This window comes from Misgurnus anguillicaudatus, chromosome 2 (genome assembly GCF_027580225.2).
Source record: "Misgurnus anguillicaudatus chromosome 2, ASM2758022v2, whole genome shotgun sequence".
In the NCBI taxonomy this organism is placed as follows: Eukaryota; Metazoa; Chordata; class Actinopteri; order Cypriniformes; family Cobitidae; genus Misgurnus; species Misgurnus anguillicaudatus.
In genome coordinates this window covers 15,067,566-15,139,406 of record NC_073338.2, presented here as the reverse complement: position 1 = coordinate 15,139,406, position 71,841 = coordinate 15,067,566, and the positions used below count along the sequence as shown (strand labels likewise).

The 71,841-nt window shown below is 39.6% G+C and overlaps 4 protein-coding genes across 14 annotated transcripts in view; 1 reads left to right on the top strand and 3 right to left on the bottom strand.

Moving 5' to 3' along the window:
* Positions 1–13,071: 13,071 nt before the first annotated feature.
* LOC141368814 (uncharacterized) lies at positions 13,072–25,206 on the bottom strand. 2 transcript variants are annotated; one of them, XM_073873389.1, is made up of 8 exons: positions 24,573–25,206; positions 24,000–24,199; positions 22,915–23,001; positions 21,063–21,104; positions 20,297–20,341; positions 19,926–20,009; positions 14,882–14,965; positions 13,072–14,555 (listed from the first exon to the last, which is right to left on the bottom strand). In XM_073873389.1, exons 2-8 carry the CDS (start codon positions 24,187–24,189, stop codon positions 14,176–14,178), a joined length of 912 nt encoding a protein of 303 aa, XP_073729490.1. In that variant the 5' UTR covers positions 24,190–24,199; positions 24,573–25,206; the 3' UTR covers positions 13,072–14,175. The 2 variants fall into 2 exon arrangements, with proteins under 2 accessions (XP_073729490.1, XP_073729488.1); XM_073873387.1 differs by lacking the exon at positions 20,297–20,341 and having other exon boundaries at positions 13,075–14,555; positions 21,018–21,104; positions 24,573–25,203.
* Positions 25,207–25,625: 419 nt separating this feature from the next.
* On the bottom strand, positions 25,626–45,417 carry LOC129443344 (uncharacterized). 3 transcript variants are annotated; one of them, XM_073873360.1, is made up of 5 exons: positions 44,863–45,417; positions 44,162–44,264; positions 33,110–33,181; positions 30,868–31,617; positions 25,626–30,505 (listed from the first exon to the last, which is right to left on the bottom strand). In XM_073873360.1, exons 1-5 carry the CDS (start codon positions 44,863–44,865, stop codon positions 30,030–30,032), a joined length of 1,404 nt encoding a protein of 467 aa, XP_073729461.1. In that variant the 5' UTR covers positions 44,866–45,417; the 3' UTR covers positions 25,626–30,029. The 3 variants fall into 3 exon arrangements, with proteins under 3 accessions (XP_073729461.1, XP_073729464.1, XP_073729469.1); XM_073873363.1 differs by lacking the exon at positions 44,162–44,264 and adding an exon at positions 33,273–33,373 and having other exon boundaries at positions 33,110–33,183; XM_073873368.1 differs by lacking the exons at positions 44,162–44,264; positions 44,863–45,417 and adding exons at positions 33,273–33,373; positions 34,369–36,546 and having other exon boundaries at positions 33,110–33,183.
* On the bottom strand, positions 40,025–64,266 carry LOC129441866 (mannose-binding protein A-like). 8 transcript variants are annotated; one of them, XM_073873417.1, is made up of 6 exons: positions 62,883–63,441; positions 61,845–61,947; positions 52,090–52,161; positions 40,905–41,000; positions 40,516–40,647; positions 40,025–40,406 (listed from the first exon to the last, which is right to left on the bottom strand). In XM_073873417.1, the coding sequence occupies exons 1-6, from the start codon at positions 62,883–62,885 to the stop codon at positions 40,129–40,131; spliced, it is 684 nt and encodes a 227-aa protein (XP_073729518.1). In that variant the 5' UTR covers positions 62,886–63,441; the 3' UTR covers positions 40,025–40,128. The 8 variants fall into 8 exon arrangements, with proteins under 8 accessions (XP_073729518.1, XP_073729512.1, XP_073729502.1 ...); XM_073873411.1 differs by lacking the exon at positions 52,090–52,161 and adding an exon at positions 59,167–59,238 and having other exon boundaries at positions 62,883–63,435; XM_073873401.1 differs by lacking the exons at positions 52,090–52,161; positions 61,845–61,947 and adding exons at positions 43,999–44,081; positions 53,707–53,807 and having other exon boundaries at positions 62,883–63,311.
* Positions 64,267–70,000: 5,734 nt separating this feature from the next.
* LOC129422448 (uncharacterized) overlaps positions 70,001–71,841 on the top strand; it is a 2,112-nt gene continuing 271 nt past the window's right edge. Inside the window, exons 1-2 of the mRNA XM_055178380.2 lie at positions 70,001–70,881; positions 71,099–71,841. The exon at positions 71,099–71,841 is cut by the window's right edge and continues 271 nt beyond it. Coding sequence (XP_055034355.1) covers positions 70,153–70,881; positions 71,099–71,841 — 1,472 coding nt within the window. The 5' untranslated portion in view covers positions 70,001–70,152. The remainder of the gene's footprint in view (positions 70,882–71,098) is intronic.

Here is a 71,841-nt window from a genome sequence, read left to right as displayed (position 1 = left end):
ACGGCCCCTACGCTAATATGATTTTGTTTTTCTCTCCCTGTCTCGTCCTTGGGTCCCATTGACCCTGAGGACAATGGGACAAACAGACCCAGTTCCGGTAGATGTGAAAGTCGGCACACCTCTGATCTACTGATCGTCCTTCAATGTGATGCCCAGCTGATGCCTGACCAACGACCACCGGCAGGACCTGCTTAATATCCACTTAATCTCTGCTTAATCTCCGCTTAAGCTCCTTATCCGTTAATATGTGTGTATATACATGTATATCTCCCAAGGGTTTTTCCCTCCTAGGACTTTTATTTTTATTTCCTCGGCTAAACAACCCGGGGTTTTTGTTTTTTTCTCCTAGGGGGTTTTTTACCCCGGGGAGGTAGCCTGCTTGGGCTTAACTTAGCTTCTTCTTCTCGAAGTTACATTAGTAATATGCTCGCTCATAATGTCGCGTCATAGCCGCAGCAAATTTGACTGCTTATGCTATTGTGTATTATGTTATGCTATCTGTCGTTTTTCTGTGCTTTTACTGCTTCTATTAATGTAAAGCTGCTTTGAAACAATTGAGTATTGTGAAAAGCGCTATATAAATAAAATTGAATTGAATAAATAAAATTGAATTGAATTGAATTGAACAACGTGAGGAGAGCATGCACAGCTTTTGTTTATTGCTGTCTGTGTGTATTAACATCTCTAGAACGTTAGATGCAAACAGGGCTCTCGAGTCTCACGCATTCGGCCATCACACGTCACACCTTGCATTTCGCACGCTGAAAAGAAAACATTCTTCCCATATAAAAACAATGGATGAAGCAAAGGCAGGGACGTTCTCTGAAGGGAGTTCATACAGGTAGCTGTCTCGAGATTTTACGTGTGCTCAACTTCACGCAGCAATGCAAGAACCGAAACGCACATGACATCAAAGTACCGCAAGAAATATTCGGGAAATCATACGGAGGAGTTTGATTTCAAATCGCTCGCGCGCTGTTCTAATGTCATCCACCTGTCACGCGGAGTTTGTTGGAAGAGCAAGATCCGATGAATACGGTAAAAAACTCGTTTAATTTTTGTATCATATTGAGTTTATGATTCCTGGACTCGCCTTTGATAAAAGCAATGGGAGCTGATGTTGGGTAATGAATGAAAGAAAAATGAATGAAAGGGATGAATGTCATTATTTTATTGCCCTGTCATCAAGGCATCAAAGTGTGCAAAAACAAAACACAAACACGATTCAAAACTAAAATACGTTGGCTACTCTCTTTGTATACAAATTTCGAACAGGATTAGAATAGAATAGAATTATATTTTAAATATGACAACAAAAACACAAGCCTGTAAACGTAATAATATCTTAATGTCACAATGCAATATATAATATCATATAATTTCAAAACTGCATATACTGTTGACACACAAAATGAAATGCACTGTAAGTCGTTTTGGATAAAAGTGGCTGCCAAATGCATAAATATATAGATATAAAACTCAGTCTATAGATTTTTCTGCCTCACTCTATTTGCAAGGAAAACAAAGAAAAACATTAGACTTAAAATCGTCTTTCTATTCTGTATTACTTTATTATTTGTTTCAGTTGTGTGCTTGCGTGTCAGCGAGCAAAGTGCCCTTTTTATTCTTTGAGCACCTGCCCCTCCAATGGTCTCTGCACGGCCCTGCAACCAAGCACCATCTTACCTTTCTGAGCTAATTAGTGTTCATAGGCCAAACAAACATCTGAGGTCTGCTGATCTTGGTCTCCTTTTAGTCCAGAGAACCAGATTCAGTCGCAGAGGCGATCGAGCTTTTGCGATCTCTGGCCCTACTTAGTGGAATAAGCTCCCTTTGTCTAATAGAGCTGCACCCTCCTTACCAGTTTTTAAATGCAGACTCAAAAAACATCTAATGGTGTAAGATTTGTAATGTTGTATTATGTAACTGTCTTATGTCTTGTTATTTTATTACTTGTTATTCTTATTTTATTTTATTTTAGTGATTGTGTTATACTTATTGCTGTTTTCTTTTAATAATGTACAGCACTTTGTCCTAACTTAACCGTTGTGTGAAAGTGCTTTATAAAGAAAGAAAGAAAGAAAGAAAGAAAGAAGTCGTCCTCAGACGAGCCTTCCATCGTTGCCTCCAGTCATCCCGATTCTCCATGCATCTGGCCAGTTCGTTGGTGCTCTGGGCTCCTGCATCCCTCTTGAGTATGTCAACGTATGTTATCGTGGGACGTCCTCTTGACCGATGGCCATGTGTTGGTTCCCATAGCGCCAGCTTGCTGGCTGGCAGCTCTCGATGCCTTCGTCAATGTCCTGCAAGTCTCGTTGTCCTCACAGCAATCTTGTTGCTCACTCTTGGTACTCCCTCATACAGGATGTTGTTGGCTACATGCGCACTCTTGCTGACGCAGCATCCTGGTGTAGCACCCATCCAGGGACTTCTCTAAGGTTGGATTCAGGGTCCAGCATTCACTGCCATAGAGGAGAACGGACTCTACCGTTGCGTAGAAGAAGCTGAGTTTGATTCGGCTGGAAAGGTTGGAGTTCCATACACTGCTCATGCCGTTTAGTGCCCTCCATGCAAATGCCTTCCTTACTTTTAGATCTTGCTCAGTTGAGTTGACCCATGCGCCCAGGTATTTGAAGTCCTTAACTTCTTTCAGCACAGGGTCTCCTGCTGTTATCAGTGGTTGATGTTCTGGTGGAACGTTGTAGGTCAAGACCTCAGTTTTCTTTGCGTTTACCCTAAGGCCAACCTTTGCACACTCTAGCTCTACCCTGTGTAGTAGTTCCTGTGCTTGTTCCATGTTGTCGGAGAGCAGACTGATGTCATCCGAATAGTCAAGGTCTGTCAAGACTACTGCCGGGTGTCGACTTGAATTTCTTGGTGTCAGCATGAAGCAAAGTTCCTGCTCTCGCCCACTGATTGCCTTCTTGAGCGCATAATCAAGGACTATGATGAAGAGGAAGGAGGCTAGTGTATCTCCTTGCATAACTCCAGCCAGGATGTCAAACTCCTCGCTGTTGCCATCTGGGGTCACCACCCTGGCCCTTGTTACTGAAAACATGGACTCTATTGCCCGGAGTAGGTTCGGAGGAATTCTGTATGCTTTCAGGATCTCCATCATCGTACTTCGGTGAATCGAATCAAATGCCTTTTTGAAGTCTATGAAACATAGGACTGCAGACAGGTTGTCCTTCCTCACCTCCTCTATCAATATCCTAAGTGCCAAGATCTGGGCTGTAGCAGTTCGCCCTTCTCGAAAGTCGTTCTGATTTACTCTCAGGTGAGGGTCGATTGCTTGCCGGACCCTGTTTAAAATCATGCAGTTGTAGATTTTTCGCAATACTGCATGTCAGGCTGATGCCTCGGTAGTTGTCCGGCTTCGAGAGGTCTCCGGATTTGAGCACTGGCATGATGTGACACCATAACAGGCAACCGATTGTGCAGTAGAGCATGATTGCAGAACTCTAGAATGATGTCATCATTATTAGTGATACTTTTTTGCTTGATTTGTCTGTTGGCAATACATAAACCGTTAATAATAATATATAATATATAAAATAATAATAAAAGGGGATATAAGGAGTCTTGGAATAATGATGAATCAACCCGTTTCACACATGTGTCACAGTCAGATTTTTTGAAGGAGAAAAAGAAGACTATGAGAGATGATAAAAGAATTATATGTGCCATCCAGTACTCACCGGTAGCTAAAGCAACAGAAGGTACCATCAAACAACATTGGCACATTTTAAATATGGACCCTTCACTAAGAACTTGCTTTCAAAATCCTCCTTGAGTGGAATTTAGAAAAACTACCTTACACAACAGACTAGTGCGAGTGAACATACCTTCTATAAAAACTTCTAATTTCCTGAACACTATACCTGCTGGGAAATACCCATGTGGAAGATGCCAACAATGCCATTTTACTTATAAAACTAATACATTCAATCATCCACATAATGGCAAAAAATATAGGAAAAAAGAGGCAATTTCGTGTTCTACTACCAATGTTATGTATATGCTGACTTACCCCTGTGGATTATCATATATAGGCAAGATTACTAGAACATTGAAATGTAGGATCTCAGAACATCGCAGTGCTATCAAAAATGGTGTTACATCTAGCTCTGTTGCTGTATATTGCATGAATGCAAAACATAATGTATCTAGTTTAAAATATGTGGGAACTGTGAGTCTATTAAGTGTCCACATGGGCAGGCAACGTTAAGAACATACTTTTAAACAAAGAAATGTTTTGGATACAATATATACGTTGAATACTTTGGCACATTGAGGCTGTTTACACTTGGCATTAACATGTGTTTTCGTCGATCGGATCACAAGTGGACGACGTTAATGCCAGGTGTAAACGGTGTTCAAAACTTTTGAGCTCGTCCACTTTCGACCACTTTCAACCACATCCAGAGGTGGTCGAAACCACTTTCGATCGGATCGCTTTGGAGTTGCGGACCGCACATGTGGTTGAATGCGTTCGAACAGCCACACGCGACCGCCTTCTCTCCGCCCATTTATCTAATCTGAGGTATTAAACACAAGTTTTACGTCTTTTTTGACTTCTGGCGTGAAAATTCGGTGAACAGCGCTATTTTTAGCATTTCATTGATAAAACTAAGTGGCTGATCTCCGTAGTTTCGTTTTGAAAGCGTGTGAAAGTTGCGCGATCCTCATCAATTGCGCTGAAAATTCAAAGAAAGCTCTTACATACTCATGTACAAAACACTGTGCAGCATGTTTACTTGCTAAACAAGCAGTGTACTCCGACAGTATATTAGTTTGCGTCCATATAAACTCATAATTACTCCCGCTCGGGTTTGAATGACAGCAGAGAGACTTGCCCACCGTCTCACACAGACCACCCCCTCATAGTATTCAGCACAGAAGCGGTCGAAAGTGTACAAAAGACGGATTTAAATACCAGGTGTAAACATAATGTGTCTCTCTCGTCCACTTGTGATCCGATCGATGAAAACACATCTTAATACCAAGTGTAAACAGCCCCATTGATGCCTTCATGACAAATTCGATATTAGACCTTTCGTTACAGACTATTTGAGTAGTATCTCTAGCGATCTGTGATTTATTTGTTTTTCTTTATCACATAAATACAGATTGGTATGAGTTCTCTGAATAGTTGGTCCTCACTATAGACAGTTTCAGCAGTAACAACATAAACAAGCGGCTGTCGTGGTCCACACGTAACTTCCGGTAAACTCCGCTAAGAATAAATAACAACAAAGTTCTTTAAACGTAGTTTATTTATATAACAAGCAAAAAAAACAAGACACAGATTACATAGGAAAGCAAAATATTTGTTATTTTCAACGAGGCATTTGTTTAAAAGATCAGTTTAGCAACTAGTCAGACCATTAAAAAAAAACGAAACCGGAAGTAAAGTTCGGATCCAGACGTGTATCGCGTCAGTGCACGTCTGTGAGGATTCTCACCCATTAAACACAGGAGCCACTGCTTATATCAAATGTCCTGTTTGGACTTCAATTTATTTCTGTTTTTTCGATCAAAAAGATTCCCACAAATTAGAAAAAACTGGGAAATCCATCAACGCTCAGACCCTGGTTGCGTTGCTCTCCCAGGATCAATTCCCTAATGGTCTGCAGCTTATGCCTGTGCTAATTGGCCGACCAAACCATTCTGAATAGGGTGAACACAAAATTCAAAACTAAAAATCAACACCAAGTATTCATCAAATGAAAAAAATAATAAAAAAGAAAATACAAAAAGAAATACAAATTATTGAAAAACTATCTCAAACCTTAAAAGAAAAGCTTTTAAATTACTGACCTCCGACTCACACTGCTGTCAGGACTCTGCCTTGAAGTCTTGTTTAATTTGTATTATGTCATGGTGGCAGAGTTCTGGCAGTCCCTGGCCTTGTGTGGAGGTTCATGCCTTGTTTTTGTGTTTGGCATGTACCTCCGGTGTCTTGTCATTTGTCCCCGCACCCTCGTTCTCCTGCTTATTGTTAATTATTACTTATTCCCATCACCTGTTCCCCGCTCGTTATCTTGTTTGGTTTGCTCTATTTAATGTCAGTGTTTCTTTAGTTCTGTGCAGGATAGGGCTGAAACGATTCATCGAGTTACTCGATTTACTCGATTCAAAAAATTCCTCGAGGCAAAAATTCTGCCTCGAAGCCTCGTTAAATTCCTATGACGCGCACTACACGCGCCGAGATCTGATTCACACGGACCGTTGTTCAATGTTCAGGAAGCACATCATTGCGCGTGGTACAGTTTGAATTTAGTTGGCGCGATGGCGGAGCGAATATGTCCATAAACGGCAGAGAGAGACTGTCTAAAGTTTGGGATCATTACATTCAGCATCTGAACTAAAAACATCCACTGCTGTTTCACCAAGCGTCGATGAAACAAGGTAACGTAGCTTCCGCTGATTTTAATCCCATACTGTATTTGTAGCGATGTCGTTATGCGGTTTGACTAGATATGATGTTTAGCTTTGATGTTTTTAAATAGTAAACGTATTCACGTTAAATTGCAGGACAGTAGATTAAAAAAGAACCCCTTGACACACACGCATGCACTACAGGTGTGTGTACCAAAAAACGGCACCACAGTGCAATCATATATGGGCAACTTGTAATCTGACATATTTTGTTCAATAATAATAATCTCTGTCTTATTGGAGTTTAGCATAAGGAAGTTATTCTCTCTCACGCGAGTCAGACCGATCGCGCAATGCATCACATATGCTTTAACTTTTATGTAGCCACGCAACAATAATTTCAGCATGCATTCACTGTATAGAGCGGGACGTGATGTTGTGATTTTTCGAACGGATTCTTAACCTAAAATGCACCGCAATGCAAGTGATGCAAACCAAATGCAGCGTTCTATTGAAAAGTAATGTATGTATTTCTGCAGTACCAAACTGCAATGAAGCAACTGAACGTCTGACTGGGGTGTCACTCTTCCTCACGCACAGCACGCGTGCACACAGAAACACAGGCGCACGTGCGCGCATACACACAGGTTGTTACCATAGCAAATAGGCTCACCTCAGAAATGATATATTATATGTTAAAAGCCTAATGGTAAATGCTGCAGGTGTAGAAATGTACATAAACCAGATATTTACTTTGATGTCAGGGCTAGATTACAGCATGAAACCTGTTGTGCATATTAATAAATGAAAGTGTTTAATTGTTGGCACTGGCACTTATAAACACTAAATGGGTAAAAATTGAAATAAATAGGCTTATTTCTTGGAGCCAAATACCTCTTTTTTTTAGAAATAAAAGCCAAATGCTTGAACATTTTACAGCCAAGTCATTTTCGTTATGCATTATTTGTTTTGGTTGTTTAAAAACACACAAAAACAATTATCCGATTACTCGATTAATCGATTGATTCAGTGCTAGATTAATCGATTACAAAAAGAATCGATAGCTGCAGCCCTAGTGCAGGATCATTGTGTTGTGTCGTGTCGCGTGTTACTAGTACATTTAGAGTCTAGTTACCCAGTCAAGTCGCAGTGCAATCTGTCAAGTGTTTCATGCTTCATGTTTCATACCCCCTCGTGGGTTCCCGCTCCTGTGTCGAATAAAGTGTTTTCTGTTCCTCCCCGACATCGTCTGCTCTTGGGTTCATTTGTCTGCCAAACCCTCACAGAATGATCCTGCCAAAACTGAACCCAGCAACGGTGTCGGGGTTGGTTTCTACACCTCCTGTTTGTGTTCTGCTGCCAATCGTGGGACGTCCTTTCCCGGATTGGCTGACCAGGAGGATCCGTGGGCGGCTCTTTGCCGAGCTTTGGAGCGCTGCTGTCAAGTCCGATCCAGACCTTAAGGAGTTGGCTGCCTTGTCCGGTCCGATCCTTGGCTTGGCCGCCGTTTGGTTTGTCTCTGCTCACCAGTCGACCCAGCCCGCGCAGTCGACCCAGCCCGCGCAGCCCGCGCAGTCGACCCAGCCCGCGCAGTCGATCCAGCCCGCGCAGTCGACCCAGCCCGCGCAGTCGACCCAGCCCGCGCAGCCCACCCAGCCCGCGCAGCCCACCCAGCCCGCGCAGCCCGCGCAGTCGACCCAGCCCGCGCAGTCGACCCAGCATCTGAAGCCAGTGAGGTCTGCGCAGTCCCAGCTGCGTCCTCGCCCCAAACCCCCGTGGACTGTCCTGTTTTAGTGTCTTGTGGACTTCAGTGTGTTTGATAAGTTTTGTTTTGCACCTTTTGTTATTTTATAGTCTGATGTGTTCATAGTCTTGTCATGTTTAGTATCAGTCATGTGTTCTTGTCTTGTGTGTTCCCTTTTTGGACGCCAGGTGGCGTCCTTTGAGGGAGGGCTACTGTCAGGACTCTGCCTTGAAGTCTTGTTTAATTTGTATTATGTCAGGGTGGCAGAGTTCTGGCAGTCCCTGGCCTTGTGTGGAGGTTCATGCCTTGTTTTTGTGTTTGGCATGTACCTCCGGTGTCTTGTCATTTGTCCCCGCTCCCTCGTTCTCCTGCTTATTGTTAATTATTACTTATTCCCATCACCTGTTCCCCGCTCGTTATCTTGTTTGGTTTGCTCTATTTAATGTCAGTGTTTCTTTAGTTCTGTGCAGGATCATTGTGTTGTGTCGTGTCGCGTGTTACTAGTACATTTAGAGTCTAGTTACCCAGTCAAGTTGTAGTGTAATCTGTCTAGTGTTTCATGTTTCATGTTTCATACCCCCTCGTGGGTTCTTGTTTTTGTGTCGAATAAAGTGTTTTCTGTTCTTCCCCGACATCGTCTGCTCTTGGGTTAATTTGTCTGCCAAACCCTCACACACTGCAGTCATGAACCGTGGCACAACCAAAAATAAAATAAAAATAAACGTATCAAATAAAAATGAAAATAAGACCCAAATCTCAAACTTATTGTTTTCTTTCCATTACTAGCGTGCACTCTAGCAAGAAAATTAATATAAACAATATATCGTAAGTATTAAGCATCAAAACAAACTGAATAAATACACAGCATCTTTGTAAATAAAGCACATTCATAAACAAAATCTTGCCAACACAAAACAATTATTTTAAAACATTTGATAAAACTTTTTTTTGCAAAAATAAATGACAAAATATGTTTGCAGTTACATATTAACATGATCATAGTTAAGCAATATTGCTCGAGTAGGAGTGTGATATTTGTTTATATCGTCACGGCCGCGATTAGGCCGTGACGATCACAGCCGTGACGATATAAACAAACATCACACGACTCCCAGAGCGATACCGCTTTTATACAACAATTCGGCACACGTTAAAAAAAATAAAACTAGAAAACAACAACGGAGTTATTTTAAAAGCCTCTTTGTTTGGGAACTACTTTCTTCCGCCACGGATTTGAAGGCCAGAAGGACAGGTAACACTTTCAGCTGTTTTGAATCTCATAATTACTCAATTGACGAAATAGCAGTTTCTTAATATTACGGTTATTTGGTCACAAAGTGTAGTTTTAAGATTAGTTCAGTTGAGAATATATATGTATTATATTTAAATCTGCAGTCGATTAGTAAAGATAGCGCCTGTTTGAACGTTTGCTTAGTAGGATTCGGTACGAGAACCAGAGCATGAGCGGATGTCAGTGTTCACTCGCCCCGCTGACCACCGCCCTCTCTCGGCTACATCTCTTACAGGGATTCCCTGGCTCTGATGTTGGCCCGTGGGCTGTGTTTGATGGTCAAAAATGAGATCAAATCAGCAGTATTTGCTGTCATGAAACTATTACTTGTTTTCTTATTCATATTTAGTGTCTTTTGTGTTGTTATTGTTTTGGTGCGAGGTAAAAGTTAATAAAACTATACTTATATAATGTTACTATTGCTTTCCCATTTAATCTTAATGCGATACGAGCACTCAGTTATTATTAGACTTTGTTCTTGTCAGTACTATATAAAACAGTTTTTAATACGTGTCAGAGAGATGTTTTTGCATGCTGCTTTTAAATATATCAGTGGTGATATCTCATACCGTGTTTTAATAGTCACGTCACAATAAAATAAATGATCAATGTCCACATTTAACAGCTGTGGTGCTTACCTGCGGTTCCATGGTGTTTTCGCGTTCCGAAGCGAGAGATCGCCCCAGAAAAAAATATTGTTTACATTACTCTTTCCAAGTGTTAATCGTCCACACGATGTGACAAGACATTACTCCCAATAAGTTTAACGTTACATCCAAGAACGCTGATTTTCGACAGGATAATCACTTCCGATTTGGATTCACAGACTGATTCACGAGCTAGTGAACTAATGAGACACACGGAGAGTGTTTAAAAACAGCACGTCTGTGTGTATCCGTGTGTGCATGCAGTTTTTCCATTCAGAGAAGAACCTCCATTCACTAGTACTAAAATGACCAGTAGGTGGCGGAATGATACAAATGGTAAAGCAGTTACTGTTACGCTATCAGTACAATATCGCACGCCTCTTAGCCAATCAGATTCGAGAACCAGAAAGAACTGTTGTATAATCATGTATATTGTATATACTGACAGGTTCGAAAGTAACAATGCACTGCTTATGTTCAAAGTAGAGTTATACTGAAGTCGTTTTACATGTGTTCAAATATACCACAGTTTTCAGTTATTGACCAAAACAAAAATATATCGCTGTGTCACCGGGTGACTATGATAGGGCGGAACCAAAAGTGGCGGAGAAAGGTTCCGCCTGAAGATGGTTTCCGCCCGGACCCGATTTTAAAAACACCATTTTACTTCCTGGTTTCCCTGACAACGCAGATTATGAGGGAATGAGCAACAGGTGTGGCGAATTAATGGAGCAACCCATGATTGGAGGAGAGGGTGAAGACAAGCCACATATAAAGGGCCAAAGAAGCACAAAGCAGGAGAGTTGTTTTCGGGGGTGAACTCCTTTCACGCCTAGGGCGGCCCAAACCACACGCCCCGTCCTTGGAGGAGCCGAATGGTGCCGTTGATCCGCGGACCGCTTAGAGCGAAAGGAAAGAGTGCGGCAGCCGAAAGAGGCGAAAAGGAAGGAGCGGTGGAAATTTAAAGGAGCACCACACTGAAAAGTGCTTTTTGGTGTGCTTTTTTGCTGCTGTGCAGACTTGTGTGTGTTTGGTCCACACCGATCCCTTGGGGAAGACAACGGAAGCCTGTTCGCGTGACTGGGTGAAGGAAATATTTGGCGATTTACTCTTGGCTGGGCTGAATACAAGGAACTTATATATATATTGGCGTATGGATGTGTTGACTCATGCAAACGTTTTGAGGATTACTTACCGGAGCTGGCGCTTCTGAAGATTGAGGACAACGGAAGAACTGGGATAGGAAGAGAAGACCGGCAGTGTGTTAACAATGAAGCGTGAGTAACAGTAAATGTATTGATACGAAATATTCAGAAGAAGAGTTACCTGTCATATGTTGTGAGTGTGTTGAAGAGTTTCGGCCCCACTATGGAAGGAAACGTGGGTGAGCTGTGGATGAACAGTGGAGCACGAGTGAGGAAACCAGCCGGTAAAGCATCCTCTATATTTGTGAGTAACCGAATGTAACACAGTGAGAAAATTGCTAGCGGGTATATCCATTTAACCTGTGCTGTGAGTCTAACCAGCAGAGTTCGGGCCCCACGGGCGAGAGGAACTTGGGTGAGCCGAGAGTGTAACGAGGAGCATATAGGGGTCCGTTGACTATAACTACGTACCCTTTTCTTTCCCTGTGATGAGTACAACGCCCAACCAGCCTCACGAGGGGTCTGAGCCTAGCTGGCTAAGTCCATAATTCACGTGAAGTGTGTGCAGAGTGCTGTGGGTGAGTTGTGATTTTCATTGTGTGTGTACACTAAAGCTTGCTGTGTGGTGCTGTGCTTATAGCGACTGAAGCCGCTCCTGGCCCAGTACAAATTGTGAAGAGGTACCAGCACGTTGAGGCCTGGATCACATGAGAGAAGGCAACTAAATTTGGATTCCCTGTGTGCTAGCGAGAGCCCGCGCCGATCCCGAGAGCAGGCAGTGGTGAAGCTTAGCTGGAGATCAGAGTGAGTAGTGGTTGATGTGTATCGTATGGACCGAGGGTCATTATTGTGAACAGATCTGCATAAAAGAACCATCCGTGTGCGGAGCCTCATCGAGGGTTTGCCCCAGCTCAGGACCCCTGAAACCGGAAAGGAGGGGGAGCCAGGGAAGCGTTCGGCTCCGCGCAGCCTGACCCAACGTCCCTACGACACCCAAGCAGCCCAGGTAGACTGGGAAGAACCCTTGTCGCCTGGAGGCCCATCGGGTGAAGGTACACGGTACACAACTGTCACTGTGAAAGTCCACTGCCTGGAGGAGCGTTGGGTGAGCTAGATGTTGTGAGTAACTTACCTTTGTGGTGTGTAACCTACCTTTGCTTATAGCGACACCTCGCAGAGGAACGAACAGTCTCAACAGTGTGGAACACCTACCTTTGCCCCGGTGAATGCCCCGAAGCGAACGAAAGCCCAAGCCACTAATTGTGTTCTGCCTCCAGGAAGAAACGGAGGGCGCCACGGATTGCAGAAAACCCTGGAAAGGAGTCCTAGCCCCCGCTCCACAGTCAAAAGAGCCCTGGAGGCGAGAAGAAGTAACTTATTTTAAACTGCCCTTTCCCCTTCCCCCTTGCTTTTAAATATTTAATAAAGTTGTATTTTAATTATAGTATACTTGTCTGTCTGGTCATTGGGGTGGTCTTGGGAACCTCCTCGAGGTGGAAACTAGAGAGGGGCGTGACCCTTTAGCTATCTCGGGTCCGCCCCGGCCTGTGACATCTGTCTCAAACATCTTTTAAAATTATGATTTCCGGCTCTCTCCTAGCCTATTACAAAAATCATACAGTTGTTTATAAAGGTAGTAGTGTGTTGCCATCTTGGGTTTGTTGCTTTTAATGGTGGGGAACGCCCACTGGGCATTGTTTCAAATTTATAGATTCTGATTCCACTAATCGGATCTGATTCCTAATGATTCTTGGTTTCGATTGCAAACGGGTGAAACGCAATAAAATTCAAGCCTTTATATAGATCAAAAATACTTATTTTGTGCCATTAGCCTACTTATAACTGAACATAAAAAAGGAGGCTACATAAAAACTTTTTAGGAGCTGCAAAACTTTTAAACATTCAATTCAAAGCGAGGGAGAAAGGGGGTCTAAGATAGAGAGATAGAGTTGGTATACTTTCATAGAGTCATTAACACTCGGACTCCTAAATTTCTTTGACAAAATAATTTACTATTCTGATATGCATTTACATTATACAAGAGGGGCAAATACTCAACAGATTTTTTTTTTACCATTACCTAAATCTGACTTTATGAAGAGAACTGTGTTGTATAGGTCAATTGTGTTATGGAATACTAAGACTAAGATTCTATTTGTTTTCAACAACATAATATTGTTTGGATTGGTTGAGTATGGGTGTGTTATGTTAATATTTTATTATTATGATATATTTGGTAGTAATCGTGATTGTAATTATTGTATGTTGTATGTATTGTTTGGACACCAGGAAGACTAGCTGTCGTTTCGGCGTCAGCTAATGGGGATCCTTTTCTGCTTTGCCATATTGCTGGTGACACCAGTCTTGCAACATAATAGTTTGTCACAATAATTACACTTAGCTTTTTCTGATTTAGCAAAATGCAGCCACACTTTAGACCTCTTTCCACCACGGCCTATCGTGCAAACTGACTTTTAGTATTCGAGCGGATGGTCCTGTGTACTATGCAGATGACGTGAAAATTATGTGACCGTGTGGTCCGTAATTGTTAAGTAGAATTGAAATTTTATAACAAGGATCAGATTCCTTTCTTATGAATCCGATTGCAGAATTGGAATTGAAATTCGATTCCTAATTCCGTACCCATAAGACTCAATTCGAGCACTGGTTAAACTTCACATTTCATATTCAGAAAGCACAAACATTGTGTTATGAGAAATGAGTCGACCAGTTTATTGTTTTGTTTAGTTTACTTTATTGTATACAGATCAAAAAACTACATTTTAAAATTAATTGTATTAACTTTTAATACATCTATATGTCTTCAGATGTTTTACATAAGTGTTTTTGTGAATATTAGTTACTGATTGATTGTATTCTTGTTATACTGTTTAAAAGTATAGATCATTCAAACTCTAGGGCAAATCACAGTTCAAAATCATTTGTGAAAGTATATGCTGAGTTTTATCAGACCTGTATTTCACACACCACATGCCTTTTTGATTCACATTTAATATCATTCCAATAACCATCAATGTTTTGAACAACACAGTCCTCTTCTCCTAAATTATTAGGCTCATTTTTCCCCCACTTGCTGAAAGATAGTGGTTTATTGTTCAGATCCACAAATGTCCCCTCCTTCTGTTTGTCTGTTGTTCCAAGTATTATATCGGTAGAGTCAGTTAAAACATTCATTCTCTTTAAAATGAAATTTTCAAATTCAGTGGTCGGCAGTACAATTGTCGCTCCATTCCTTTGGCAGAAATCCAATGCTTGATCAAAAGTTCCCAGTCCGAGAGACACATAATATTTCATTCCAGCATTCTTGAATATCTTGAATCTTGAAGCTTAACATAAAGGATTATTTTAAAATGAGATCATGAACAACACAATGGGGTAGTTTCCCGGACAGGGATTATCTTAAACCAGGATTAGGCCTCCGTTTAATTATGAAATAACTAGTTTTAACAAACATGCCTTACTAAAAACATTTCTTGTGTGCATTTTGAGGCAAAACAAATGTCACTGATGTATTTTAAAATATGTTGTTTTCAGTTTGGACAGCTTTTACATTTATTTTAGTCTAGGACTAGTCTAATCCCTGTCTGCGAAACCACCCTAATATAAAATCCTGGTTAAACAATTCACAATGTGATGTGTTTGGCATCAATACCTTTCTCTATTGCATTGAGTCTGGCGGACAGATGACTGTCATCTGACTGAAGTTTTTGAATTGTTTTTTCAGCAGCATCCAAAGCTGTAACACAAACAAACAAACATTAAATTCGTAAACATAATAAATAATAAAGACCTTTAATGACAACAACTTTTTTATTTGTATAGCAATTTCATTATTTCAATTCTTTTTACAATGTCTTATTTCTTCAAAAAATAAAAAAAATAAAAAAACAGAAAAACAGGAAAGTGCGTAAATATTCAGTATTTATAATAGAATATATAACAGCAAGCAATGGCAATCATTTCATCGTGAAATATTGACCCAATATAGTCCAGCTACTACCAGCTTTGTCAAAATAACTTGCAAAATGACTGTCCATCCGGCAGTCAACTCCTATCAAAAAGCTTTTTTCTGCTCAAAAATTCGCTGCTTGCTGAAGTTGGATAGAGAGAAAGCACCACAGCAGAGGCTCGTGGATTTCCATCTCTTTTCACAGTCTTTGAACTTGATTTGAGTGTTTGCGTTGCCACTTCCCTGCATGCTTCATCAACTCAACATTAAAGAGTGATTTCCATAAAAGCTGTACAAAGTAAATTTGCGTCTTTTAAAGAAAGCCATTCTGTCATGTCACGGCGAGATGCGTCTTTTCAAAGATGTTGTTTAGTCTGTGCATTTCTGTAAGTGGCAAATATATGGGTCCTAAGGATGGTGTACACCGAGGCAGCGTTCATGGAGGCTTTATGTTCTCACTGCGAGAACATGACCCTCATGGACTTGCGGAGACGGGTTTCGTCAGCCCCCCCTTCTGTTGCCAAGCACCGCTTATATTGCATCTGCAAAACTTTGGAAGGCCTATCTCCACACCACGGTGTTATACGGGTTGGCTGGTATGTCCTATGAATCTAAGCACCCCCATCCACAGCCAGCAGAGGTGCCTTAGAGGTGACTCGACCTTAGCCACCGGACCCGTCGTCCCGCCTCAATGATTGGTAATTTGGAGCTGGTTGGGCGTCTCCACCCTCACCTCCAGTACCTTTCTTTCCTGAAGTGCATGATGAAATGACTAGGTCATAAAGAACCCCGTTCTCCTCTAGCAGCCGACCTTTTCAGCCATCACCCCTCACCTCTCTCGACAGCGGAGCTGTTATGAGTTACGCTGGGATTCCCCCCGAGCCTACAAGCAGTCGTCCACGTTAATGGCGTCTGCCTACCCGGCTTGCGGGGAGGTGGCCTCTGCACTTCATGCCATGGCGTTGCTGCAGGTACATCAGGCTAAGTAGCCTGCCCCGCCCGCTGCACAAAAAAGTAAAAAGTGTGAGCGCCATTGGGCCGGGCGACCTGGAAACAGAGGGGACCTATCTTATGACTGCTTTTCCACAAGTTAAATAGGTGTATGAGTTCCATAAAGCATGTTTCAAAAGTTGTTTGCTCAAAATAGCTTGTAGGAAAAGATTGTTACCCATCTCTAGTAGCCTCTGTTTCAGGGCATTTCAGATTGTGCCATTTTGAGCTAGTCATTACATATTTATGAGCTGCTGCTCTTTTGATCACGCCCCACTACTAACGTCATGTGCGCGTGCATAGTGATATCGTGAGCAGTACAGACCATACTGTGTTATTATTTTATATATTATAATTATTAACGGTTTATGTTGCCAACAGACAAATCATGCAGAAAAGTATCACTAATAAGTACACTACAGGAGAAGAAACTCATGACACACAATGATTCCAGAGTCAATTGTGATGTAGCAGTTTCAACAATACACTCATTTTCCCTGGACAATGCTAACATATTCCCGTTCTAAAACATAAAAACACAGAAAACACAGAAATTAAGACCCGGCGAGGGATGTATACTGCTTGTGGGCCGTGTGCTAATTGCTAGAAGCTAGCGGGAGGTCCGGCCCGTAAAGTAATAAGAGGCTCGGGGGTTAGCCTCGTCAGAAAAGCCAGGGCGGTAAGGCCCGGTCTCGGTTAGTTTGGCAAAACACTTTTAGTTTGGCAAAGCACTATTACTTAGTTCTTGTAGAATTGTAAAACAAAGCCGTTAAATATTTTTTTAAACTTTCGAAACCACGCTGTAAACAATCTAGCCTACAAAAATATCTATATAGCTACTGTTTACAAACAATTTTAACATCACTATACATTTAAAAGGTATAATTTACGGGATTAGCATCAATGTATGATCTCTGTTTTGAGATACAGATGCTATAGCATCATAAATGTAGTATTTTGTGACAGAAGATGACAACATGCAAAATATAACGTGACTTCTTACCTTTTGTGTTGATACAACGATCGCGAATCGATAAGTGTTTCAGATGTGTGAATGATCCACGAAAGTCCAATAAAATACATCCAATGACCATTTTTGTCCACAAATGCGTATAATCCGTGAAATATAGATACATAGTCTGTTGTTTACATCAGATTTCGCATTAACATACTGGACCACCAGAAACTGGTTCCCAGAACTCATGCTCCTCACGACAGCCCCCCGGTGAATTCCCCCGAGGAAGGACCTACTTTCTCAGGGAGGGGGCAAAACATGGCACCCGCATCCTGATGCGGTGGTTCTAAGTGATTTACCACAAGCAGGATCTAACACTATTGTTGCAGCACGAGTGCCATCCACAAGACATGCTTACATGCTGAAAAGTTACATGTTTGTCAGCTGGTGTTCTTCTCAACAAGAAAACCCTAGATAATGCCCGATCAGCATCGTGCTTTCATATCTTCAGCACCAGTTGGAGAGGAGGCTGTCCCCCTCCACCATTAAAATAGACATTGCTGCAATAACCGCTCACCGATAAACGGTAGGTCAGTGGGTCAGCACGACCTGGTTATTAGGTTTTTAAGAGGTGCATGAAGGCATAATCCCTCGCGGCCCCCCTCAATTCGTTCTTGGGACCTGTTACCAAGTTCATAGCACTGAAGGCCCTAAAGGACGCTCCCTTCGAGCCTCTGCAGTCAGTGAGAATCAAGTTTCTCACAATGAACAATGTGTTTATTTTCCTTGGGGTTAATACAACCAGCCAACGCTTCCCTTAGCATAGTTAGCTCTGTGTCTTTGTCAAGTTCATGTGACTACTCAGAGATTTCGATATAAGGAACCTATCGGTTGTTCCATATTATATATGCCACCCAGTAGTAAGCTCCTTAAAGTGACACCATGTAATTTTTCAACCTTCATAATAAATTTTCAAGACCCTTGTGATAGTACATCGACTTTAAATAGGTTGAATGACATGTCTACCATAGCCTGACGGGGTCTGTATCCCTATTACTCGTATTTTAAAACTTAGGGTTTCTGGTAGTAACCAGAGCACAAAAAAACTACAAAATTCGACTGCTTTACGGCATACGTCACTTCCTCCACACAATTTGTTTTTAACGTGAATTTTGCTGGAGGCTTACTTAAGGAATGTAGAGAGCAGCTTCTATTATGTGACTCTGTGGCACAGTCTTTAGTGTCACGGACCTATGACACGGGCGACCCGGGTTCGATTCCTCTTTAAGGCAATTTTTTTATATAAACTCTTGATTCATACATAAATGCGATGTTCTTTATAAATGACGGCGATTATCTTGCATATAGTTCCCTGTATTCACATGCGGTGTTCGCGTATTTACCTTTCTTTTACTGTGTCTATGATATTTACATTACAATCCAGGATGCAATAGCAGTCAAACTTGCTCAAACTCACACAGTGTAAAACCAAACCCTATTCATTCACCAATCAGATCCGAGCGTTTCTCTCTTCCTCATTTGCTGCGTTCCGCTGTCACTCGTGTGACGTATTACAAAGCGGCAGCCTTTAGGTCTGCTTGGACCACATCGGTTTACTTGGATTTGGAGCGACAATTTTCACACAAAAGAGAGGAAAAACGAGCGCCATTCCGGAAAATCCTGGTGGCGAGGGAGAGAGAGAGAGACGATGCAACAATATTTGTTTGGAAAAAGGCAAGGAAATACTTCTGGTGGTTTCTTAATTGGAAGGCTGCAGCCTCCGGAGGTCAAATATGCAGGCTGCATACGTCATCAAGCCTGGTTTATTAAGGTAAACTGAGCATTACATTCGCAAGTCATAAGCATACTGCAACAATTTACGATCAACTAAGTATAATAGTCAACTTTGTAATTGTTAATATTGTGAAATAAGACAGTCTTGATGACGTATACAGCTTAGAAATACGACATCTGGAGGCTGCAACCTTCAGATTGAGACATGGCTTCTGCCACGACGAGTTCCTCATCAGAAAGTTGTAACATGACTGCGTTTCTCCCTGTTGTCTCAAAATGTTGATCGTTTAGCGTTTTAAATGTTTAGTTTTTAGTTTAGTTTTAAGGTTGGCCAGTTCCTTTCCTTTGCGACAGTGCTGCGGCGCTAGGGGCGCTAGAAGTGAAAAATACATGTCTAGCACCCCCTATTGGCCAAAAAGTTTCATGGTGTGCCTTTAAGGGGTGGCTTCCGCAGCGTTTCTAGTTCCGAATTGGTAGGGATTCCCAATTTGTCGGTTATGACATGACGTCGTAGTGACTGACTGAAAGAGAATGTCTCAGTTATGTATGTAACCCTCATTCCCCGAAGGAAGGTAAAGAAGACATCACATCTCATCGCCATACAGTAGTTTGCTGTACCTTGTCGGCCGGGCACTGGATGCTCGGCTTTCTTATCAAAAAGAGCTGATTTGGTATTGCACCTGCTGCTTGTTATATACTCACGCAGCGGGGTGGCGGGGCAGATTAAAATACCTGCATGCTAGTTTTTCAAAGTGATTGGTTCCGGGAAGCGTGTTCCTAATTTGTCGGTCACGACATGACGACTCCGTTCCCTTCCTTCAGGGAATGAGGGTTATATACGTAACCGAGACGTTTTCTTTGACTGTAACATGGATCATGATTTCATTCATAATAATAATTTTACTCATCTAGTTCATTACCTAAGCTATAACTAAACTAAATTTTTTTAAAAAAAATTTATAGAAAACTGAAACAAACTGAAACATGTCTTATTTAGGATTCATCTACCTCTTTCTGTAACTGTGATTCTGTTGATAAGTTTTTGGTTCTCTGATTGAAGACTTTTTATTAAACTGATGTCAGCAGGAGAGCCTGTAAAGAAAGATTGAGATCGATACTGTTAAGTTACCACAAACACAATGTATGAGAATGATTTACTGTAGCATGTTATCTTCTCTTTATTTCTTTACTAAATTCCTTTTAACATGGAAAAAGGAATTAAAATACTTTTTTGTGATTTCTTTTTTAAACAGTCACCTCTGTGAATTGAGTTAACTCCAGTAAGTGTTCCTGACTTTAGGGTCTGGAGTATGTCTGTTTATATTATAATGTTCACTTTATATTGTAATCTTTGTTAAAATGTTTTTGCATTATTTTACCTGGTTGCCCAGTGTTTCCTTTCTCTCCTTTAGGGCCTATAGGACCTGGTGGTCCCTGGTGGATTGCTGGATAAAAGGGCTGAATTTGGATGTTTCTTGCAATTGTATGAATTTTAAAGATGTGGATTACAGTGAATGAATACAATTAACATCTTTTGTGAATGTATCTTCTGTAATTATTATTGCACAGGAGATGACTGCAGACAGTGTTAACCCTCAATTTGTTTTAACTCAAATAAATAAGTACACTTAACCCTGAATTTTTCCTCCGTTACGCAAGTGTTTTAGTTTAATGCACGATTTGCTTGATTTCTCTCATTCAACAAGAAATGTTGAGTTGAATCAATTTATTTTTTACTTATTTAAATCTCTGGATTTAAAATGTTTATGCATTGCAGCATGCATAAATTAACTGTTACTGTTATTTGATTGTTGTTTTGCTGTTGGTTGTCTTTATTTATACTACTGCAGTTGTTTTTTGTTATTGTTGCTTATTATTATTTTTGTGAAGTTAAGAGCTCATATTACTGTCACCATTACTGAGAAGTGTGTGTTGAGTGTTGAGGTCTCTTTGTGAAGTTGAAACCTTTGTCTGTACAGACATGAAACGAACATTTAGGGGATTCACTCCAGCATTTAAATGCGGTTGTCACTCCCGAAAGTTTGCAGTGTGTACGAGACCACTGTAATCTTTGATAAAATGTTTTTGCATTATTTTTACCTGGTTGCCCAGTGTTTCCTTTCTCTCCTTTAAGGCCTATAGGACCTGCTGGTCCCGTTTTCCCTGCTGGTCCCTGTGCACCAATTCCTGCAGTGAGAAAGTAAATAATCTTAATTCCGGAACACATTTACACAAGAATGTTAATCCAGCTTCTTTCTGTTAAATCACGCATTTCAAATTTTAAACATACACCGACTGAAAGACGGCAATATCGCAAATCTGTGACATAGGACGCAAGAGCCAATGAGCGCTTGTGATCAGTGCCGTAAAACCATGTGTCGTAAAGCTTCTTGAGGCGAAATATTTGAATTCAAATTCATAACGACCGTGAGATTTGACGTTTAAGGTCGCTGATGAGAACTGGGATCAATTTGGATATGTTCCTTGCAATTCTATGAATTTTGAAGATGTCGATTACAGGGAATGAACATCTTTTGTGAATGCATGTTGTGCTTTGGTGTAATTATTATTGCATACATTGTTAAAGGAATAGTCCATTTTCTTAAAAGAAAAATCCAGAGAATTTACTCACCACCATGTCATCCAAAATGTTGACGTCTTCCTTTGTTCAGTCGAGAAGAAATTATGTTTTTTGAGGAAAACATTGCAGGATTTTTCTCATTTTAATGGACTTTAATGGACACCTACACTTAACTTAACATGTAACAGTTTTTTTCAACGGAGTTTCAAAGGACTATAAACAATCCCAAACGAGGCATAAGGGTCTTATCTAGCAAAACGATTGTCATTTTTGACAAGAAAAATAACAAACATACACTTTTTAACACAATTTCTCGTCTAGGCCTGGTCCTGAAAGCGTCAGCGTGACCTCATGCAATACGTCATGACGTCAACCGGTCACAGAGGACGAACGCGAAACTCCGCCCCAGTGTTTACAAGTGTGTTGAAAGAGGACCGTTCCTACGTTGTTGTATGTGGAATGATACTAATTCATGTCTTTGTGTCAGTTTATTGTTTACAATGGTCCGCAAATGTGCGTTTTATATATGTAACACGTGACCTCCCTACGTCACCACGCATTTACGCTAGGTCGCGCTGGATCGGACCTAGACGAAAAGTTGTGGTTCAAAAGTGCATATTCCCTACTTTCCTTGTCAAAAATGACAATCGTTTTGCTAGATAAGACCCTTATGCCTCATTTGGGATCATTTATAGTCCTTTGAAACTCTTTTGAAAAAACTGTTACGTGTTAAGTTAAGTGTTGGTGTCCATCAAAGTCCATCAAAATGAGAAAAACCCTGCAATGTTTTCCTCAAAAAAAACATAATTTCTTCTTGACTGAACAAAGAAAGACATCAACATTTTGGATGACATGGTGGTGAGTAAATTATCTGGATTTTTCTATTAAAGGAATAGTCTACTCTTTTGCCATATTAAACTATGTTATTACCTCAACTCAGACGAATTAATACATACCTATCTTTTTTCAATGCGTGCACTGTACAGCGCATTGTGAATGTGTTACCATTTAGCCTAGCCCCATTCATTCCTATGGTACCAAAAAAAAGTTTTATTTTGTGGCACCATACTTACTGGTATAACTCCTCATGTAACAGTCTTTAAATAGGGAAAACACGGAATTGTTTGGTGGCTTCCCTGTTTGGTACCATAGGAATGAATGGGGCTAGGCTAAATGCTAACACATTCACGACGCGCTGTACAGTGCACGCATTACTTTTAACATAGCAAAAGGAAATAAAATACTATTTTGTGATTTCTTTTGTAAATAGTCACCTCTGTAAATTGAGTTTAATTCAGTAAGTGTTCCTGACTGCATGGTCTGCATACATTTACAGGGTCTGGAGTATGTCTGTTTATATTATAATGTTCAATTTATATTGTAATCTTTGTTAAAATGTTTTTGCAATATTTTTACCTGCTTGCCCAGTGTTTCCTTTCTCTCCTTTAGGGCCCATAGGACCTGCTGGTCCCATTTTGCCTGGAGGTCCCTGTGCACCAATTCCTGCAGTGAAAAGTGTTTAATCTTAGTCAAATCTTAATTTTCATGCAGTCATCCAAATCTCTTTCTCATATGGCTCATGTGGCATTTCCAGTGTTGTGCCATATTTTGGGCGAACGTGAACTGAACGTACTGCATTACTGCCTGATGAACGCAAGGGGAACTCGTTCATTCTGGTGCCTGTGAACGGCACGCTCTCTCAGTTTAACGTCTTTCAATAGGGTGCCAGATTTCTGTAGAGTCATCCTGGGGAAAACCTGGCTAAAACACACTGTAAACAGGCCTTAATGTTTAGCGGAAAAACACCGCCACCAGGCTGCATGCGTCATCAAAACAACACTGACTGGACGCTGCTGAAATCCCTGCCGCGCCACTCATATAGTTTAACATTAAATAACATCATATTTGTCCTAAATCGTTAACGATTAACAAAGGCTGCTAACGCATATTCTGGATCTTGAAATAGACTTTGACTAAGCTCACACTATTTAACCTGCGTCTGCGAGTTGTACTACATGCGATGCCTCTCAGCACTTCTCGCCCGGAAAACCCCCTTGAAGCACCGGCTAGCCTTTCAAGGTATGTGCAAGCCAATACAAAAATTAAAAAACAGTCAATGCAAACCCTGGTTGGATAAGGATTTAAAGTTGGATGTGAAGATGAAATCTGACGCATTTAGCTTCAGTGTTAAAACTAATAAAATAATTGCTGTCTGTGGTTCTATATGGGCTATAATGGCAATACTTTTTTTTAAATAATATGGGAAAAAATAACTATAAATTAGTTCATTTTTGGAACTGTGAACTAGTTCAAAATTTTGAAATATGAACTATGAACTGAACTAGTTCATTTTAAAAATTGTGAACTGTGAACTGAACTAGTTCATTTAGAAAGTGAACTTTCCCAACACTGGGCATTTCACTCCGCACCTAAATAGTGGACAGTAATACACACTAGCCAGAAATAACACACATTAACCTAACCAGAAAGATCAGACAAACCTGGATCTCCTTTCTCGCCTTTCTGACCAGCAGCCCCATCTTTACCATCCCTGCCAGGCATGCCGTTGTGTCCAGGTATACCCGGTACACCAGCATAAACCGCACAGCTATTATTTGTTGCAGCCAACAGATGAGAGCAAAACTGCATTTGGAGCAGCACAGCAAATAGGCATTGCCTTAATATCATCATGTGAGGTTGACTGTGGAAATAGCAAAGTTTCAGCAAAGTCTTTTAGGAAAAGATTGATTTTCAATTAAATGATTCAAATCTAACAAGTGACATTCTCTAAACATCACTATAGATATCATCTATCACATTCATGTGCATATACAGACCTGACACATATTAGTCTTTGCTGAAACATAAATATAGGACAGGAGCTTTCACACATTAGCACATGTGAGCTTAAATGACATAAAAATAATACATAGAATAATTATCTCAGTCTATTCTATTCTAACAATATAACAACAGCAACATGCTTTAGCTTGCTAAGCTTTATATTTGTTGTTTGATTTGTTACCCAAATATAATCTTTAAAACAAATTGTTTAAAATAATAACGAGTCTTACCTATTAGCCTAATATCTTATCAAGAGGACAGGTCTTAAGTTTACTGTGGTGTTAGCTGGATTTATTTGTGCAGTGCCTACAAATAGTTTACTCACTGCAGAGTACACCAGCAAGACAACCAATAAAATCTTCTCAACAGTTGTTTGGAGGTGTGTAATAAAATACAGATATGAGAAACTAAAGAAAAACCAAATAAGGTTTTGGGCCAAATGCCACAAGAACAGCCTTAATGTGTCTTGCTGTTGATTCGGCAACATTCCTGGAGGATTGGACACCCATTCTTAAAAATAGTCCCTCATTTGGTGGTTTGATAACTGTGGTGGAGAGCACTAACACATCAGTTTAAAATCTGTCACAGTGGTTTAACTTGGTTGAGATCTGACTACCCCACTGAAAAATCCAGCCAAAACCAGCACAAGCTGGTAGCTGGCCCCAGCTGGTTTAAGGTGGTTTATGCTGGTCCTCCCAGCCCGACAAAGCTGGTCATGCTGGTGGGCCAGCTGGTATTCCAGCATGACCAGCTAAGTCCAGCTAGACCAGCTTAAAATGTGACTAAAACACACCTAGACCAGCTTGCTACACCAGCAAAACCAGCTTCCTACACCAGCAAAACCAGCTAAAACCAAGCTGGGGACCAGCCTAAACCAGCTCACCAGCCCATGCTGGTCCCAGCTGGATCCCCCAGTAGGGTATGTAGACAAGAGCATATGATTTAACCTCCTATGTATAAACATGTATGTGAAAATTTTAAAAAGATTAAAACCTACAGCACAATATCATATTTCTTCATTACAGTAAAATACCTTGCATTCTGGGTAATTTAGTTTGAGCAGGAATATTTGACAGTTTATTTTTGTCTTGATGTAACTGATGTAATCTGTCTGTAAAATGACTAAATGATAATAATGGCAATAATTCAGAATTGGTATACAGTACCGCCACACCTGACTTCACATTAGACACATGGTCGCGTTTTGGGAGGATGTGGGATTTCTAAAAATTAAGTAAGTTTTGTTTATTTTATTTATTTAATAAAAATATTATTTTTTATTAAAAATAATCTTTATTTGTTAACAGTAGTGTAACATGCATCACATAACGATTCCTCTAAACCGAATACAGTAACTTGCTGGCAACCATGTTGCCAATCACTTACTGTAAAGTTACAGGAAAATAATTTAGTTTCTTACGCTGAATATGGCACATTCTATGTGATTTCTATTTTACATTTAATAGATGTGGATCATCTTGGTTACAACTAACATCATCTTAATAACCAGAACCCATTTTGAGAACACGACAGTCTTTTGCTCCAATATAATTATCATGCTGGCCTGAGTCCCATTTGATAAAAGTCCAGACTGAAACATCAGAACAATGAGGTAAACTGGCTCCATCTGCTGATGTAAAGTGGGAAAATGCTTGTTTTAGAAAAAAGATTTACCAATGATCTAGTTAAAGGTGCAATTTGTAGCATGATCAAAACAATAACAATGACGCAGATTAATGACGCTCTGAAGCAGCATGAAATTATGGGATTTGTTGTCTTTAACTCAACCGCTGATGGCCATCACATCAGATGGGACAAGAAATCATGTTGACGGATGAGGTAAAGTAATCAAGTTTTATAAATGTTGAGTTTGATGACATCATTTTATTTCATTATGTAAGGTTTCATGTAATGTTCAAAACTAAATTGTTAGTCATGGGATGTAACTGTATTATACATTTTGTGGTATTGCGGTATCAAATTTTTCATGGTCACATAATTTGGTAAAACGTTAGGGCTTGCGACCAACACGTGTAGTTTTTTTTCCGGCCAACTGGAGCGAGTGGAGGGACGCGGGAACTACAATTCCCATAATCCCATGCGTGCCACTCTGATGCCTCTCTACAAGTGGAGCGACAATGGCGGAAGCAAAAGAAACGCACATTTTTAATCTGATGTGTGGAAAAATTTCACGTTCGCTGTGACAAGAAACTAGAAAGGACAAAATGTGATGGACATACAAAAAACGAGTGTGAGTAAATCCGTGAATGAGGAGAGTGTGTATGCCGTTTCTCAATTAGAAGGTAGCCTCCCTAGGTCGCATATGCAGGCTGCATCCGTCATCATTACACGCCTGGTGTATTTAAGTTAACTGAGTATTACATTCGCAAGTCATAAGCGTGTTACAACAATATACGATTAAATAAGAATAAGAGTCAACTTGAAAAATGTTAATATTCTGAAATAAGACGGTCTTCATGATGTATGCAGCCTACAAATGCAACCTATGGAGGCTGCAGACTTCCGATTGGGAAACGCAACCCTGTATTGAGTGAGCTGACCTCAGCTCTAGGTCCAGCTACAAGAAGTAAGCTGCTATTTTCATTTTTGCTGGGTTGTTTTTGTTTTCTGGAATTGACTCATCTTAAAACCCATTATCTTTTCTTGATACTACAATCACATTAATAATAATAAAAAAACTATTTTTAAAAAGATTTTTATGGGTTACGAATCAAAACAACTCACCTGTTGCGTAAAACACAAGCAAGATCGGCATCTCTGTCCAGTTGAAGGTTGTCGTGAAGCTCTCTCCATCCAGATAATGCAACACCAATATTGATCCTCATTCTTTCTCTCTTCTTTGTCCCAAACTCTTCATGGGTCGTTTGGTTGGCCTGTATGCTTATGGGAGCTCTCTGCTGACACAACCAGCGGGAGACGGTAAATAGTAATCCTAGTCCATAAACAAGTGAGTAGCCCGACATCATAGACGAACCATTTCTCGGGATAAGGGTGTTCGTCAGTTGGCTTCTCGTCCATTAAAATGTTTATGTAAATGTTTAAAGCTGCGGTCGGCAACTGATCATATTTTTTGATCATATTCACTGAAACCAACACTATGCTCCGATAGAACAACATAAATTAGACTGTTTAAGAAAAAACCCCGCTTTTAGCTCCACCTAGAGCCTGTTATTTGTTTTGCAAAAATCCACCGCTCCCGGTTCATTTGGTCCAATCAGCGCAGTGCTCTGTAAAATCTGCCTGTCAATCACAGTACCTGCACGCGTCACAGATCTCCATCCCCCCTCGCGCGCGTTACAATATGACAGCATCCGCCTAAAGTTATAGGTGTTTTGGTTTGAACAGCGTGATGGCAGAGAGAACATTCACTGACAAACTTCCGATTCCTCGGTAAACAACCAGAGCTAGGAAAACAACAAATGAAAAGAAGGAAACAAAGATAGAAAGCGACCGTGACCGTAATAAAAGTAGGATCAATATCGACCAGCATTTGAAAGGTGGAGGAATCTACGAGATTTTAAAGGGTTCAAGATGGATGCAGACCTTGCCGCATTTCTTCTCAACAGGTAATTGTACTTTATCAACCATTGATTGTATTTCGGAGTGTTCTGTAGGTAATCTAAGTATTGTTTAAGCTAAGTTTGCGTTCACAATAATACTGGTGCACACACGCTGACGAGAACGAGCTTGGAGGGAGGTTGCTCGGAGGTAGTGGAGGCGAGACATGAAATTGTAAACATTTGGAAACTGCTCAATCCTCCAGAGTTGCCGACGGCAGCTTTAAATGCAACACCTTCAGCTGCTGCTTCAGGTGCTCCTCATCGATATGTGGCGGGAAGTAGTAAACCGGAAGTAGGATTACAAAATGAGCACAATGGCGCCGCCCTTTCTGTCGTGAAAAATAAGGTGAATAGACTTCCACATTTGTCCACGACACTGTCGTCATGTGGTTTTTATGTCAGTAAAGGCGGTAACAAAGGGTAACATGGATATTAACATCATTGACAGACAACTGCAGTTCCTCCATGTCACTGTTTAGAATGGCATTTTTTTACGATTTACAAGTAGTAGAAAACATTAGAAATATTGATAGTAATCAGCTGAACAAATATATAACACTGGCCTAGTGGTTTTTGGATATTTTACTGCAAATATCTTACAAACTGCACCTTTAACTCTTTCCCTGCCATTGACGAGTTCTCGTTAATTAGGAGAAAAAATTTGCAATAATTTTCATGTTAATCTGTAATACTGCGATTATCCACTAGATGTCACTTGCCCAATTTATGAAAAAACTGAAGCCAAAACGTTATTTACAAATTTAAACTCAATATATGTTTTGATAATCATTCTGGATCTGATATCTAACTAAATTCCTTTAAAAAATTCAGTTATTTCAGCTTTTTGCTAAAAAAGAAATGGATTTTAAAAGAGAAAAACTCATATTTATAAGAAGAGAAAAAATATAGATAGGATGAAACTTTTTTTCTGTTTTGTTTCTTTGTTTATTTAAAGGCAGAGGATCTGTTCTGTCATTTGATATATTTGTATGTTTATATATTTTTAGAAGAAAAATGTCCTGGAAGAAGTCACAAAAAATTCTGGCAAGCAAAATATCTGGCAACGAATGAGTTAAAACCTAATTTAAATTCACTGGACATGTTTTCGTGGAACAGAGAAATTTCTTTCACAAAATGTTGCAAATAAACATTGATGTAACTCTAGAGTTTATATACATTTCCTATACATGATGTGACACAGCCATACAATTTATCTGTAGTCAGAACTAAGATTTAGATAGATAGTATTTTCTTTATTGCTTAATTGAACAAAATTACCAAAATCCAACATTTGTCCCATGAGGATTGCAATGCTGCAACATATTTGCCTCATTAAAAGGTGAACAGACAAACTTGCATATAAGTATATTTATGCACAGTAATTTAATAATCTTTTATATAGAAAACTATTTGTTTAATGAAGACATCTTACTGAATAAAGTATTTGAGCATTTGAGTTGAACTAATGATTATGATAATTTTAATAACTTAGAGAGGATGCTAATGTTGTGCAAATTCATAAACAAACATTGTTGGTACTGTAAGCAAAATGTAATTCTCTTTAAATGTGACAGATCAGTTTTTATCATAATTATTCTGAAGCCCACATGACAATAAAAGTATGGTGCCGTGGCACAAAATAATGAGAGGGAGAGGGAGAGTGTTACTGCTCCGAGTCAAAGTATTCCCAAAAGTGCTATTCAGCCATACAATATAGTTCCCCTTTTAAATCCGCTTAGAAAAGCGCTACGTTTTATTTTGTGCCACCATACTTGCTCGTATAACTACTCGTCTTAAAAATGAAAAACGTTGATGTGTTTGGTCACTTCTAACTTTATCTCTAAATGGTACCATTGAATGGGGCTAATCTAAATGCTATCAAAGTGTCGCCACGCGCCACAGCGCTTACGTGCACGCACTAAGATGATAGAGGTATGTATCAACTCTTCTTAGTTAAGGTAATAAAATAGTTTAATATGGAAAAAGGACAGACTATTCCTTTAAGTTTGATGCACACTAAAATTCACTATTCATTATGTGTTGCTATTTGTTGAAAGAAATGTAAAATTACAGTGAATGATGTTCATAAAATTGTGCAGACAGATTTTATATACTATTTTTTACTATTTCACATATAATAGGACGTGGTTGATAACAACTGGCATCATCCCAAAGTCCAGACTCCAAAATAACTGTACCACAGTGTTGTGTTTCCTGATAATTATCAGGTTCACCCGAAGCCCAGTTGGTAAAAATCAAGGGTTTACCATCAATGTCCACAAACTGTCCTTCTTTATCTCTGTCTGTGACTCCAATGAATGGCTTTTTACTTAAACCACTGGCTATCACTACTTTATGTAAAGCTTGATTTTCAACAGCATCTCTTGCTAAAGCAATTGTTCCACCAACTTCCTTGCAGATTTGAATCCCCTCATCAAATGTTTTCTCAATCCCATCATAAACAAAATATTTCTGCCCGACTTTTTTGAATGTACCAAAACTTGCGGCTTTCTCCATCATGACAATTGTAGCAGATAGATCTTGAATTACAGATTTTAGGTATGTGAAATCATCTCCATTGCCTGCAAACAGAACAGTTACATTTGTAACAAGATGCTTTTAAAGTCATTGTCTGAAATTTCCATGATGGATGGTTTTAGTGTGGAACATGCAAATTATCATAATATTCCAATTTTAAAAGAGTCATATTATGCCTTTTTTTTTAAATCTTGAGATGTAATTGAATACTTTTTATGGTTGATTAAAAAAAAACTGTAGCTTCTCACAAGTAAACAGTTTGGGTAAACAGCATCATTAACGTTCTCACAATTAAACATCCCAATCCCCCCAGTTTGAGAACCATTGGTAACTAAAGTTGAAGAAGCATAATATGAGCGTTTAAATATCTAAACTACTTATTTTAGCTAAATATAACTTAGCTTACCTTGTTTCCAATGTGATCCAGGCATGCCAGGTGGTCCCTGCTCACCTTTTAGGCCAGGTAAACCAGGGTTACCAGGAGAACCAGGAAAACCAGGTTGTCCAACTCCCCGCTCACCTTTTAGGCCAGGTACGCCATGATGACCGTTTAGACCAGGTGTACCAGGTAGTCCCACTCCTTGCTCACCTTTTATGCCAGGAATGCCAGGCCGGCCAGGTGGTCCCTGCACACCTCTAAGGCCAGGTGAGCCAGGTTGTCCCTGCTCACCTTTTAGGCCAGTAGAACCAAGTACACCAGGTAGTCCCACTCCTTGTTCCCCTTTTAGGCCAGGTATGCCAGGTGGCCCCGGAAAACCTGTAGGGCCACGTGAGCCAGGTTGTCCCTGCTCACCTTTTAGGCCAGGTACGCCAGGAAGTCCCTGCACACCTGTAAGGCCAGTAGAACCAAGTACACCAGGTAGCCCCACTCCTTGTTCCCCTTTTAGGCCAGGTATGCCAGGTGGCCCCGGAAAACCTGTAGGGCCACGTGAGCCAGGTTGTCCCTGCTCACCTTTTAGGCCAGGTACGCCAGGATGACCGTTTAGACCAGGTGTACCAGGTAGTCCCTGCACACCTGTAAGGCCAGGTGAGCCAGGTTGTCCCTGCTCACCTTTAAGGCCAGTAGAACCAAGTACACCAGGTAGTCCCACTCCTTGTTCCCCTTTTAGGCCAGGTATGCCAGGTGGTCCCTGCACACCTGTAGGGCCAGGTGAGCCTGTGAAAGTAGATAGTAGTTTAAACTCGAATCACTACTCACGCAAGGTGGTAAAGTGCAGCTGTGACCCAATATACACCTAGGTCATAGGCCCAGATCTAGCCCACACATTAATGTTTGATTGAAATGATGAGTATGACCCGAATTTGGCCCAGTGATTATTGAATGAAGGGATGTGGGCTATGTGTGTAAATTAAAGAGAAAATTAACTGTGAAAAAGATTTGTTTACTTAACTTGTCTCCGTTGTATCATTATGAATCATATTAAAACTCAGGGGTTGACTGCAGCACGGGCCCCACAACCTCTTTTTATCACTGCGCAAAGAGACTCAAATTACCCTACTGATTTTGGACATACAAATATGATTTATGCATTGTTCAAAACGATAATATGTCCACTCCCAATAAAAACAAAATGTTAATAGAAAACAATCTATATGCATCCCATGCCCAGCAGTCAAGGGCAGTCAATGCCTCATCCAGTTTCTGCATTCAGTGCTGTGAATCCGTGTTGTTTTAGTCTAAATCTGAGTGCAGAAAACTGGACATCTAAAGCCTTATTTTTAAGTTCATTGTGTGCTCCACCGCATGAAACTCCAGACATGAGGCACTCTTTTGTGCTTCTTTCAAACACCATGCAACGGCCACAAGCGCAAACACACAAGGCATCTATATTTATAGCTTTATGCTATTCTTATAAATGACGCGATTGCAAACATCTTGACATCTTAAACCTAGTTTATTTGCGTCTGCCTGTTACACGCCTCTCCAGACATGAGGCCTTCCTTTGTGCTTCTTTTTATTTAACAGGATGCTATGGAATAATCGCATCTGTAAACACAAAATATTAATAAGTTGACCGCACTCATCCCTTATTAAATTTACCATGATTTTACTATTTGTAGCTTAACCACAGTAACCATAAATTTACCATAGTCTCATTACAGAAACCACTTTTATCATGATATTTCTATGAAATGGTAATACAAATTGCATGTAACCACAAAAAATGGTTGCAATACTTTTTCTGTTTTAAACCGTTGGATTCTATTGAGTAACTTTTTTATTACGTTTGCAAAACAAGTACATTCCTCACATTCTCTCTTGTAGTTACCTCTCATATACCTGACTGGAAGGCTTATTATGCAAGTCTTTGTTTTCCTCAGGGGTCAATCAAAGATTATTCAGGAGCTTTCATGCCTTCTCCCATATGGCAAATCTTAGAAATTCTAAATCAATGTATTGTTTTATATAAATGAGAAGGCAGAATGATTTTCACATAATTTTAAAGAAAAAAACTCAAGACTACTAGATCCTGTTTTAAAAAGTCTTGTGAAAGCATATGGGTTTTGTGGACTTATATCAGTGATTTATTGTGAATATCGTTGTGGCCCACAGGTAAGCCAGAACATTTGCTACTTGAGTGAAGCCATCTTGGTATTTACTACTTATAATAACTAAATACAATTAATAATGTTAAATACTGGTTCACCTTGGCCTCCTCTGTCTCCTTTGAGTCCATGTGGTCCAGGTGGTCCTGCATTACCTGGTGGTCCCTGCACTCCTGAGAATAAAAACAAACCATTCTCCAGATCTCTGTATTTACACGTAAAGTGCTGACCTTGATCACTTCACACATTTATTCACTCACTCCTCGATCTCCCTTCTCTCCTTTAGGTTCACTGTTTTGAGCCAATAGTTGCTGTCTGAACTGAAGCAGCAGAAGGACACTGATGTACGGCTTCAACAGCAACACCTGATAGTTCACAGTGGGAAAACCTTAGACATCATTTTATTTGAGAATATATGCATTCAATTTTTTTGAATAGTTATTTTATATTAGATTGTGTGAAAAGACAAAGAAATTAGGTTGGAAGCTAAGACCCCAACAGTGCAAAAGCGGCTACTGAAACTAAAGCACCATAACTGCTCTGGAATGAAGCCTCAGCTAAATAAACTGCAACTGAACATTTAGATCAATACTATTATTATTTTTACACTTATTTTAAATGGATTGCATTTAATTTGTTTTTTTAAGCAAACATTCACAAAAGCAAACTTCATGTCTCATGATAATATTGAGGAAATAAACATCAGATATGTGTGATTTGTGCTGTAAACAGGAAACGTCTGTCTTACGGCACAAGACACAACTTACAAAAAAGTATTTCATAAGCAACATTTAAAGCTTGCTCAGTTCAGAACATTTAAGATAGAATTATCCTAAACAGCTTGTATACTGTGATTAAAGTTTATATGTTATTTGAATAATTATTTCTATATTATACATTTTCTTTCAATGTCTTGTTTCATGTATGCATGAAGAGATCCTGAAGACCACAACAAACACTGCACAATTACACTATAAAAAGTGAAAGCTGCTCTACTCAAATTTTTAGATGTTACTAATTTAAGTAATTTTTAAGTTGATCCAACTTTTACTTTTTGCAGTGTAAGCAAAACTTTTTGTTCAGGTTAAAAACAACTTAATTCACTACAGTTTATTATTCAATGCACAGTCATTTAAATGTATCTCAGATGAGCTTCTCTTTTATATTTTAACATTACAGTAAACAAGTTTAACAAGTTTTTACTGTAGTCATTAAAAGTAGACATTAGCGTTGTGTATAACAAGAAACATTTTGTGGTTCACTTTACTGGATATGCTCATATCACCATTCCTGTTTTTACTAAATCTTAAGATTGTTTGCATTTGTTTTCATTTATTTTGAAATAGCATTCATTACATACCATTTTACTGCTGGAGAAGATCACAGCCAACGATAGAGGTCCAAGTTATCAAAATCACATAACTGGCCGAACAGAGGAGGCTCTTCTTGCTTGTAATTTAAGGGGCTTGTCGATTAAACTGATAAGAAACTGACCCACCTCTCAGATATACTGCCTGCACAATGTGCACATGCACATTCATTTACATTTAGTCATTTAGCAGACGCTCAGCAATACATATGTTTAATAAAACTAGTCTCATCAAGCCTAACACAGTATACATAGCTACGCACTTTTGTTAGACCAGAAAAAATATAGATGAATAGAAAAAGATATTGAATTCTGTACAAGTAAAAAAAGAGATGAAATATTAGCAGATTCTTAAAGCAACACTTTATAGTTTTAATAATAACTACACAACTTCAGTCAGATGTCAAATACCTAACAGAGCCACTCGCTGTGGTAAAAAAAGGTAGATTACTCTACAATAATAATAATTGTGCGATACATGTTTGTGTTCAGTCGTGAAAAGAATTCAAAGATCTGAAGCTCATAAGCATCTTTCTGTCTATGTTTTGTCCTAGGATTCTAGACGTTTAAGAAAGTTGGAAAGAAATATCAATGAGCCAAAAAGTCAAATTTATTTAAAAAAAAGCAGTGATTTCACTATGAAGCTGCTGTTAGAGAGATGCGCGGCTTATTGGTTTCAGCTGCACAAATGCTCTTTTTAAACACACAATGTGTTTATTCATTGTCATAGACACTCAAAACAAGCACAAAAGATTAAAGGAGGATTACAATTTTTCAATTATAGTTATAGTTATTATAGTTTGTATGTGCAGTAAAAATGTTTTTACAGTTGTACTATTGTTAAGGGCTTTTAGGACAGACTACAATATTGTTAAATTTGGTGTCTTTATGGAAATCAAAGATGTTGAATTTTTGTGTAATAATATGTTGATTGTTGCTAAGTTTCTCCTTGTTTTGTGGCCTTTTGAAAATCATTTTAAACTTTTATTTTAAATCTTTAAAGTCTCCCTGTAGTCAATAATTTTATTAGTTAAAACCCATCTTTGAGCATCATATCATCATATTTTTACCTGTGACAGTAATTTCTTCATGCTTTAAAACAGCGTGAATAATAATAATAATACATTTTATTTCATGACGCCTTTCAGAACCCCCAAGGTCACCTTACAAACAATATACAGGTCACTGCACAAGACAGAACACACAACAAAGAAACAGCATGTAAAATGCATTTAAGTCACAATAAAATGTTATAAAAAAAGCCTGTATAAAAAGATGTCGCTTTTTAAAAGTCAACAAGCACTTGCTATTGTGAACATCAAAGGGAAGAGAGTTCCATAGGCGGGGGGCAGCATAGCTAAATTTGGCACCCATGGTAGTAAGTTGAATCCGAGTTACCACAAGAGAAATTGAAGATGAAGATCTAAGTGCATGTTAAAGAGTGTAAACATGAAGAAGTTGAGTAAGAAATTGTGCTGCAAGATTATGATTTTAAATTCAACTCCATACTTTACTGGAAGCCAGTGTAATTGCTGAAGCACCGGAGAGATGTGAGCAGTATAAGATGTTCTAGAGAGAACATGAGCTGCAAAATTCTAAACCATCTGAAGTTTATGCAGCAATTTGGAGGGAATACCTGTGAGCATTGCAGTAGTCTATACGTGAAGTGACTAGTTCATGAATGAGAACTGCAATATTATTATTTGAAAGAAAGGGACGGTTAATATTACGCAAATAGAAGTATGTAATCCATGTAATATTATTAATTTGTGCTTCAAAAGATAGTGTGCTATCCATGATGACACCCAAAAATGTAACCTAAGAGGAAGGACAAATTGCCGTATTGTCAATGGTGAGAGAGAAACAGTTTAGACACAACAAATCTAGTGCCAATCAACAGAGCCTTAGCTGTGTTTCCATTAACCTTCAAGAAGTTGTCTGAAAGCCAATCTTTAATTTCAACCAAAAAGCTTGACAAGGATGGTGGAGGAAAAGAACCGGTGGGTTTGGCAGACAGTTTAGTTGGGTGTCATCTGCATAGCAGTGAAAATTAACACCATATTTCCTTAAAATGGAGCATATGTATAATAAAAAGAAGCAGGCCCAAAACAGAACCCTGGGGTACACCAGTGGTGACTGTAGATATTTTTGAACTATAACCTTTTAATTAAAAAAGAGCAGTGCCAGTAATATCAAAGTATATTATGTGAGACAGTATCAAAGGCAGCCCTCAAGTCAAGAAGGACAAGTATAGTTAAAATCCCAGAGTCAGCTGTCAACAGAAGATCATTGGTTATTCTGACAAGAGCAGTCTCGGTGCTGTGTTGGGGACAAAAACCAGATTGGAACTGTTCAGACAAATTATTATTAAAGGCATGTTCATGAATTTGAATTGCAATACACTTTTCCACTACCTTAGAGATAAATAGTAAATTTAAAATTGGACGGAAAACAAAAAGTCGCTGTCTATTTACCTCCATCACTGCTGCTACTGTGCTTACACGCGTGGAAATTGCCTACCAGCGGTCGGCATGTGCATTTGCACGTCGACGCGGACGACAACACAAAAGTTTATGAAACCTTAAAGGGACACAAGGCAGCATTTTTATGTTAATAAATCATCTTCGTAAGTCGGTATATGGTTAAATGACTCATTACTAGATGAATGAAGTCTCTCTCGCCCGCCCCTACCGTCTGTAGGAAGAATACCCCACTTGCAACTTCGCTGTATCCGACCCAGTGTCCTTCAGTCTCGCAAAGTCTCAGATATCGCGAGAAGCAGTATCACTTTACAGCAAACAACACAGAGGCAGGCGAGCTAACACGGCTAGCGATTGTTGCAAATGGCAGAGCTGGGGAAGAAGCATTGAAAACCCTTGACGGAATGGAAACCTAACTGGATTGGAAATAAGCTGATAAACTTGGTTCCGAGGGGGGAGGGACAACAGTTCGTTTTTATGACAGTGTGTTTGAAAGCATTTACTTTCAGACACTAGGGGGAGCTCATAGAGAATATTATGCAGACTTGCCTGGTTTCCCTTTAACACTGGCTGCCTTTGCGTTTTAGAGTAGATTTTAAAATTGTATTAATTGTCTACAAGTCATTACATGGTCTGGCTGTTTCGTATACATCTTATTTATTGATTGATTGAGCACAATGTTACTAGATCTCTTCGATCCTCTAAACAGAGGCTCGTGTTTATCCCCAAGACGAGGCGGCAGTGCAGGGGTTATCATGTCACAGGCCGGAGCGGACCACAGACTGTGTGAGTCACGCACCTCTCTATAGTTCCACCTCGAGGAGGTACCAAAAGCACCCCAATGACCAAACACACGAGAGAGATAAGTAAAATATAGAACAATCTTTACTAAATTATTTAAAATGAGTTGGGGATGGGGAAAGGGAATCTAAAATAACACTCTCTCTCTCCTCCAGGAGAAGACGGGGGTCCAGAGAGTGGGGGAAAAGGGGCCAGCCAGGTAGGTGTTCACAGGAAAAGGACAGGACGGAGCTCCTTCGTCTCTGTTCACCTCCTGTGGTGTAGCTTGATCCCATGGCGCCCTTCTCTTCTCCTGAAGGCAGAAGTAGAAACACACAATGAATAGAAACAAGGGGGGGAGACAGAAAGCAACTACCTGAGCCTCACAGAGGCGCGTTCCCTCGGATCCAACCTGAGGTAAGTATGGCTGGAACGCAAGGTGCAGGTAAGTACAACCTTAATTCGGACTGCAGGTAGGTAGCCCTGTCTATCACAAACTCTTCCTTCGCTTACAGGTTTCTCAAGGTGTGTATAGCTTTAGCTAGGGGTGCAGGTAAGTACTTCGGACAATCACAAGCTCTGGATTGAGCTTACAGGTTCTTCATGGTGAGTATAGCTTTAGCTAGGGGTGCGGGTAAGTATCTCTGAGAATCACAGGCTCTTGGTTTAGCTTACGAGTTCTTCAAGGTGAGTATAACTTTAGCTAGGGGTGCAGGTAAGTGTCTCTGACAATCAAAGACCCTTGGGTTAGCTTCAAGGTGAGTATAGCTTTAGCTAGGGGTGCGGGTAAGTATCGCTGATAATCACAGGCCCTTGGTTTAACTAACGAGTTCTTCAAGGTGAGTATGGCTTTAGCTAGGGGTGCAGGTAAGTATCGCTGACAATCACAGGCCCTTGGTTTAGCTTACGAGTTCTTCGAGGTGTGTATGGCTTTAGCTAGGGACGCAGATAAGTATCTCAGACAATGGTGAAGAATCAGAATCATACATCACCTCTAGACTCCGGGACACAGGTGGAGGGGAGAGATTTTCCTACTGGCATCACGATGGTGGCTTGAGAGGCAAAATAGAGCTGGTGGCTCCTCGATGACTGGGCTTAGGGGCTGGTGAAGATCTAGACCGTGGGGGATGGGCAGCTCAGTTCACACGACCACCATAGAGTACACACACAGCAATTAGTCCTTTATACCACATTCGCCACATCCCTTCTGGCGATATGTTATGATCTACAATGCTTAGCACAGTACCTCACTCGGCGACACAGTTCACATCCGTTGGCTGGGGTTAGCGGACAATGGTAGAGGTTGGAGTCCACCGCTGCGGTAACTCACGTTCGTCTCACAGGGGCCTTCTGTACCTGGGGGCAAGTGCAGACAACAAGAGACACAGCACGACACTGCAAGGCTTCAGGTGCACACACGTCACAGACAGACTCACCCACTGCACGACACACACTTCGGTGAATTGAATAAGGTCCGCACTTTTCACCTGGTCAAGACTCACCCCAAAGGGAGACTTAGATGCGTTGCCTCAACGATGATCTACTCAGGTCGTAGTAGTCCCGCAGATAACGGCAGCTAGTTCGACTTCAGCTCGCCCGCCCACTTCGACATGAACAGCGGGCCGTTTAAACAACAGATGATTACTCCACAATCGTACTTATATCCAACGTCAGTGATGCAACATTTCGGTACTCACTGTGCTCGTGTTAATACTCTTTCCTTCTCTCCCTTCTTTCCTTCGCAGATCCTCCCCACAACAGAGATACAGCAGGAGCTTCGCCCAAGCACGTACTTCAGCCTGTTCTTCAGTGCAACACACAAACGGTAAGTATTATTTCCTTCACATACGGTTTCTCTCACCCCTGTGACATTCGTCGTTGTCCTCTTTCCTCGTGCATTGCACGTATCCACAAGAGCTTCAGCCTGTTTCCACTTGACTTCCGTGTTCCGACTCACCACTCGCTCGTACCGGTTTCTCCCCCAAATCACGTGCCTCTTCCTGCATTTCCACACTCTTTTTATACTCCTTCCGGATACCCGGAAGTGCCGGTGTTTATCGAATTCGGTCCGGGCGGAACCTCTTCTCCCACTTTTGGTTCTGCTCGTGCTTTTGCTTCAATTGCACCGAGACTGATCTGCCCATTTTTATTAGAACTGCTTCATCTGTAATTTTAATTTAATTTTATTTAATTTAACCTTTGTATTATATATTTTATACATTGTTGTGATGCTTTTTTCTTCTCTCCTTGTTCTTTGTTTTACTGTTTTGATATTCATTGCGTTATTGAGATTTTTAGCTATTCTGTAGTAAAGCACATTGGTCAACCTGGGTTGTAGTAATAGTAAATAAAATTGCCATTGCCAAATAAAAACCTATGAACACAAGTCAGATTTTTAAGTAACTTTAGTTTTGAGCAAAAAATGTATAAAAAAGATTTGGAAAACTGAGTGTCTGTCCCTCTGGATTTAATGTGCTAGAGGATCTGACATTTACATGGGGAAAAGCAGAAAACCACTGAAACTGGTGTAACTTCCTTTATCATCATAAACCCAGCTGTTCTCCCACAGCTGTGTGTAGACTTCATCACCGCTCTCCAGTGTAAGAACAACACCATTGCTGCCATTAGCATTGCTTTTAGCTTTTAGAGAAAACACAGAACAATGAAGTTGATCATTCTTATATAGACTGACTGCCATTTGGTTACCAGTGTGAGACTGAGCATAAAATCTGAAGAAATAAACTCCTTTTACTGGTGCTGTAAAAATACCTGCAAGAAAAAAAAACATTTAAATTCAGAAACCTTGAAAAATTTGTATTTCACTTCACATATACATGTACTTTATATCACACAAGCATGTAGGAATGACATAGATTACCATTGTTTGAGTTAAATGCATTTCCGGTGTTAGTGAAGACTTTTTGGTAGACCAGAGTCCTTCGATCATCAAAGGGCCCAGTATGTTGTAATTCAGATGCCAAAAGTCCAGCTGAAAATGCAACCTTTTTGGCTGTAAACAGGTAAGCGGACTTAATGGTTTTATTTTGGGAAAGATTAAAACACAACAGTAAATTTATTTTCAGCTTAATATACATAATCTTATTACATTGCATGTTTACATTGAATTACTTCTATTTTACAACCAATGTCAAAATGATAAAGATAACTATAAAAGAAAAAGACAACAAATAACTGGAAAAATAAAGAAGTATAAAAGATTATATTTAGATAAAACCACATGCACTGTAATTGAACTATAATTTTAACCTTCATTCTCTTGCTTCAATTCTTTCAGAGTTTCCTCTGCGACTATCAATCTTTCTTCAATGTCCTTGACTTTTTCTGGTGTAATTAAATTTTGAGCTAGTGAAGAGACACAAAGCAATAAAAAACATCTTTAGAGCTCCAAGCACATAGATACGTTTTTACTATTTGTATATCTAAAAGTTAACTTTTGATTGGACCATGGGAAAATATTCAAGAAGATGATGTTAGACAAACAAGCTTTAGATTCATTTTAAGATCTTTAAAAAGTAGTTTTTTTACTTTTAGTTAGGATAGTTAGGATAAACTACTGTACTCCAAAACATTGACAAAATTCACATTTAAAAGAAAAGCATTTAAAACAGAGGGCCTTTATTCGCCAATACAGATCAACTATTTTTGTGACATCATTCTGCACTTTTGTCATCAGCATAATTAACGCTATTGGCTATTTTGTTCAAAAATAGCAAATTAATTTCAGCTTTCCAAATTGTCACTTCCATAACAGAGAAATAATGCTGTTTCTTATTATAAGATAAATAAATGTTATTTGTCCTTTGAAGAGCCTTCCCTTCTTCATTTGTTGGATATACAGTAGATTGTCACAGGGATGACATATTTTATAGCCTGGGTGCCAGCCGATCTTAGCCCCGCCCACCACAATTTGAAAAACAGGAAGATCGGTCTGGGGATTCACCGTTGAGGAGCTACTATGCGAATACCAAAACCGGCCGACGAATCAAATTGTGAGGGCGGGCTTTATACGATGATGGACAGATGATCAACAGTAACGTATCAACCACGTCACCAAAGAGCGCGTGTGTTCAATCTGTTTACAATGAAATGGCTGCCGCTGGTGAATTCAGATGTGTGGATTCTGACATTGAGTCTGTTCTAAAAGATATCGACAGAGCATTGATTTAAAAAGAGGCGCAGAGAAACGCGATCAAGGCATTTGTTTATGTTTTCGCCGTCCTTCCTATGGAGGACAAAGTTAAAGAAGCAACTGAAATGGGTATCACGGCAATGCAACTCGGCGTGCACGACGAGATGGATATAATTAGCGGTCGTTCCCAGCTTCTTTTCAGAAGCCTGGAATCGTGACTGCTGAATAAGTGGAGGGACATGCTAGGCTCCGATATTTTTCAAGCCAACGTAATGGGAAGCTATCGTTGTGGATGAAGTTCACCTAACGTACAAATGGTAAGAGATAGTCTTAATGTATGACTTAGTAAATACTTAATGTTGTGATATAAATGAAATGTTGTAAACATAGTAGGTGTTGATGTACCTTCGCTAACTCAGACTTAGTATAATTACAATGATGTTAGTATCATTGTAGCTAAATTACTAGCAGTTCGGTCAGGCTGCTAAAGACGCCATTTCAACATAAGTCACACACTCCGTTGCTCTGATTGGTCGTATGTCTATCCAATTGAGTACAGAGGCATTTTTCGGTTGAGACACGCCTCATAATTTTAGTTCAATGGAGCGGTATCAGACTCAAATTTTGACTAGAATTGAGTATAACAACGTCAGGCTACATATTTATAATCCCAACCCCAAAATTTCATGATATCAACATGAAGGAGAAGATTCTGAAGCAATGTTGTAATGGAGAATCTGTCAGTATTTGCATACTAAAACAACATGGCATTACTCAATAAGATTTCAGGATTGGAAAAAGAAGGTTTTGCATTTGACGCAAAGTCAATTGAACTTTTTCAAAAGGAAGCCTATAGTCTCAGCCTTAGATGTTACGGCCACAGGTTATTGGCTGAATGTGTGATGCATACCGAACATATCTGGAAACACTTTGGGAAATTCGAAGTCAAAATATTTTATCAGATGTGGCTTTCGTTTACATGGTGACAGTGTTTATGCGGCTTAAAAATGCAAAAAAGTTAAACCAGTCTCCAGAGTTTAAAAACGCTCTACCGTCGCGTTCCCGTCTTAAAGGGTAAAAACGCAACAATTCTGCTTACGGTGGCTCTCGTAGCGTACGCGTTTACGTCACAGGCATGCGCCAGTTCAGGAAAATAACAACAAACATGTCGGATTTTTCCATACGCCGGACCTTCAAGTTGCCATAGCAGCTCTGATAAATATACAACAGTCTTTCCAGCAGTTGGACGAGAACTGGGAGAAGAAGGAAGAAGGTTGTACGCAATCACACGGACTTGGTGTTGTTGTGTGTCAGTGCTTCACATTGCCACCTAGCCGCCTGGAGTGCATAATACATCGAATATCACACACTTTTGCATCACCATATGCACGCAGATCCCCCCCAAAATGCTCGTATGAACACGTAATAAAAAGTGATAATGCAACTTTTGCGTTTTTTCTTCAGATCGTTTCGTGTAAACGTAGCCTAAGATCAAATAAACGCTGCATTTAAAAAAATATGTGCGACATTGAAATGTGTTTCTAAAATAATTCTAGAGACGTTCGTGAATGATTCGACCATGTCCCAGGCGTCCGGTCCCACTCATATAGTGTGCAATACACCAGTCTAATAATGTGGCGAAATCTCCACTAAATGAGACACGAAACAAAACAAAATTGGTTGCTTTTTGTGTCAGTCATGTGTCCTCTTGGGTGGTGCTTGGCCATTCAAGGCAACCATGGCTCAACTGACCTTCGATATGAAGGTCTGGATAGTAACTGATATTAGTAATTTTTTAAAGGTGCAATCAGGGAGTTGTAGCGGCAACTAGCTGTAAGAGTGTAAATTACAACCAACGACTCAGTCCAAAAGACACCCTTATTTTAAATGCATATTAAAGCTATGGTAGCTGCCACAGGACAAACACATCATCCTCTGAGACAACATAGGGACAAAAAAAACATGTGTCCATTTAGGATTACTTTAGAAACATGACGGCGACTTCCATAAGGGGTTAATTTAACGGCTCATTTTAAGGTAATAAAAACATGTTTATTATGTAAGGTCTTTACACATCACTGAAAACATCGTTCTTTATATTATATTGCATTTCTGTCAAGAGATCCTCTTGAATTTTATACATTGCACCTTAAAAAAAATGCTATTCCACAATCATTTGTAAAAGTTCTGTAAACTATATTAAAAAATAACCTGGCGCTCCTCTCAATCCTCTGAAACCTTTGCGTCCATGTGGTCCAGGTGGTCCTGTGTTACCTCGTGGTCCCTGCACTCCTGAGAATAAAAACAAATAATTCTCCAGATATCTGTATATACATGTAAAGCTCTGACCCGATCACTTCACACATTTATTCACCTCGATCTCCCTTCTCTCCTTTAGGTCCACTGTTTTGAGCCAATAGTTGCTGTCTGAACTGAAGCAGCAGAAGGACACTGATGTACGGCTTCAACACCAACACCTGATAGTTCACAGTGTCAAAGCCTTAGACACCATTACTTTTAAATAAATAGCATTTTATTTTGTGTTTTAAAGCAAATATTCACAAAAGCAAACACTTCATGTCTCATGATAAAATTGAGGAAATTAACTCCAGATATGTGTGACTTGTAAACAGGAAACGTCTGTCTCATGGCAAAAGACAACATTTTAAAGCTTGTTCAGTTCAGAAACAGCTTTTATACCTTAATTTAGTTCATTATACATCATTTGAATACTTTATTACTATTTATACATATTAAAATTTTTCTTCCATCGTTTCATTTAAATATGTATGTAAGTCCTCCAAGATCCTGAAGACCACAACAAACTCTTTGTTAGTGTGTGTATGTGCACACTTAAGCAAATAAAACCCATTTGATTCAGATTGTAAAGATGTAATTCACAACAGTTTATTATTCAATGCAGTCATTTAGATGTATCTCAGATGAGCTTTTCTTCTTTTAACATTATAGTAAACAAGTTTAACAGCATACAGTATTCAGACTGTAGTCATTATAAGTACATGTTAGTATTGCTTATAACAAAAACTTTAATTAATAATAGCATTCATTACATACCATTTTAGTGCAGGAGAAGATCACAGCCAACGATAGATGTCCAAGTTATCAAAATCACACAACTGACGGGACAGAGGAGACTCTTGTTGTTTAAACTGATGTTGTGAGAAACTGACCCACCTCTCAGCATAATGTGCACATTGTGCAATGCACTTTTAGACTTGACCACCACACCATCACATGATAAAACTACTACAAAAAAAAAAATGAATTCATGACACAAAGTCCTAAAGAGGATCTGATTGTCACGGTTCGTTCAGCCCTGTAAATGTTTTTGAGTATCTTGTGACAGAGCATGAAGTCTTTCATGTTTTGTGTTATATTGGAGAATGAAGATTCCAGCACTTATTGTTTGTCAAGTGGTTGAAACTGTGAGAAACTGGCCATAGAGTTGGGGTTAGGATCCATGCTGTCAATATTTTACTATTATTCAGTGTACTGCTGTAAAAAAACAGTAACACTTTAAATGATTAAACCGCTTATTGCAAATAGTTTCAGTAATATTTAAAGCACTTATTTGCAGTGCAGCTGCCAGGTTTTACAGACAAAACAACAGATTTTTACATGCTGTATTTTTGGGATGTGATGATTACAGCACTCTTGTAAATTTTGCAGTATTTACAGTGAACTTATATCGACTAAATTTTGAGTTACACTTCACTCTAAGAGACATAAACACAAATCAAACCAAACTGCCACTCAAAGCGTAAATGGTTTTTTCATTTAATTTGTCACTCATTTTGCATGTTTGTTATTATGTTCACTGTTTAACTATGTCGCAATGGTTACAGGCAGACATGATAAACATTAATTTAATAAAACTGATAACACAATGATAAAACAAATAAAGGAGATATTATTTGTTTTTGTACATTTAAATGTAATGTTCTTTAATAGTAAATATATATTTGAAAGTCAGATAACATGCATTCTGTGTGAATATTATATTTCTAATAGTGTATAAATCCTACAGATTTGTATAGTTACTTATATCTCGATTGAGACACATTATTTGATTTCTATTTCACAAATGATATGATGCGGATCATAACAACCAACATCATCCCAAAAACCTGAATCCACTGTGAGAGCACCACAGTCTTGTGCGCCCATATAATTATCAGGTTGATTTAAACCCCAGTTGGTAAAAGTCAAGGGTTTTCCATCAATGTCTACAAACTGTCCTTCTTTATCTCTGTCTGTGACTCTAACATATGGCTTATGACCAGTTAATCCACTGGCTACCGATAATCTTAACATCGCTTGGTTTTCATCAGCATTTTTTGGCAAAGCAATTGTTCCACCAATTTCCTTGCACCATTTGATCCCATTATCAAACTTTTCTGAAAGGCCATCATAAACAAAGTATTTCTGTCCAACCTTTCTGAATGCATCAAAACTTGCAAGTTTCTCCATTATTGCAATCTTGGCGTTTATATGCTGGATCTCAGATTTTAGAGATGTGATGTCATCTCCAAGACGCCCTAAAAACAGAACAAATTACAATTGTAACAAGATGCTTTTAAGTCATTGTCTGATGGGCGGTGACGCGCCTGTGTTTTAATATTTAAAGAATTTCCTACTGACGATTCAAACTTGAGTTTTTAGCCGTGACACGCAAGGATGAGAACATCCAGAAGTTTGCAACGCTTATGCACAAAAAAACACAAAGATGCTGGTGAAAGAAACAAAGAACGTCTACGCGGATTTATGTTTGAGCAGCCAGGGAATCCTTTATGTCCTATCGCCTCACTGGAAAAATACCTGTCCTTGCTGCCGCCCAATTCACCTGCTTTTTATCTCCACCCAAAGTGGACAAACTACACAAAGAATAACTGGTAACTTAAACTTTAGATAGTTTACTATACACCAGGGGTGCAAACTCATTAGGTGACAAAAGCCCTATTCGGACAAGATTCGTTTTACAGGGGGACCTCTTAGATGGTGGGCCGAGGGTCCTTATCTGCTTTACTTTTCGAAATGGATGATCCCCATGGAGGGAGAACCTGAATTTGTAAAGTTGGGATGGTTGTTTTATTCTCAATGATATGAAAAGTGTTGCCACTCCCATTTATTGCACATTTTCCCCCGAAATGATAAAATTTCCCTGTAAATATGCAGGCAAATGCGGTTGCCCATCTCAGTCGAACAAATAGGGCGGCAAGATACTGACATAGGATTATTATTGACCAATCAGATGTAGGTTATTTAGAACAGCTGTTACACGAAATGACATTGACCATCGCCAAGGACATTCTTTGTGTGATTGTAAGTATTTATTTAATTAGAATATGATATTTTTTGTGTACACTGGTTTGTTCATACGTATGTATGCATCTCGTTAGTGTCGTTTTACATGACGTGGACTAACCATGTTCCGTACAACAACAATGTTCTGTGCAGATTACCTTTTCCGCCGATCGCTGAATAAATACTAATAGGTCCTACACAAAATATGTCGTCTTCGTTTTACTATTGCTTTGGGAGCTCATCTTTCAAAACGTGGGAAGGAACGTCACATTTCCGTTTACATAATTGAGGTATTCGGCCAATCACGATGTACGGGATAGCTGGACAATCGGTTAACACCGTGCTTTCTCAGAACGATGAGCTTTGTAAAAACGACCTGTTGTGACCTGCAATGTAAGTCATGCATTTTATTGTTTTCCCTGTTTGCTGTTTGAAAGTCTGCATGATAGACTGCGTAAAATTATGTTGCGCATTTCAGCTGCCTTTGCATGGACATAATGCTCAGATAATCTGGTATATTCTATGACTTGGTCGACTTTGTTGTAATGTACTGGTCTGTGATTTTCAGATTATGATGAAATAGAACGGTTTTGACTGAAATTTCGACATATGCGGCTGCCACAAGAATTTTCGGATATTTGTTGTTTCACCTCCCACCTCTACAATGTGTGTATAGGTGCACACCCAACTGCGCAAAGTGACGTTGGAATGACGTCTTGTTCATGTAATTTTTGGACGTCCGAATCCGGTCCATAAAAGGGGTTGTTTTGTAACACCAGGTGACGTCTTTTTTTCGATGTGTTCTGCACGTCTAAAGGTTGACATCCGTAGGACCTCCGTGTAAGGAAAATAGACATGAAAAAAGCAAAAAGAGATGATTGTCTCTGCAGTTTACCCATCCATTGCAACAACGAAACACTTTAGTCATTTCGTGCCGGCCGCGGGATTCGAACTACCGATCTCTGGATTGCAAGCAAGTTTCGCTAACCTCAACATCATGAGAATATGTGACAATATTTTCATGTTAAATTGGTAGTATGATCATATACTTTTAATATAACGAACTACACATTTAATTACAGATTTTTAATTGTACATTTAGATGAATTTGTATATAATTCAAGAAAGCAGAAAAAACTGTACTGTATAAATAATATAGACTATTCATAAGTATTAATCATGTTGGTACAACAATCCTGATATTTGTAAATAAACTAATTTTTATAGGCCTAATCATGTAATATAGACATAGGCCTGTCATAGACGTCCAAATGACGTCCAAAAAATTACCCAGTTCAAACGTCAAATGTTGCCGTACATATGACGTCCAAATGACATCCAAAAAATTACCCAGTTCAAACGTCAAATGTTGCCCGTAAATATGACGTCCAAATAGTGGACCTAGTTTGGACGTTAAATAGATGTCCAGAATTGGTCATGGACCGACGGACCCAATATAGACATGATCTGCATTGTCTATCCGACGTCCTGTGTTTAGTGGGACAGGAACAATCCTTCCTAAAATGCATTACACTTTCGTTAACAAAGACGTGAAACTCACCGAGTGGTCAGGGGTGTTTACTGATATGCTCACACAAAAATCGCTGCTTTCCAAGAGGTGTTTTACCATTCGTTGTAAACTTGTGGACCTATTTTTCCAAACACTTCACACCTGTACATTCTTCCACTGAGAGCTTGAATAATAGTAACACACAGGTCGGGTTGGGGCGGGTAAAGAAATTGTAACTTTAATGCGGGGTGGGTCATTAAAAACAAAATTTAAAAACAGATATGTTGCGTCTAATTCCTTTTAGCATATATATTAAATATTTGGGAATATATATTTTTATATTTTATTACGTTCTTTGATAAGGTTAAATTACGTAGGCCTACGTGGCAACGTAACTTCCACAACGTTAACTCTTTCCCCGCCATTGACGAGATATCTCGTCAATAAAGAGAAAACGCTTCCCCGCCAATGACGAGTATTTCCGTCTTTCCGCAATAGCGCTATTATCCACTAGGTGGCACCCTTCCAGAACTTTTTAAAACCGGAAGTATTGCCCTATGGCAAGCTGCTGCATGTCCGTGTCTGTTTTAAAGATCGCTCTGAATGGGATCTCTATGAAAAATCCGTCACAAAAATGGAATTATCTCTGCTTTTTGCTCAAAATGTGGTGTTTTTGCAGAAACCTACCCATATCCAAAAGCTGATTACAAAAGAACTACTGAAGGATGAAACGGTTTATTTTGTTTGAAAGCAGAGGGTCTGTTCTTTCATTTGGTATATTGTATGTTTATATATTTGAAGAAGAACATTTTCTGGAAGGCATTAAACTTTTGTGAAAATCATGAAAAACGCTGGCACTGGCTGGCAACTTTTTTAAAAAACGCTGGTGGTGAAAGAGTTAATTGCGCAAAGTAACTTGATGTCCCCAAACCTTTGGTGTCACGTCACGGAAGCGCCAAGTAGCTACCAGCCACAACAACAAAACAGTTCTGCATTACTATAGTAAATATTTTAGCATCAACCGCCACTGCCTGTTTCTATTATAATGGGCCATTTTAAATGTTTTTGTGAGTTTCGTCTCTTTAGTTATGTCAGCTCCACTTGCCGACTACCCCCTGCAAATATAAAAATACCTTAAGTCTCTATTAGAAACAATTAAAGTCCCAATAGGGCTTTGGTTATCTCATCATAACAGGTGAAGCTGAATCTTTATCACCAGAACTACAAGTGTGCAGACACGTGAAATACTGTAAATACAGGTAAATACTACATCACATTTAGTTAGGAAGGCAGACCAATGTAAATTTAGAATCAGGGTAAAGGTTTGAAATATCTATGGGGGCGTGCACACCAACGCTTTTAAGCCCATGGCTGGCGCATGTTTTCAATTGTTTCCATCTAGCGGTTTTCTTTCGCACTGAAAACGCTCAGTGCTGAGAGTTGAAAAATATTCAACTTTGGGTTAAAAGCTCAGCACGTCAATGTCAGTTCTCACACGGCCGTCCAATCAAAGTGGAGGACGGGCGGAACATTACCACAGCAGCCAGTCGGCTTACAGCTGAAGTATCACAGCTACCAAAGTGCTCAGCTAAAGAAAGCTGGAACTCAGCTGAAAAACAGGTGGTTGGGGACCTCTGTTATATACTGTTTACAATTAGAATACAAACAAAACATCAACATAAATTTACTGCAACAGCAGTCTAACATTTTTTATTTGAACACTGCAACTGCAATTTAACGCGCTACCACTGTAACAACCTTTAACTGGACCTAAATACAGTTCATCCTGAACAGGTTTACATGGAAAAAAGTGTGGCTATTCATTTTTCTACATGGACCGGTAACACTGTGCCCTGATAAAACCTCACCATCAGATACTATTGCACAAAAACAGTATTATAATAACAACCACCACAGCAAAGAATTGAAAAATGTATCTGCTGCGACTTTGTACGTTTTTGTAAGCGACTTTGTAAGTTTTATGCGTTACGTTTTCATTTAAAGACAATAATGGTTTAGCCAGCTAGGTAGCATGTTAGCCAAGTCCAGAAAATAAACAAACTTTAAAATTACAATTCCCTTCATAATTGAAGATGTAATTTCATTGAAGAATTTAACTACCTTCTCAAGTTTGGATACTTTCGTTTGTAAATGATTTTCCACAATCGTATAAACGTTAGTGATTTGGGAAAGATTCTGCAGTGATATTGTAAACCTTCGCGCCTCCATTGCTCCAACAAGCCAGAAGTCGGTTTATGAAAATCTTGAAAATACCTGAAACAATTTGAAGAACGGCAATATAAATATTCTTATCGTTATTTTCTGGAATAGTGTTTGTAATGGTACTTCTGTGGCACAATTGGAGTTTTTGCATGAGAGCGCCCTCTGGCTTTTGGATGTGCTGGGATTTCACCCTAATTTATTCAAATTTATTCATTGAGAAAATGCACATTTGCACGATTAATTGTTACAGCCCTAGTGGGAAGTGATGACACATGGACTGTGATAAAGGCCTATAGTCTCAGATGTCACGGCCACAGGCTATTGGCTGAATGTGTGATGTATACTGAAAACTTATCTGGAAACACTTCAACAGATTTAAAGACATCCTATGATTGGTTGTGTGTGTCACAATCTTTAACATTCAGTCCAGAAACAACATAAAACTGTCTGATCGTAAAAGTGTCACATTGGTGACAGTATGCTTCATCAAGATCGAATAAACGCTGCATTTAAAAAAGAATGTGTGTGATTTTTCATGTGTTTTTATATTGTTTAAATAATTTTGGAGATGTTTGGAAATGATTCGGCCATGTCCCAGGGGCCTAGTCCCACTTATATAGTGTGCAATATTCAGTATTATTGTGGCGAAATCTCCACGCCCCTATATGTGATGCGAAACAAAACAAAAACGTAATTGGTTGCTTTATGTGTCAGTTATGCGGCCTCTTAGGCGGTCCTTGGACAATCAAGGCGACCATGGCTCAACAGACCTTCGATATGAAGGTCTGGATAGTAACAGATACTTTAGAAATGTTTTCAAGGTGCAATCAGGGAGTTGTAGCGGCAAATAGCAGTAAGACTGTAAATTACAACCAACGATTCAGTCCAAAGGTCACCCGTCCTTTTCGAAACGCATATTAAAGCTATGGTAGCCGCCAAAGGACAAACACGTTATCGTCTGAGACAACATAGGGTCAAAACACGCTCTGTAGAACAGTTTGTCCATTTAAGGCTACTTTAGAAACATGACGGCGACTTCCATAAGGGGTTAATTTAACGGCTCATTTTAAGGTAATAAAAAAACATGTTTACTATATAAAGTCTTTATACATCACTAAAAAAATCGTTATGTATATTATATTGAATTTTTGTCAAAAGATCCTCTTAAATTGTACACAACTTTAAAGAAAAATGTTATACCACATTCATTTGTACAAATTCTGTATACTATATTAAAAAATAACCTGGGTCTCCATTGTCTCCTGGGAGTCCACGTGGTCCAGTTGGTCCTGCGTTACCTGGTGGTCCCTGCACTCCTGAGAATAAAAACAAATAATTCTCCAGATCTCTGTATTTACACGTAAAGCACTGACGCGCAGGGCCGGCGCCACCTATAGGCAGAGTAGGCAATTGCCTAGGGCCTCGAGCTTAGAGGTGGGGCCTCCATAGCCATAAAATCCCTATACGCTAATACACCAATCAGGATGGACAGCAACAAGTGGTCTCTTTTTCTATTGGCTATAAATTAATTGTCACTCACCTGTAGTGAAACCACGTATGTGGGTCCCGCAGCTCCCGCCCTCTGAACGTAAGATAAGATCGATATGCAAAACAGTTTTTTTCTGCAAAAAGTCAATGATTTTATTATGGCGCCTAAACGAGTGCATCTTTCGGGGGCTGCTAAGCGAAAGGCAAAGCAGGCACGCAAAGAAAGTGCAGCGCGTGATGAAGGTATGTGATTTGTCATCATCTTTTGAAGTAATCTGTAATGTAACCTTTGCCAAATCCGGAACATTCGCTTTATTTCACTGACTTTGCCGGTTTAACGCATCCACTCGAGACTGTCGGACGTGATGAAATTGCACATATAATAACATCGCGTCAGGAACTGATTTGGATTATATTACAGTAAATAAATTTGAGTTAAAGACAAGGATCAAATACAATAGAGTATGTTTAATTGTTTCAAATATCTGTATATTGTAAATAAGCTACGCTGTTGTTTAGTTGCTCAAACATACTACTTAATAAACATAAACATATTTTTTTAACAACAAACTGTTCTTTTTGCTTAGTTTGTCCGTTTCACTTCCACTAGCAGTTTATTTGTGTATATATAGTGTGTTTAATGTATTGCAATGGCATTATGTGCAACAAATCATTGTTTTTTAGGGGAAATCCTGTTCATAGCCAAATAGAAAATAACTATAAAAGGCAGTGATGTTTATGAACTGAAGTGATGTCCAGCAAGTGTACTTCTGTAAATGTAATGTTGTTCTGTATAGATGTTTTCCTTGTTCTGTGTTATTGCAAAATAAATAAATTACTGAACAAATTACAGCAAAACTACTACTAAAATCCTGGCTTACTTAAATGCTTACTCGTTTTAAATTGATAATAACCAGTTAGATTTAAAGTTTTAATAATTTTGAAGTACATGTCATAACTTACTGTACTAAAGTTTATTTTTACTCTGTAAAAAACAATGTAGACGTTCTCATGACATTAGGCTACTGGTATACTTTTTAAAATATGTTGTAGGATCAATGATGAGGTTTTTGAAGAACACTGGAGACAGGGCAAAGAGAGAGAGGAGCAATACTGATTGTGAAGAAACACAAATACAGGGAAAAGAGACATGTACACAAAAAACATACAGTTCTTGTATGTGTGTACATATATTAGTGAAAATGTACAAATAGTAATAAAAGATATATACTTAGAAGGTTAAGAACCGTATTTTTTCTGGTGCTTTGTGTTTATTCTAAAAAGTGGAAGAAATGAGTGGTGCAGGGGGCCTCCAAATGTCTAGAACCGGCCCTGCTGACACGATCACTTCACACATTTATTCACTCACTCCTCGATCTCCCTTCTCTCCTTTAGGTCCACTGTTTTGAGCCAATAGTTGCTGTCTGAACTGAAGCAGCAGAAGGACACTGATGTACGGCTTCAACAGCAACACCTGATAGTTCACAGTGGGAAAACTTTAGACACCATTACTTTTAAATAAATAGCTTTTTATTTTGTGTTTTTAAAGCAAATATTCACAAAAGCACACACTTCATGTCTCATGATAATATTGAGGAAATTAACTCCAGATATGTGTGACTTGTGCCATGTGACAGACGTTTCCTGTTTACAAGACAACATTTTAAAGCTCAGAAACAGCTTGTATACCTTAATTTAGTTCATTTTACATAATTTGAATACTTAATTACTATTCATACATATTAAACTTTTTCTTTCATCGTTTCATTTAAATATGTATGCAAGTCCTCCAAGATCCTGAAGACCACAACCTACTCTTTGTTTGTGTGTATGTGCACATTTATGCAAATACAACCCATTTAATTCAGATTGTGAAGATGTAATTCACTACACTAAATTATTCAATGCAGTCATATAAATGTTTCTCAGATGAGCTTTTCTTCTGCATTTTAACATTACAGTAAACAAGTTTAACAACATACAGTATTCAGACTGTAGTCATTAAAAGTAGATGTTAGTATTGTGTATAACAAAAATATGCACGTGTTGCAACATATATATAAATAAGCTCATATTACCATTCCTCTTTTTACTCTATAGTAGATTGTTTGCATTTGTTTTCATTCATTTTGAAATAGCATTCATTACATACCATTTTACTGCAGGAGAAGATCACAGCCAACGATAGATGCCCAAGTTATCAAAGTCAAACAAGTGACCGGCAAAAGTGGCTCTTGTTATGAGAAACTGACCCACCTCACAGACACACTCCCAGCATAATGTGCACATTGTGCAATGCACTTTTAGACTTGACACCACACCATCACATGATAAAACTACAAAAATAATGAATTCATGACACAAAGTCCTAAAGAGGATCTAATTTTCACGGTCCGATCAGGCTTGTAGATGTTTTTTGGTTGAGTGTCTTGTGACAGAGCATGAAGTCTGGATTCAGATTCAGTCATACTTTGGGTCTTGTCCGTTGCTTGTTGTGAACACATAGACTATGAGGTTTCATGATGGCATATGTTCTTGTTTTGTGTTATATTGGAGGATGAAGATTCCAGCACTTATTTTGGGGTTAGCATCCATGCTGCACTCTAAAAAAACAAACGGTGCTATATAGCACCAAAACTGTTGATTTGAATCGTAACCATAGAAGAACCGTTTTTAGTGCCATATAGCACCGGTGAAGCACCTGTGTAGAACCATATAGGGGCCATATAGCACCACTATAGCACCACATTTGGTTCTTCATAGCACTATATGGTTCTACACAGGTGCTTCACCAGTGCTACATGGCACTAAAAACGGTTCTTCTATGATTACGAGCAAAGAACCACTTTTGGTGCTATATAGCACCGTTTGTTTTTAGAGTGTGCCAATATCTTACTATTATTCAGTGTACTGCTGTAAAAAAACAGTAACACTTTAAATTATAAAAAACAGCTTATTGCAAACAGTTTCAGTAAAATTTAAAGCACTTGTTTACAGTGAAGCTGCCAGGTTTTACAGACAAAACAACAGATTTTTACATGCTGTATTTTTGTGATATTACAGCACTCACAAATTTTACAGTATTTACAGTGAACTTATATCGACTAAATATCGAGTTACACTTCACTCTAAGAGAAACACAAAACAAACTTGTAAATTGCCACCCAAAGTGTAAATGTTTTTTTTTTTTCATTTAATTTGTCTTATCTTGCATGTTTGTTATTATGTTCACTGTTTAACTACACTCACCTAAAAGATTATTAGGAACACCATACTAATATTGTGTTTGAGCCCCTTTTGCCTTCAGAACTGCCTTAATTCTACTTGGCATTAATTCAACAAGGTGCTGAAAGCATTCTTTAGAAATGTTGGCCCATATTGATAGGATAGCATCTTGCAGTTGATGGAGATTTGTGGGATGCACATCCAGGCCATAAAGCTCCCGTTCCACCACATCTCAAAGATGCTCTATTGGGTTGAGATTCAGTGACTGTGGGGACCATTTTAGTACAGTGAACTCATTGACACATTCAGGAAACCAATTTGAAATGATTCGAGCTTTGTGACATGGTGCATTATCCTGCTGGAAGTAGCCATTAAAGAATAGGTACATAGTGGCCAAAAAGGGATGGACATGGTCAGAAACAATGCAAAGAAAACATCTCCACACCATTACACCACCACCACCAGCAGCCTGCACAGTGGTAACAAGGCATGATGGATCCATGTTCTCATTCGGTTTACGCCAAACTGTGACTCTTCCATCTGAATGTCTCAACAGAAATGGAGACTCGTCAGACCAGGCAACATTTTTCCAGTCTTCAACTGTCCAATTTTGGTAAGCTTGTGCAAATTGTAGCCTCTTTTTCCTATTTGTATTGGAGATGAGAGGTACCCGGTGGGGTCTTCTGCTGTTGTAGCCCATCCGCCTCAAGGTTGTGCGTGTTGTGGCTTCACAAATGCTTTGCTGCATACCTCGGTTGTAACTAGTGGTTATTTTAGTCAAAGTTGCTCTTCTATCAGCTTGAATCAGTCGGCCCGTTCTCCTCTGACCTCTAGCATCAACAAGGCATTGGAGTTTAGGAGATTGTCTTTACCAGGATCACACCCCTAAATGCATTGAAGCAACTGCCATGTGATTGGTTGATTAGATAATTGCATTAATGAGAAATTGAAGAGGTGTTCCTAATAATCCTTTAGGTGTGTGTATGTTGCAATGGTTACAGGCAAACATGAAATGTGAAGCTGGCATGAAGAGGCTTTTATTTTGTTTGACAATTATAAAAAATCTTTTAAAAAACATACATTTAATAAAACGAATAAAGGAGATACTATTTGTTTTTGTATATTTAACTGTAATGTTGTTAAGTAAATATATTTGACAGTCAGATGAAAACATGCATTCTGTGTGAATATTATACAGATTTCTAACAGTGTATAAATTGATTTGTATAGTTACTTATATCTTAAATGAGACACATTATTTGATTTCTATTTCACATATGATATAATGCGGATCATCACAACCAACATCATCCCAAAAACCTGAATCCACTATGAGACCACCACAGTCTTGTGCTCTCTTATAATCATCAGGTTGACCTGAACCCCATTTGGTAAAAGTCAAGGGTTTTCCATCAATGTCTACAAACTGTCCTTCTTTATCTCTGTCTGTGACTCCAACATATGGCCTGTGACCACTTAATCCACTGGCTACCGATAATCTTAACATCGCTTGGTTTTCATCAGCATTTTTTGGCAAAGCAATTGCTCCACCAATTTCCTTGCACCATTTGATCCCCTTATCAAAACTTTCTACAAGGCCATCATAAACAAAGTATTTCTGTCCAACCTTTCTGAATGCATCAAAACTTGCAAATTTCTCTATCATGGCAATCTTGGCATTTAGATGCTGGATCTTAGATTTTAGAGATGTGATGTCACCTCCAAGATGCCCTAAAAACAGAACAAATTACAATTGTAACAAGATGCTTTTAAGTCATTGTCTAATGGGATGTTTCAGCTTGGAACATGAACGTTTTGTAATATTTAAGTGGATGATAAAGTCTTTAGTCCTATTCAGACGGTAATTCTTTCTCATGAGGATGTTTGCAAAAATACATTTGCATGGCTCCTCGGTGTTCAAAGAGAAATTTGCGTTGTGAGTTTATCATTCTAAACACCTTGAAATGTACTTCTTATGTGGTTAATGACATGATTATTCCTTTGACCCGGATATTTGGTTTACATAAAATATGTATAATTAAACACATTTTAAAATTGTATTTAGTACCTGTTGCTATGATAATGGGCCATTTTAAATGTTTTTTGTGAGTTTCTTTTATTTATACCAGCTTCACTTGCTGACTACCCGCTGTAAATGTTAAAAATACCTTATGTCCCTATGAGAAACAAATAGGGCTTTGCTTATCTCATCATAGCAGGTGAAGCTGAATCTTTATCACCAGAACAGAGACTTGAAATAAATAAAGTAAATACAGGTAAATACCACATCACATTTTTGCCATATTAGGAAGGAAGAACAATGTAAATTCAGAATCAGGGTAAAGCTTTGAAATATCTCTATTCTTATAATATCTTCATATAAAATACCTTGTTTCCATGGTGGGCCACGCGGTCCCTGTTCACCTTTTAGGCCATGTAAGCCATCTAGTCCTGGCCTACCTGTTAGGCCAGGTGAGCCAGTAAAGCCAGGTGGTCCCCGTTCACCTTTTAGGCCAGGTGAGCCAGTATAGCCAAGTGGGCCAGGTGGTCCCTGCTCACCTTTTAGGCCAGGTGAGCCAGTGAAGCCAGGTGGGCCATGTGGTCCCTGCTCACCTTTTAGGCCAGGTGAGCCAGTGAAGCCAGGTGGGCCATGTGGTCCCTGTTCACCTTTTAGGCCAGGTGAGCCAGTATAGCCAAGTGGGCCAGGTGGTCCCTGTTCACCTTTTAGGCCGGGTGAGCCAGTGAAGCCAGGTGGGCCATGTGGTCCCTGCTCACCTTTTAGGCCAGGTGAGCCAGTGAAGCCAGGTGGGCCATGTGGTCCCTGCTCACCTTTTAGGCCAAGTGAACCTGTGACAGTAATTAGTGGATTAATACTCTCAAATCTTTAACTCTTGTCACTACATTACTCACGGTACTCATACACCTAAACTCTCAAAAAAACCTTAAGAAATGCAAATGTGGGCGACCTCCTATTTGTGGCAGGCACTGGCATTTTACATTTTAATGCATTTGGTAGAGGCTTTCTACAAAAGACTTACAGTGCATTTTAAGATTTTTATATTTTTATCAGTATTTGTGTTCCATGGGTTCAAACCCATGACCTTTTGCATTGGTAATGCTAACCCTATGCTAAGTATAACAAACACACTATAAGAATAGAAAATAAAGCATTTGAGGGATAATATGTTAGCAATGTATCTCACATGACCGTTCTCCATTTTTTCAATAACCTCCACTTACTAAATTCACTGCCTGTTTTAGAGTAGGGGTGGGCAATCCCTGTCCTTGATGGTCAGTGTCCTGCAAAGTTGAGCTCCAACTCTAATCAACGCGATTATTTGGAAGTGACATGTTAGTGTGTTTGGTTGGAATTAAAGCTAAACTCTGCAGGGCTGCTGACCTCAAGGAACCTGGATTGGAGACCTCTGCTTCAGAGGGTATATTAAAAGTCAATGGATTGAGTGGAGGCAAGAGAAACGTTACCTCCCTCTGGAACTCAACTGGGGATGTCCCTGTTTCACAGTGTTACTTCTGAACAACAAACTAAGAAATGTCCCTGGCTACTTATTATAACCAAATATAACTTGTAACGTTAAATACTGGTTCACCTGGGTCTCCTCTGTCTCCTTTAAATCCATGTGGTCCAGGCGGTCCTGCATTACCTGGTGGTCCCTGCAGTCCTGAATAAAAAAAAAAATAATTCTCCAGCCCTCTGTTTTTAAAATGTAAAATGTTTTGCTGCAAATTTCCAGCAAATAAGTGGAAGAATAACTTGGTTTTGTTTACAGTTTTTACTGTATATAGAATTACTGTGTAGTACTACAAATAAATGTGCCGTTTGAATAATTTGAATAATTTACAGAGAAACAGTGGTAGTTCTAACTGAATTTCTTGCCATGTACTGTATTTTTACAGGAGTGCTGCTGTAAATCATATTGTCAAACATACAACACTTTTTTACCTTTAGCCAATAAATATCTTTGTTTCTCAACACATTCCTACTAAAACAGTGCTGCTATTGATGAAACGGAATTAAAGCAATGTGAGTCAAGTGTAAAGTGCAACACTAAAGAACACAGATCATGATAATGCTGACTTTAAATGAACATTTCAGTAAAACAATAACAAATGGCTTAATTATCACTAAACTAATCACTTAATTCTATAACTTAATGCAACACTACTTTAACCTCACTTTTATACTCTATTGCAGTCATTCCTGGTCATGGAGTGCCAATGTCCTGCAAATTTTAGCTCCAACCCTACACAGCTGAAAGCCATATTGTTGGCCCTGTCCCAAATGGCATTGGTCGACGAGCCTGTAAGGTGTCCGATCTGTCATTTTTACACTCTGAAGTCTGCTCATCAGCGCCCCCTTGCACCCTTGATGCAGTCTTCGGTGAGGCCCGCACTGCTGCTGGCTTCACGCACTTTACCAACCCAGAAGTTCTTGCAAAAGAGCCATCAGATCAATCAGACGATGGAGAGGAGGAGTTCACACTGATGGGCAACTTCTCTCCCTATTTCCAGCATGACGCTTAAGTCTGTCCGAAAATACAACTCTGGTGCACCCTCTTGGACTCGCGTCAAGGCTCCCTAAGGTCTGCACTACATGATGTCATCAAAGTGTGGACTCTAAGGAGGTTCACAAGTCCAGAGTGTGCCATTTGGGAAAAGGCCCAAGTCATCCTGATGCCTTTGATTAGATTTTTTAGGTGTGTTTGATTAGGGTTTGAGTTAAACTTTTCAGGAGAGTGGCCCTCCAGGAACAGTAATGCCCATTATTGTGTGGACCCTAGACTGTAAAATAAGATGGACGTAGTGTCCGTGACATCATCCATAGGTTTCTGAAGATCGTTTTTGAAGCTTAAGGTAGGCTGTGCCTGCCTTCGCTGTCTTGGCCGCGCATCACTGTGCATCACTCGCGGATATCCGAAAATGGATAAAGAGGCGGAACGTGGGTGAAGCTGAGGTGGCTGGTTGCTGAAACCATGCCACCCAGCTCGACTCTAGTGACAGCAGTGGCTGTTCAACCGTCACTCATGAGACCACGCCCTTAATTATGCAGAACTTTAAGACTAAATATAATTTAAACGGATGAGTTACAAAAAAATTCACCTCCCTCACAGTTGTCATAAAGGGCAAAATTTGTTATACAGACCAAAAACACTTTATGTACCAGGCTGTAAACATTATTTTCTACTGTAAAGTTGGGCATTTTAACATGGGGTCTTTGGAATTTACTCCCTTTTGGAGCCAGCCTCTAGCGGCCAGTCGATGAATTGCAGTTTAAATCACTTCCATATTGGCTTCATTAGAGAGATCAGATGGTATCGGAAGCCCATATACACCCAGCAGTGTTTGCTGGAAGATGGGTCTTATGTATATTGCCCAGCTGGGCCTGCCCTAACATCCAGTGTAATCTTGATTGACAGTCTTGTGGTCAAATGGCATAAGGGTCTTTATAGAAAATGGACAACCCCACTTGCAACCCAGCCAATGTTGTCTTCAATAGCACATAGCTTGAAAATAGGACCCCGATGGGTAAAGTTTACACTAAATTCCTATAAATAAAGGCAATGCCTTAAAGTGTTATGGAACTGGTTTATTACCTCCTATATATGGGATTGCCATGACACTGCCATTGGCAGTATGATACTGTAGGCCAGTGTTCCCAAATCTTACCCTGGAGGGCCGGGGGACTACAGAGTTTAGGTCCAACCCTAATCCAACTTACCCACCTGTGATTTTCTAGTGATCATGAAGACCTTGATAAGCTTGCTCAGGTGTGTTTGATCAGGGTTGGAGCTAAACTCTGCAGTGCTCTGGCCCTCCAGGGTAAGATTTGGGGATCCCTGCTGTAGGTGTTTCTCAATGTCAAGGAAGGATCCTTGAAAGCCGAATTTCTAGGATGCTGCATCATCGATATCCATCAAAGGACTGTTCCAATGTCGAAGATCCTCGGAATTTAAACTTAGGACTGAGCACTTTACTCAAAAAAATATCCCATATACAGGAAAGGATGCATACGTGTAGCATTCACACTCTCAAATCCCCGACAATCCTATGTGCACAATGCCGAAACACACCTTTTCACTGACGTAATGACGTGCACTTGCTAGCCTGTTCAATTTACGTGTTCTCCAAATGCTAAAGAGGAGCCTCACCTAGCCTCTGAAGGAAGTGACTTGGAAGGACCAGTACTGCCAAGGAAGTATCCTTAACATTGAGAAACACCTTGTATGACATTAAAACAGCCAAATACTGCTAGATTTCACTCACTCACCTCGATCTCCCTTCTCTCCTTTAGGTCCACTGTTTTGAGCCAATAATTGTTGTCTGATCTGAAGCAGCAGAAGGACACTGATGTACGGCTTCAACAGCAACACCTGATAGTTCACAGTGGGAAAAAATTAGAGAACATTTCCATTGAGAATATACTTGTTTATTTTAGTCTATATTAGATTGTGTGACAAAACACGATTGTGTGAGTTTTTTATTGTTTGAAAATTAAAATATATGACCTACAAGCTTCATTGAAACTAAATCACTATGTAAACAGCTCTGTAATGAAGCCTCTGTTAAATGCTTCAAAACTGTAACAGACCTTACATGTTAATCAATAATATTATTATTTTAACACTAAATAGATAGTATTTTATTATTCTGTTTTTTAAGCAAACATTCACAAAAGCAAACTTCATGTCTCATGATAATATTGAGGAAATAAGCATCAGATATGTGTGATTTGTAAACAGGAAACGTTTGTCTCATGATACAAGACACAAAATCTTGTCATAAACAACAATTTAAAGCTTGCTCAGTTCAGAAAATTTAAGACTGAATTACCAAAACGAAATTAGGTTTATTTAATTCATATTTAATTCATTAATTCTATTTGTAAATATTATAATTTTGTTTCAATGTCTTGTTCATGTACAGTATATACTGTATATATGTAAGTCCTGATCCTGAACACCCCAACAAACTTTTTGTTTGTGTGTGGATGTGCACACATAGGCAAATAAACCAATTTTCATTCAGATGGTAAAGATGTAATTCACTACACCATATATTCAATGCAGTCATTTAAATGTATCTCAGATGAGCTTTTCTTCTGTATTTACATTACAGTAAACAAGTTGAACAGCATACAGTATACAGACTGTAGTCATTAAAAGTAGACATTTGTATTGTATATAACAAAAAACATGTGTTTGCCACATTTTGATAGTTCACTTTTCTAGATATGTTCATTTTTTTACTATATAATAGATTGTTTGCATTTGTTTTTATTTATTTTGAAATAGCATTCATTACATACCATTTTACTGCACGAGAAGATCACAGCCAACGTTAGATGTCCAAGTTATCAAAATCACACAACTGACCGGACAGAGGAGGCTCTTCTTGCTTGTAATTTAAGGGGCTTGTCGTTGTTGATTAAACTGATAAGAAACTGAACCACCTCTCAGATATACTGCCTGCACAATGTGCACATATGCAATGCACTTTCAGACCGGACACCATCACATCATGACAAGACTTCAGCAAATAATGTGTTCATGTCCCCACAACAAGTCCTAAATGGGGAGATCTGATTATCATATTGTAGATGTTTTTAGGTTGAGTGTCTTGTGACGGAGCATAAAGTCTGGATTCTGGTTTAGTTATGCTTTGGGTCTTGTCCGTTGATTGTTGTGGACACATGGATTTTGAGGGTTTTTTTGGTGCACACTTGTGAGTGTTTCCAGATGTCAGCCCATGTCTAAATCGCTTGACCCGTTTTCTGAAGGAAAGGAGATTTGAAGCGGTCGGTCTCACTCTGGCGGTACGCTGTACGACACGACCATGTACCTCAACCTACCTCCCTCTGAGGTACCAAGAGTGGACGTGCTAGTCCAAATACTGCAGCAGCATCGGCCTGTGCCGCCATCTGCCCCTTTCCTGCCTGAAACAAAAAGGTGTTGTATCTCTCCCTGTATGTTCACTTGAGTATTATTACTGTTGAAAGAAATTTGTGTGTTCTCTGCTGCCAGTCTGTAGATCTGAGCCAAGGGCTCTGTGTTGTTGTGGGAATGTTCCACTACCTGTTGGGAAGTCAACGGCTAAGTGTTCATCAGAAGTCTGCCCTAGCGAGACAGGCTAGAAGTTGCTGCATGCCTACACATCTTCTCCAGCTGCCTGAGCCTCACAGGGCTTAAGCCCCAAGCATGTGCCTGTCCACCTGTCTGCCTGCGGTACATTTAAGAGACACAAAGAAGGAGAGAAAGCAGAGAATATTCAACCATAATTCATGTGTGGGCTACGAAAGAGAGAATAACCAAGGAAGAGTTACCTGCCGGTCCCCGTGAGAGTCAGAAGCGACTCAGATTCAATCCACAAGATCCAGTGTAGTATAGTGATATCGCGAGAGCGAGAGGAGAACGGAACGAAAACAGAAAGCATGAGTATGTATGTAGTTGAGAGTGCTGAATAAAAACTTAAAAAGAACAACTAAAAGTCTGATCATTGGATTGACAACACAACATAAATGGCGACGAGGATGATCTTTTAAAGAACGAGTTGGATTAATGTTCAACCGTTGAAGGAAACAACTTTTCTATCGGAGAAAACATAGACGCGTGTGACATGGATGGGCATCCTGAACCGCACACACCGCCGAAGCATGTTGCACAGGCACAGCTATCGCCACCTATTCCATTGAATCTTGGAGTTTCGGATTTGTATGCTGAATACAAAACATGGAAAGACTCTTACAGTTTCTTCGAGATGGCCAGCGGAACTATCAACGCTGCAGACGCGGTAAGACGCGCAACTTTCTTACATTGCATTGGTGCTCCGGTGCAGAGAATTTTCGCAAACCTCCCAGATCCTAAAGAGTCATACACAGAAACTGTAGCTGCATTGGATGCTTACTTTACTCCAAGAAAAAATGTTGTGCTGGAGAGACACAAATTCAGATTGAGATCTCAACTACAAGAGGAAACGATTGACGCATCTGTCAATATGTTAAGGGAACTGGACAAATCCTGCAAGTTCGGCGCTTTAGAATGTGATATGATACGAGACCAACTTGTAGAGAAATGTGCACACAGACGATTGAGAGATAAACTGCTACAAGAAGGGCTTACATTGGAAAGAGCATTAACTGTTGCTAGAATCTTTGAATCGGCCCAAGCAGAGTCTAAAGTGCTTTCAGAAAATAATGTCAAAGAGAAAGACAGTAATAGTAGGGTAGGAAGGGGGGGTTCACCTGCACCCGAAAGGTATATTTTTTTAACCTATTTTTTGTAATCCTTAAGGTGTCTAGAAAAGGAATTTTGATGTTCCCCATGCAAATTATTGTCCCATATGTGATTTTTTTGTATCATCTCTTGTGTCTGTGCTTGATTTTCGGCTGTGAAAAAGGAAAACTTTAAATCAACATAGAATCTGTACAATACATTCAACAGACACAATCCACCCCATTTCCTCTTTGTCTTTTCATGAGGAATTGATAGATATGAGGATTTTCATGATTAGACGATGTATAATGCATAAAAACTCAAAAAATAAACACAAAAAAATGTAAATAAAACTGTGACATTGGATCACTGGAACTCCTCCCCTATGGACCCTATTGATATATGTCTTCTAACTTGTATTTTTACAGTCTGTAAGATGCCTAATAAACAAACGTTGATGATCCACACCTGAAATATTGTCACGTGTATGTCTTTTCTGGCTATATTGGTTGCCTCCCTGGATTTCCAAAAAAGCAAAAAAGAACATTTCCATAATGTCTTTTTCAAACTGGTATATATTTGTAATGCTTCAGGTGTCTGATAAACATATTCCACATTAAAATATTGTGCCAAGTTTTTTATTTAGATTGGAATCAATTTGAAACTTAGAGCAATAAGTGTGGTCGAAAGTTAATAACTCTAAAGGCCTTCAGAAAGTCCAGACTTAGCAAGCCCAAAATACAAAAAAAGCTGTTTGGAGTAATCCAGTGCCACACTGTATCAGTGCCGGCCCATCTTCCCGGCTTCTCTTTTTTTGCAATTGATGCATGCTAATCATCCTCAAAAAAGAGAAGAGTGATACCGATGGTGAGTCTGAAAAAATATACTCCTCTACCAAGTTTGAAGCTGCCTTGAAGACATTAAGGAAAAATAAAGTCAACACTGTTATACTATAATAGCTAATTGGCTAGCTGGTGATCATTGCTAATCATGCCCAAGTCAAAGAAACACAAGGAAGAAAATGATAGTGAGAAGAGTTTAATCCTGCTACAAAGAAATCCAAGAGAGATGATGGTGTCGAATAATAATAATAATAATAATTTGTTACATTTATATAGCGCTTTCTGGCAGCACTCAAAGCGATTTACATATGAAAGGGGGGTTCTCCTCAACCACCACCAATGTGCAGCATCCACCTGGATGATGCGATGGCAGCCATATTGCGCCAGAACACCCATCACACACCAGCTTATTTTTGGAGAGGAGACAGAGTGATATAGCCAATTAGTATGGGGGGATGATTAGTAGGCCAACGGGCAAGTTTGGCCAGGATGCCGGGGCACACCCCTACTCTTTTTCGAAAGACATCCTGGGATTTTTAATGACCACAGAGAGTCAGGACCTTGGTTTAACGTCTCATCCGAAGGACCACACTGATGGCCATGTGAGAAGGACTATGTGAGATACCCTCAGTTGGATTCAACCCAGGAAGAGACTGACAACCGGGTTGTTCTGTACTTGCTGTATGCCGTTCAACTGGGGCACAAGGTGGCTGTGGTGAGGACTGCAGACACAGACATTTTCTTCATCCTCCTACACCACGCCCAATCCGTCCCGCTGACCATCTACGTCGACATTGGGATCGGAAAGCACAGGCAGATACTAAATGTCAGCGAACTGGCAGAATGTAAGGGGGCAGACTACTGCACAATACTCAGCCTCTACATCTTCTCAGGGAAAGCTTTACAAGTACCTTTAGAGGCAAAGGGAAGGTCGGGTCTCTGAAAAAGCTGCAGAGTAATCCAAGTACCATGCAGCCTTCAAGTGAGTTTTTTCAAGGCAGATATTCTGTAGCATGTAATGGCAATTACAGTTTTTTACAGATGCTAGGACACATTTCTCAATACATAGGTCACTTTTGCAAAACTCTTCACATTGTTCTCCTAACCAACTTTCGGCTTGGCAAAGCAGTTCATTTCACATTCAAAATCATGCTGAAAAGAATGATTGGAGAGGATGAGATGCTTACCACCAGATCCAAGGTGGATCTGTCCGGGCTCCCGCCCTGCAGAGACAACCTGGTCCCACACATCAACTGTGTCAACCACCATCTGGCCATCTACAAGAGAGCAGCCACACTGATATTCTGGTGTCCCAAGCCCCATGATCCTGGCCAAGGCTGGGAAAAGACTGAAGAGGGTACTCTGGAACCAGTGTGGTCTTGTGGACCTATCCTCCCCACTTCACTCACTGGCTTGCTGTAGCAAACAGTCGAGGAGATGGATGGAGATGGTGAAGACGACGAGGAGCAAGAGAACGATTATGAAGACCTGGTCCAGGCGACCTTGGAAGAACGAACTCAGAAGGTCGCGAGAACACAGAACGCACTTATGAGAATTGAGATGTGTGCGATCTTCCTGTTGGTCACCTGACCTCCGCCATTGTTTTGCCTCAATGACTTCTCGGGCGTAAAGCGATTTCAGCGCGCAAGTCTGCACTCGATGCATCTTCAATATCAAGAACACATCCGGCTATTTTCATGCGTCCTCTGTACTCACGTTCTTGAAAATTGGAATGAACTTCGACTGTTAATGATGACGTAGAGCGAGGACACGAGAACGCAAGATCGCTGAAGAACGCATATTGAGAAACAGCCCCGCTGTATGATGAATAGACTTCATTGCCCTTGACCTTTTGACCTTTGATTAGAATCACTTTTTTCTATTTCAGTTTATTCTAATGAGGATTTGTTATACCCTATATATACACATATTTGACTATATGAGTGGTTTTCTCTTTTGTTTCTATAAATATAATACCAAAATAACGGTTTGAATAGTAACTCCTTATTATGGAAGATGTTCCGTTGGACCAACATGTGACAATATTTTAAGTAGGGATCATCAACATTTGCTTCTTAGACATCCTAAAGACTTTAAAAATACAAAAGTTAGAAAACATATATCAATAGGGTCCATAGGGGAGAAGTTCCACTGATCCAAGGTCACAGATTTTTTTTATAATTTGTGTTTATTTGAGTTTTAATGCACCATACATCATCTAATCATGACAATCCTCATTTCTATCAATTCCTTATGCAAAGATTAAGAGAAAATGGGGTGGATTGTGTCTGTAGGATGTATTGTTCAGATTCTATGTAGATTTAAAGTTTACATTTTTCACAGCCGAATATCAAGCACGGTCACAAAAATTGGTACAAAAAAATCACATATGGGACAATAATTTGCATGGGGAACATCACAATTCCTTTACTAGACACCTTAAGGATTACAAAAAACTAGGTTAAAAAAATATACTTTTCGGGTGCAGGTGAACCCCCCTTCCTACCAGACTATAATGTTTATTACACAAAAGGTGCAAAAGCGGCCAATACTAAAACGAAACCGCAAAATACCGGCAGAGGACAACATGAAAAGAGTAACAGCGACATCAAGTGTTACAGATGTGGACTAACAACACACAAAGCAGATGATTGTGGGGCAAAATCAGCAACTTGCCTGTATTGTTAAAAGACTGGTCATTATGCACGTGTTTGCAGAAAGAAAAACAACTCACAGGAGCATAAAAGTGACAAATATAAGGAGAAAGACAAATCACATCACAAAGCTAAACCAGTGAGAGCAGTAGAGGACAATTCTGATTCTGATGATTTTGTGTATTCAATAGATCCAGAAGGAAAAGAGACCATAAGGGTTAATGGACAGAAACTAAAGATGGTCATAGAGACTGGCAGTGGAAGAAATTTAATTGGAGAAGAACTGTATCACAAGTTGTTTGCACAAAGAGTTGAACTGAAACAAACCAAGAGAAAATTCTATGCTTATGCACAGACAAACCCCCTTCATTGTATGGGATTTTTTGAAGCTCAGTTCGAATGGAAGGATAATTACACAAAAGATGACATCTTTGTAATTAAAGGAAATGTAGAGCCGCTGTTGGGAAGACAGTCTTGCTTTGACTTAAAGATTTTGAATTCAGAGGATAAGATCAGTGCAATTGAAAATTAATCTGAAAGATTTTCAAGACTGGAGGCTGAATATCAGATTTTGTTCAAAGGACTAGGACAAATCAAAGATTACTGCCATAAAATATCAGTGAATGAAAAAGTCACACCTGTAACTCAAGCTTTAAGGCGAGTACCATACCCAATGATGGAGGCTGTAAATCAGGAACTGGATAAAATGCTGGAAGATGGAATAATAAAGGAAGTGCATGAAGGGTCTGAGTGGGTATCCAACATTCTTATCATTCCGAAAAAGGACACTAAAGAAGTAAGACTTTGTGTGGATCTAAGAGAAGTGAACAAAGCAGTGGTAAGAGAGAGACATCCAGTACCCACAATAGACAGTATATTACAAGCAATGCAGGGAGCAAAAGTGTTTGCAAAACTGGACGCCCGTAAAGGTTTTTGGCAAGTTGATCTAGCACCTGAATCTAGACCAATGACCACATTTATTACACACAGAAGGTGCTATCGTTTTAAAAAGGTCCCATTTGGATTATCTAGCGCTCCCGAAGCGTATCAGAAAGCCATGGATTCTATGTTATGTGGGATGCCAGGTGTGGTGTGCTACACTCAAAAAAAAAAAGTTGGATTTACTTTAAAAAACTTTGTCAAGTGGGTTCCACATAGCTTGTTAAGTAATGTCAACAAATAAAATGCAAGTTGTATTTACTAAAAAAGTTTGTGTAAAATTGACAATTTAAACGTTGCATGGACTAAAGAAATCCCAGTAAAGTCACTATTATGAAACATTTAATTGATGAAAACAAAATTAAAAATAATGATTTAATAACTTCATAACAACGAATCAATCAATCAGAGTACAGCTGCTCAATACAACCTTTATTTAATTACAGTTTATCAAACATATCACAAACATATTTGAAATGCAATGTAACATTTCAAACCGTTTGTTTGTTTGTTTTGTTCTAAAATATATCAGAACAAGTTAAATAACTTATACTTGGCCACTTATTACTCAGGTACCTATCTAATCATGCTACACTTCTGCAAGAGGATACAACAATTCTGCCAGAACAACAATTTACCCATAATACACTGCAGCATCATCAGCCAATGAGATGCAAGTCTGTATTGGTTTTATTAATCTGTTACTTTTACGCAACAATGTTATATTGGCTGAACAAATAATTAGTGGCCAAGCACCGAAGGTGCTGAGGCACCTATTCACTCTGTGCACAATATGGCGACCACTGACGTTTCTAACTTGACTGTGTGGGCCAGTACTTCCGGTGAAAACTTCCGGTGATCTGAGAGTGAGAGCGGGAGACAGAGACAACAGTGAATGAGATCAACAAACTGGATGACTAGATGTTTTTATTATGAGTGTTTTTAGAATTAAAGAGAGGCGACTTGCCTTTCAGAGAGTTACAGGCTCAACACTTCATTGTTGTGTGCCATTATGTACCGTTTCGTCAAACTACAACAAAGTAATCAGCTTTCATGCATTCCCCGTTGATGCTGCGGTACGGGCTAAGTGGATGCAAAATATCCGGAGGGATGACTTCAACCCGACCCAAAACACCCGGGTCTGTAGTCGGCATTTTAAGCAGACTGATTTAAATGTGACTGCCGGGGGGTTGAGGAGGCTGAAGAAGGGAGCCGTACCAGTTTACTTTTCGTGGAATGGGTACAAACTACCTGCGCCCCGACCGAGCGTCTGGGAACGGCGTCCGCGGGCCGAGAGTCCCGCACCAGAGTCAGACTCGGACTCGGAGATGGATACCGAAATGGCCATAGATCATGACTACTGTGTAGTCCCTGAAACAGGAGCGAGGGCGAGTAATTTGGCAGACGAGAATGAAGCCCTACGTCGCCAGATCAGAGAGCTACAACAGCAGTTAGAAGCCCAGAAACTTCGCCAGCGTTTTGGGATAGATCGCCTGTCTACATCAGATGAGAACATGCGCTTTTATACCAGGTTTGCGTCCTACAAGAGTTTCATGGCATTTTGGAAATTAATTGAACCTGCTGTGATCCACAAGATGGTGCGCATAACCAGTGCCAAGACAGCTTCTGCCAGCATCAGCACAGTCCATCACCCAACAACGGTAGGTAACATGACGTGCATACAGTTGTTGGCTTAATGTTACTGAAATTAGATTTAAAATATTTTGTAATTGCCCCTGTTGGTTTGTGGAGTTAACTACATCTAACTAAAAAGTAAAAGCCAGCCAGCTGATGTTGGTATTATTTTCTGATGTAGGCTATACTTAGTAATAGCAATGTCAAGGTAACTAAACAGACTTTTGTTTTTTATCTGAACAGAAACTGAGACCCATTGATGAGTTGCTGCTGTTCCTGATGTATCTGTCAGTGGGTTTTCCTCTCAATGACCTTGCAGAGAGGTTCAGCATTCACCGCACTACTGCAAGTCGGATCATCTCCACATGGACTCATTTTCTGTACTGCCTGCTGGGAAGCCAGCGCCTTTGGATTCCTCCAGAGGTAGTGAGAGCTCACCTCCCACCTGAGTTTGCAGATTTTTCAGATACACAGGTAGTCCTCGATTGTACAGAGATATTCTGTCAGACGCCATCCTCTCTGCTCCTTCAAACTGAGGTGTTTTCTACCTACAAATCGCACACAACATTCAAGGCTATGATTGGCATGGCACCCCACGGTGCTGTCACTTTTGTGTCTGGGCTATATGCAGGCTCTATGAGTGATCGCGAGATCTTTAAGCTGTCTGGGATTATAAAGCTTTTAAAGCCAGGTATGGCGATCATGGTGGACAAAGGTTTTGTTGTGGACAACCTTGCTCCTTGTAAGGTGTACCGGCCTGCCTTTCTCAGCAACAAACGACAAATGAGTCGAGAGGATGTCAGACAAACACAGTCAATTGCACGTCTGAGAGTGCATGTGGAGAGGTGCATAAGGAGAGTGAAAGAAAACAAACTGTTTGACAAGGACATACCACTGTCTATATGCGGGAACATTGATGAATTGTTCAGTGTGGCCTGCTTCCTGGTCAGTTATCAGAACGGGCCGTTAGTGAAGGCATGGGCAAC

Bases quoted from the DNA above. Each gene is read 5' to 3' on its own strand.
- LOC129443344 (XM_073873360.1), bottom strand. The intron at 33,182-44,161 runs GTGAATAAATGT...TTTTATTCTCAG, and splicing joins AGGAGAGAAGGGAGATCGAG to GAGTGCAGGGACCACCAGGT. The intron at 31,618-33,109 runs GTGAACCAGTAT...CTACTTTCACAG, and splicing joins AGGAGACAGAGGAGGCCAAG to GCTCACCTGGCCCTACAGGT.
- LOC141368814 (XM_073873389.1), bottom strand. From the start codon at position 24,189: ATGATGATATTAAGGCAATGCCTATTTGCTGTGCTGCTCCAAATGCAG. The intron at 20,342-21,062 runs GTCCTATAGGCC...AGGGACCACCAG, and splicing joins AGGGAAAACGGGACCAGCAG to GTCCTATAGGCCCTAAAGGA. The intron at 14,556-14,881 runs GTATTGATGCCA...CTTTATGTTAAG, and splicing joins ACTCAATGCAATAGAGAAAG to CTTCAAGATTCAAGATATTC.
- LOC129441866 (XM_073873395.1), bottom strand. The intron at 59,239-61,844 runs GTGAGTGAGTGA...TTTTTTATTCAG, and splicing joins AGGAGAGAAGGGAGATCGAG to GACTGCAGGGACCACCAGGT. The intron at 58,406-59,166 runs GTGAACCAGTAT...TTACTGTCACAG, and splicing joins AGGAGACAGAGGAGACCCAG to GTTCACTTGGCCTAAAAGGT.